Below are 72,089 nucleotides of genomic sequence, written 5' to 3'. Positions count from 1 at the left end.
CAACATTAACTGTATTCATGAGCGACAAATTTATTGCTTTATATTTTCTTAAGCTTAAGCTCTTTGACTTGGCATTTACTCGGAGAGGGTGGAGGATTTACTGTCGCAAAATGCAAACAGGGTATTTATGGGTCAAACACAGCCTAGCTGGCTTTATGGCAGATTATGCCCTTTTTTTTCCAGAGGAGAACACAAATTCAGTTTGATAGTGGATTGATAACATTTTAGAGCATTTAATTCTGATTCTTATTAGGTCATATAGTCATGCTACAGGATTGATGTAGGGAGCGAGCGAGGGAGGGGGGTAGGATGGGGTTGGCTGATCTTTCATGACAATTCTGACAATGTTGTAATTGTTTTTGTGCGGTTGTGTATCTGTGTTTGTTTTTTCTGTCTCGCTCTTTTTCTGGCCATTTTGTTTTTTTCCCTATCTTCACACCCCTCCCAGAGTCCATCTGGTACCTTTGCTCCCCCTCAGAACATGGGCCGGTGGAATTCCCTGGCCTAATTAATGAGCAGACACTCACAGACGGCCAAAGGCTCACATGTCTGTTTCTGTGCACCACGTTGCCTCAGGAGGCCCTTTATTGAAAAGGGAAATAAATTAGATCAACTGGACAGAATGTAGCAGCCAACAGTATGAGGTGTCACACACGCAGTTTTTGACCAATATGGGATTTTGAAAGATGCTTTTAGACTGACGGTCAATATTTGTGTTAACAATTTAAATTCAAAAGGTTTCTGTGTTTCCTGCAGAATTATTTTATAGTATTACATATTAATTAAAGTGCATATGAACAATGGCATCATGGTGGCACGGTGAAGCCTTGCCGCGTGGAGTTGCATGCACACATGTTTGCTTGGGTTCCCTCCAAGTTATCCGCTTTCCTTCAACATGTCAAAGACAAATCTACATTGCTGTAAGTTTGACTCTGCATGCATAGAGAGGCAGTCCTAAATAGAACAAGTGGTTATAAAACATGGATGGGTATCTAAAGAAATGCTAATTTATATTGTATGATTATAGCACTAAAGAGAAAGTGAAAGTGGCCGAAAGGCAGCATGAGGCTCCAGTAGCTGCCAGGCTGCCAGAGAGCCACTCCGGGATACACAAATCTGATCAATGATTTCATCTTTCTTCCCAAGTGCCAAACAAGTCCTGGAGAGCTCACAATACAAGAGTGGAAGAAGTTGCAATAGACAGCAAGACAGGAATAAAGCTCTCTTGCAGTCTGTTGTTGGCAGAGTGAAAACGAACAAGAAATGATGTGTTTGAAAGATATTTGCCTTTTTCTTGTCTCCTTTTGAGTTGTGACATTATTAGTCATGTGGGACATCAATCATGCAGTGAGTTAATGACACATCCAGCCCATGAATCTTTCAGCTCCTTTCCCCAACCTCAACAAGGCATGCTGGGGCTGTTCCTGCTCAGCAGCTGCTGGAGCAAGGCTGTGCCGGAGCCCGGGTGGATTTGCCAGCACCGGCGCTTTGATCTCAGCTTGTGGAACAGATAGCTGTGAGGCTGGGCCTGGATCTGGCTAAGTTAGAGTCTGGATACTGCACTGTATGAGACACACACACACACACACACACACACACACACACACACACACACACACACACACACACACACACACACACACACACACACACACACAGTAGCCCCATTACCACAGGCCTCTCCACTTCCTCACACCTTGGACTCCTGTTTATGACCAAAAGCTGACCAGAAACGTGTATATGGCAATATACAGTGTTTGCTCAGTGCTTCAATAATATTATCAATTTTCATATGTGTGCAGAACGCTTCCCTCGTGTTTTCACTTTTTATACTTCAAAATACTAAAATGTGGCGTTTGAAAAAAATAAAAGACATAACGCAACCTGATTATTGACATTCTATGTCACATACATACCAGCTAACATAATTAAAAGACAGCAGCAGTTAGTATTTCCATGTTTTTGCAATTAACCGTACAGCCCTACTTCCTATCTTTCGTTCCTGAGGAGCCAGAATTCGGGAACAGCCTGCTCTATTCACACTCCCTGAGCAGCTCCACTGACATACTTTCCCTGCTAATGGGGCCACCTGCAGGTCTGTGCAGGGCCCCGTCCGGACAGTGTCAGAGGGGAATGCAGACAGAGCAGGCGGTGACGTGGGCGGGTGGTGGTGCTGGGCATCTGTGACTGGCACCAGCATAAGAGCTCTTTCATTTCCCCCTGTTCTGCAGAGTGCCACGGGCACACATACAGAGCCGGGCACGGGTACAGGCCAGGGCACCGACACATGTCAGGAAATACTTTCTCTGTGATCTGAGCGAGCGGGGCCGAGTTAATGCTCCCCTGACATTTGGACTGCAATGTGAAAGCTGCAGAGAAAGCAAAAGAGAAAAGGATCATACAGAAATTCCAGTGAGAGGCGGAAACTCATTTTACTCCTAAACATTTTCAAACACCAAAGAACTGACATAAGATTCTGAGTGCTTGTTCAATGCAAGTGGCACATTTGAGCTTTGTCTACATTTCCTTGTGGTAACTCATGGTTGACGTTAAACGTTTTCATTGAGTCTAATTTGTAGCTGCATTAACACTAACTAACCCTAACCCTACTCACTGTGATGCACAGAATGTGATACAAGACAAAATGATACAACACAATATGTTACAATATAATACAAAATGATACAACACAATATGTTACAATATAATACAAAATGATACATAATGATACGTTTTGAAAATATATAATAGATAATATAACATTATACAAAATCGTTACAAATCACAGTTTGAAAAGTAAGTGAAAAAATAATCATTTTGGGGAACTTCGCCGTCATTCCTCTTGGGAGGATAGTCTTGATACAGTACGACTCAACGAGATATGACTCAATACAAGACTCAGTAGGCAATTTGTCCATTTTTATAAGAGGGGACGGACCCGCCTCATGAGCGACTCAAACATCATAGATCCGAGACGAAACTGACAGAAGGGCAGGACGGAGAGAAGAAGTTGCAATTACGATCGTTTACTTCTTCAGCACCACGGACAGCGCCATGAATGCATCAATACGCGGCACAGATAGGCTACTGATATTTATGATTCATGGTTGGGGCCATAGGTTCTAGCTTGTACAAAGCTCAGTGAGATAAAGGATCAATGAGTCAGCCAAACTAGACTAACACATTGAACTGGATCACCCCTCTGCCGCTGCACTCTCTCTGCCATGTGGGGATGGAGATCATTCTGCTGAAATTGAATGAAATTAAACAAGTCATTGACTAAATAATCACATTTAAGTCATGCATGTTCACTCATCTAAGCATTCCTATATAAATCACACATTAATGATAGATACTTAAACATCCACTATTTGTAAGAAGGACATATTGCACCACTTCTGGAGCTCTGAGTCATTTAACTGCCAAAGGTACGAACGAACGCGCCTAACAATTTAACTTACGCTGGAGAACGCTGCGTCCTCCTCCTGAGGGTAAAAGCTGTATTTCAAAGCAGAGGATAGGGCCGGACACTTCTTCACTTCTTTCAACCTTTCCGATTACAGACACCTCACGCAATAATTGTGTTTTAATTTGTGTATTCAAAGCCATAATTATGAATACAAAGCTCACAGTAGGAACGCGTTGGACAGTAGCGATGAAAAGGGCATTCAATTAGCAAAGCCTGGGAGTGCCTGCTACCTGGGCTGTAATTTCCTTAAACACCATCCTCAGCAGTTAAAGAGGTGTGTTAAAGAGAAAACACCATGCAGTCCTAGCACACTGGGCCCTGCCTTGGGGCAGCCGAGCAAATTTATGGGTGTGTTTCGCTCATTACACCAGAGAATAATAAGCCTTTTAAATCAAACCTATAATTTCCTGGGTCTCTGAAATCCACATGTCTATTCAAATCATTTAGCGGCTCACCCTACTGTAAATTTCACGCTAGAGTGGCTCTCTGTACGTGTTTGCCGTGAGCTGTTTCTTATTTATTGAACCTGCTTGTGTGTAGTACGTGTCAGTTATATGATGCTAATGATCAAACTGTTTTACTTTACTCTGATACAACTGATCACACTCTAACATGCACAAGTAATGCAGAGAATTGATTGACACCCTTCTTATACTTACAGGATTATTGTTGAATTTGAAAGATAATATATATATATATATATATATATATATATATATGTCTGTGTGGCATGCGCAACTGTACGCTAGCATATTGGCATTTCTATAGATTGCATTAGCTAAATAATGATGTATTTTCATGATAAAAAGCCAACAAAATGTTTACTTTATTCCCACTTCTCATGATGGTAATGTATGTTTCCCATCTATTCTTTCACCAGTTGTTCCACCTCTCTCATACAAACACACAGCCCTAACAAGGCACTCCTCAAATCACTAAGACAATGATTTGTGTGCTATTTTCACAGCAATAACTTGCTTTAAATTATCTCATCAATGAGCCATAATTCTTGTCGACAGGCTGCTAAACGCATACACACAAGCTATACACAGTTCGCCAAACACTCCATCACTGAGTGCGGAAACCCGAGCCTCCATTCAGAACAAAGTGGAAAAATGCAGGCCGAGTTAAGAGGGAATCAAAAGGAGAACGATTTAGAAATTCAAGGGGATCAAATGTTAGCTTTATTAGGAGCTGAAGCCACAGGGCTGGGTGGAATGAAAGCCCGGTCTGTGCGAGGCCTTACTGGCCAGGTCAGGCGAGACACCCAGTGAGAGAGAGCACTCAGGCCTGGAGGAGCCTTCACACTGTCAACCAAACCCTCAAGGGTCATCCCGCCCTTCTGCCTCAGCATACCGCTGCACAAATGTCTTTCTCAACAGGTACAGTGAGCAGGGGGGCAGCAGGTAACCCAACGCTGATGGGATCACTCAGCCTCTCTACAGGCAGGGCGGTCATTTTTTTGTGATCATCGTGTTAGCAGGGTCGCTTATGAGATGGCAAGCTTTTAAGTGAATGGGATAAACGAATGGGGAATGCATCGCTCCGAGCAGTGAATGCAGGTGACGACAATTCAGGTCAAAGATTATCTTGCGTCTTCCAGGGGTGTGTGGAACAAATCCAATCTTTGCAGCAGGGACAGAAAGTAAAGCAGGCCAAAGAGGATATCATTCATAATTACAAGGCTTAGCCAAAGCAAATGCTCCCCCACAGAGAGCTGCAACAATGGCCTTAATTACATTTTTCTTCCTCCAACCCCACCTCAAAGTGAAAACTCTGATGACAAATTTGGCATTGGGATTCCAGCTCATGGCTACTCTCTGTGCCAATTTCACTTATTTGCTTGTTGCCAAGACAAATCATATTAACATGTTACTAAAGAATACTAAAACCTTTTGGCTACATATCAGGCTACCGGTGCCAGTAAACTTCATTAAAGCGCAAAATGCTTTTAGGAAACCTTTTCTCAGTTGCAATTATGAATAAGTTCCTTCATGGAGCCCCCCGTCATGGGTGGGCTAGCAGCCCAGGGGCCACTGGCGTGCAGACAACTGATCACTAGCCTGAATGGAAAGCAACCCAGGGAGCCAGCTCAAGTAACTGCTTTGTTGCTGAATAAATGTCGCCAGCAACAAAGTTGACAAAGGATCATTTGACAACATGTTTGTGCAATAAAGGTCTATAACTATGGTGACGACAGCCAAAGAAAAAAAAGTGTCTGAGCCCTTCAGGGAGAGGAAAAATAACCTGTTCTGACATAACATGGAATAGCCTTGGTGGGGACTGGCTAATAGCGCTTGAATTGAAGAGCACAAAAGACTCAGTGGTTGATCCAGTGTGAACGTGTAAGGTGAGATGACTGGAGCTTCTGTGTACTACAATGCAGGAGACTCTTACATATTCCCGCCAAAGGCCTCTGTCTCTGCCTCCCGTCACTACTGATAAAAACAAAACTTCCCCTAATTAAATCTAACTGAAACACACTGAATATGTATTGTGTTTCTCAAATCTGGCAACGCTCACAGTTTTTCCTCCTCCTTATAGACCCCAGAGGTGTAAGCAGGCACATAATAACAGTATTAATTTAGTCTTAAATTGCATTATTTATTACTTCATTTATTTGCCTAAAAAGCACTCCCAAATCTAGGAACCCTGCATGTTCTACCTGCCTGCAAAAGAGCAATCCACTGAGACTGGCACAGAGGAAAACATGTTCCACGCTTGCAAACAAATACATAAAAAACATTATTAAAGTAAAGCAAAAACCTAGAGCACTCGAAAGTCAAACACAAAACAAAACAAATGGTGGCTGAACATTTTATGTTTCGACTGGAAGTTAATATCCTCTAATAGTCCAAGCTTCACAACAGTCTTCGGGGCCATGAACCTGCACAATACCTAGAAGAACACAGGCTTGATCTGCCCTGACATGGTAAGGTAGTTAAAAGACAAATTAGAGATAATTATTAGACGTATGAAATAAAGAATACAAGCCTGTTCTGAATGTCGTGAAGACACAAGTGCTGTCATGTCTTGTGTGTCAACATGCGGCAGAAGGAGAACTTTGATTCTTTTCAAACTGTTCTTTTCCTATCCTCATTAGATAAGGAGAGCTGCAGAGTGTTGAGATCCACTGACAACCTATTAGGACCTTTTCATCTGCAGCCTGCCCCCTGAGACGTGCTAGAGACGGGGCTATGAATGAGGGAGCTGTTCGAAGAGGCCAACTAAAGGCAGTGCGCTGTCTCCTCGCCACTCCATCACTCAGTGACCCCCTCCACAGGACACGCCAAACCAATCAGCAGAGAGGCCTTTACAAAATCACCCTACCTGTCCCAGGCGATTCCCGGTCAGTTGGTGGACCCCTCCCTTGATAGGCAGGGCTGGGGTAACTGGAGGACGGCCTTCACTTCAGAGAGGTCATTAATCTTTCTTCCCTTCTCTTTCTGACACTTGAACCGGACCCACCCAGCAGCCAGCCGCTTCGCAACAGCCTCCTCTCTGGATCTGATCAGAGCCACGCGGCAGGCCGCCCACAGAGAACCAGCGCCGCTATATTACCTCCAAACACATGTATGAACACGTGTGCATACCATGTCAAAAATACTATACTGACACACAAACATATACTTTTTCTCAGCTCACTAACAGGAAACCATCTGAGACTGACACTGACAGCAAGCCGATCCCTTCCCCTCATCTCTTCCACACACACACACACACACACACACACACACACACACACACACACACACACACACAAACTCATCTCTACCTGACAATTCCTCTCATTGTAGTCAGACACCAAACTGAAGGGAGTTGAGGGGCTTTAGAGATGACTCCTGACACTCACTGCAAACGAGGCGCCTTAAAGATGCTCTTGAGGATGGGGGGCGGGGGGGTTTGCCTAAATGCACATTTGCTTGAAAACATACACAGGTGCACTCACACCCAGATGTTATTCCTGTGTTACTGACACTAAAATGCTGTTTCTCCCTGAAACCCCTGATACTGGTGCTTCCTCCTGAACTGGGTGGATGATGCGTTGACAGTAAGTTCAGAGGATGCAGATGATACGCAGTGATACGACAGCTTACAGCTGTGATACCTGTTTAGACAAACCCTCTGACAACAACATGTGCCACTAAGCAAGGCTTTAGCACAGCCGATTCCCTCATAACAAGATACGGATTTGCTTGCCTTAGAAGTATGGAGACTGGTCTCGAAGCCTCTCTTATGACGGTTAGCGGTAAGCCACAATGTTTACACAGCCCCTCGGGGCTATTTCACTTTCCGTCACCAAAATAGCAGTCATCTCCCAAATCTTCTTGTGAGGAGAGAAAGTCTCATTGATGAGGATAAGAGGAGAAAGGGACAAGACAAGCTTGGGGATTAGAGGCCCTAAACTCCTGCACAGCACACTCCAACGTCTGGCAGTGTGCATTGAGCTGTCTTGACAGGAGGGGGCCGTATGGCATTTGAAGGGTTAGCTGAGGTCATGGAGCGTTGCTTAGCAGGGATTAGGAGGCGTGTGGCCCCCTTCGCTTTTAATCAAACCCCTCCAATCAGGTCAGATTACAATGGGATAAGCAGTTTCAGCACATTGTGCGGTTAATACTCCTCTCTTGACGAGTCTCCAAAGTCCTCTCTCTGCAACTAGAGGAGGGCTGCATCGTGTCAAGAACATGCAAATGATTTGTATTATTGCTTTTTATAAAGTAGGTTAGCCAAAAGTAAGGAAGCGAAATCTAGAAATATTGATATAGGGACTTTTTTTGTGCACACTCGTCTTTGCCTCAGAGAAGGTTTCTTCAGTCTCTTCACTCATTTGCTCTTTTTTCCACTAGCGAGCCTCAGGGCAAATGTCTTTTAATGCTGACCTCGTGCTGCTCATTTGATTACATTTGAAGAAACCTTATATCAGGCAGGTCAGTCAGAACTAATTCTTATTTGCTGTTCATAAACAACAAAGATCTGGCTGTCAGGATCAGTTAATGTCTGAAATGAGTGCAGCTGCTGATTTGATTCACAAGCACTTCTTTGGATCCACGTCAGGCAGATCACAGAGGGGTTTTGTCACAACTGACTGTTTGACTAGTTGTTTCAACTCTGCAGAGCTTTTCTCAAGAGTTAGGTAAACAGTGTTAACAAGGTAGAGGTTTTCATGGTCTGACTGAACAAAAGCCAGAGACGAGGCCCTTTGCCTGCGCTACCGTACGGCACGATCTCTATTCGTAATCTGGGAGTCAGACTGCATACCTTCTGATTTCTCTGTTAGAACATGGAGAAAAGAGCGGTCCGTGGAACTTCAAAGGGGCAGGGAGACGCACATGGCTGCTAATTTTTCAGACTGGGCATATGTGGCGGAGAGCTTGGATTTGAGGCTCTCCTCTCACTTCAAAGCCGGGCGCCTTAAAAGGTCTGGCTGTGTTTTGACGTGGATCTGCAGAGGTGAATGAGAATCAAGCACCCGCTGCAGACCCTTCAGAAGTCAGGCTCACTGTGTTTAACCCCCCCCTTCCCCTCCCCAACTCTCCCTCTGCACGTACTCTCTCCTCCCTGCCTTGACAAAGAGAAGAAGAAAAACAAGAAAATTCAATAATGCCTTTGAGAGGCAGGATTACCTGAGGAGACGCCTGCGCTGCTACGCCGCTAGTGAAATCTCATGTGCCCTCCTCTCCGTCTGCTCTCACCACATCCCTCCCCCTTTTCACTCCTCTCTCCTTCTACTCCCGAACTTGGCTAAAGACAGCCCTCAAAAAGCACATCAAAACTCTCCTTTGATGCCATGGCAGGCAATTAACCCCTCGAGTCCAAAATTACAGATTGCTGGGGATGTGACACATTTTGGATGGGTTGGGTGGCAAGTGTGCATGTGTCTGCTCGGAGAGGGGGGGAGGGGGGTTGTGGGATTGGGGTGGGTGGGTGTATTGTTTGTTTGTTTTAAAGCAGGCTACTTCTATAATGAAGTGATGCCGTGGCAGATTTGAGACAACCCATTTCTGTCAGTTTGAAAAGTAAAGTAGGGTAAACCTCTAGAGAAAGGGCTAGCTTCACCGGAGGAAGTGTTTGCACTCGATTATATGTACTCCTGCTCACTTCTGATGAACAATGCTACAATATAGAGGGAACAAAGGAGCCAGGCCCCTTGCAAATTTTAATTAAGTCGTGGGCGCAGCCAAACAATGATGAGGTCTATCCCAATTTCAACTTTGTTTTTGTGTCACTCGCTCCTCTTGTGTTGCTTTGCATAAAAACATAATTAGGCTGGGTGGGAGAAGCAGTGGTGGATGGAGATGGCAGATAAAGCCTGATGTTCCCTTGACTGACGTAGGTGATGAAGTTCGCTAGAAGTCACTGGGTATTAACACGGATTGAATGCCATGTGCCGCTTTGGCACCGCGAATGATTTACAAAATGACTCTATTTTGGAGACTCGTCTGTCCGTGCGTGACAAGCTTTGCCAAGTAATGCCATGACACTGTGGTGGAGGTGTGACGAGCGCTAACCGATGTGACAAGAATGGCTTAGTGTGAGCCCGGTCTTCCCGTGTGTGCCATGACTGCTGACCCCTGGCAACAAGGGGCTGTCTGTCTGATAAAGTGCTGTGGCTGTTGCTGTTCATGACGCTGACATTAAACACATCAAAACACCTGAGACCTTCAGCGCCAGGGATCCAGCCCCAGCTGTGTGTGCACGCCAGATAAAACACAGCACAGGCCAAATAACACTTTTAAAGCTGAAAAAAAATGACTGATGAAGATGTGTACACACACACTCACACACACAGACATACACACACCTTTGCTGTTTTCACTTCTACATTTTATTATTCATGCAAAGCAAGGACCTACCACAGCTTTCTGTCATGGTGAGTCTCGTTTGTGGCTCGCACCCATGGGTCTTTCACCTGCTAGCTTGAGAGTTAGTGCGGCTGTCAGTCATGGCGGTGGGCTTCCTCAACTCTGTTTCACATATGAGGCCTCGGAGTGTGTGTCTGTGCACTGCCAGGCAGTCACACACACACTTACCTGAGTTCAAGCAAACATGCAGCACTCTGATCTCGACAATTAGCACACATCACAGCGGTTGGGTACACAGCGTAAATCTGCAGTTTTTCTCTGCTGACGACCAATGAGCACTTTCCCCTCCCTCGCTGCAGACTCCCTGCCTTTTTATCCTGCCAGATACAGGCAAAGGCTTCTGATCTCCTGAAAACATTGTTTTACGGGGGGCTTTCGCGCCGCCCTCCCCTGGCAGACAGTGAGATTACACAGTGATTATAAGCAACTCAATATTGTATGACAGCCTCTTCCACGTGAGGGACTTACAATCATGTTTCATTAATTCAGCTTGAATGAAGCCCCATTTCAAGCATAGAGGAGCTTAAGATTTATGTGAAATTAATAACATAACAGATGTCTTCAGAATATTGTATCTCTTGTATAAATAAGGAAAACCTGATTTCTTTTCAAAAATGCATAAATAAATAAACTTTAAACCTGCATACAAGCAGAGTTACGGGGGAGGCACCTAAGAGTTCAAAAGCTCTTCACTTACATCATAAGGTACCAGAGGGGGTGTCAAGTGACAGATTTGTATCAAATGGCCTTATTTAACACTGCCTCTCGGCTTTAATACTGGCAAGCCATGGCAAGCACCGTGTAGGATATTTCAATAGGATGTAATCACCCGGGGAACTTGCTGAAACATGTAACGCATCAGAGCTTTGCTGTTTTTTAATTTTCATGAGTTGCCATTACCTCTCATCTATTCTTTTCGTCTGTAACAAAATGCATCTGTGTTTCGAAAATGTCTCACGCACTTTGTTCAAACTCAGAAAGCCCAACACAAGTTAGCCTCAGGCCAAAACCGCTGTACTCCCTTTCCCTTTTGTATGCACTGTCTCTCTGCATAGACTAAATATGGGGACAAGAGCTTCACAGCCTACTGTCTTGCATGGTGCTGCCCTCCCCAGGTACTCCACCAGCGCAGCTCAAACAGAGGCAGTGGGGAGACAGCATTTCTCTGCTTCAAAGAGGGGAAAAAGATAAATCATTCAGGTTGGGCTTTTGTTCCAATATGCCACGGAGCTGCGATCACAATCCCTTTTTCCACCCTCTTTGTTTTCAAACTGAAGCGTCTGGATGTGACAGTGAATGTGACTTAGTCTGCAGGTTGTTTATGCAGCTCAATCACTATAATTCTTCAAATTTGAAAGGACACCATCGACGTGCTAGCTTTTAGAAAAGTGAGATGTGAGATCATCTTGTGCAAAGGTTGGCCACACAAGTTTATAAACACACGCATATGCACTGAAATATATAGAAAGAAACTGTCGATGAACTATTTGATGTTTTAAAGCGTGCAATAAAGACGATCCAGCGACAGAACAATAAGTGCACGCTCTGAGAGGAAGATTGATAAGAATATGATTAGTAGAAGTTAAACTGACAAACTGACAAAGATCAATGTTATTTTGGAAGCTATTTGAGTTGAGACAGATATTGAATTACTCTGTAATTAATTTAATCACATTAATTCTGCTTCACTAAGTCAGTTGAAGCATGGATTCAACTTTTTGTCCTCCTCACTGAAGAGGGCCTGTATTTATTCATGCTCTCAGTCATTGATGTGAGCCCTGTGTACATCTTTGTCAGGCGGAGCTGCACAACTCCTGTCTTTGCCAGCCTGCCATCCCGCCTGGTTAAGTCGTTTAAAGGAATACAATGCAAACAGAAAAAACATTAGAGGAAAATCTGAGTTATTAAATTGGATATTGCGGTAATGTATAATCTAACTTCATCTCAATGGATCCGATGGAAATTCTTTGTTTAGCCAGAGAGAGCTGAGGCACTCTAATAATTGAAAAACCAATTCAAATTTATATGAGAGTCTATGCAAAAGTGGGCGGATGGAAGAATGAGGTGTAGGGGTGCATTAATCTTTATAACACTATTATTTTTTCTTCATTTCTAGAATAACAATTGTCTGCCGTATAATAGGATCAAAGTGAGTTTGCTAATAATGTCTGAAGAAGAAGAAGGGGCTTACAGTATGTCAGTCAAACACTTTCTAATGGTGTCTAATTCAGTCTGAACTCGGCAACCCTTTGCACCGCTCGCTTCGCTTTACACATCAATGGGCGCAGTGGCCCTCCAGCTCCTGTCGAGAACACAGCGGTGCAGAATAAAACACAGCATTGTGCTAAACTGTCTGTAATCTATTCACTGTTAGGGCTCGGCTAATGTTCAGTGTTTCTGTTTTATAATTACATCCAGACAACAACTAGTACAACTCTTAACATTCATCGAACACCCGCTCTACACCGCACCATCACACCCCACGGAAATATGTAAAGAGAAGTGTCTTAAAAGAAGCAAAGCCTTTCTGAATGCCCGCACAAATTACATTTTTTATTTGATTGACATCCACATACTTCAGGTCATGGAGGTGAGTTTGGGGATTTGGAGCAGGTGGTGGTGGTGGGGGTGGGGGGGCTGAATGTGTATCAGTGTGACATGTTGTTAATTTACTAATAAATAGGGAAGGGAAGGGTGACAGGGGGTCCAGAAGAGGGAATGTGCTCCTGCTTATGGCCCCTGGGGTGATGTGTGGGGAGACATGGAGCCCAGAAGCTCTGGCCACTTGCCAGCGCTAACTGTACTTCTCCCGCTCCTCCCTGCTGAGAGAACATCCATCTCCCTCCCCAGCCTGACACTCCGTTTATTCCCACATTCATTTGTCATGTCCCCAATCAGCTGGATGAATAGAAATGCTGTGACCATGATGAATGGTGATTCTAATTAAGACCCCCCTCCTTCCAAAAAAAAAAAGGAATCTCAACTTGAGATTCCTTTTTTCCTGTTTATCTAATAAGAGGGTACCCCCCCCCCCCCCCCTCCCCACACATCTTTGTTTCCTGCTGGTGGTGAGTGATGGCCTTTGCGGTCACTGTCAGTCAGCTGTAGGTCATCTAACAAGCAGAGCGAGAGAGACAGAGACAGGCTGGATGGGGGGTGGGGGGGGGGGGGGGTGGGGGGGGGCGGCTGAAGTAACTCTGGACCCAGGACGCTTTTGTTTGTTTGTTTGCTGTGTTTAAAACAAAGAGCGCATGGCATTGAGAATTCCATCTGAAGGAACTCCCCTCAGAGATTAGTTATTCAAAGGCATGCAAATGACATCGCCATGTGCTGGTTTACAAGGGGGTTGTGTTCATTTTGGATCTGCTTAATTGCTTCATTTCCAAAATAACTTCTCTGTTGTTTACCAGCACAATGCAGATAAAGGCTGTGTACAGCAGAGCTGGAGCACATTTCATGCATCCTTTTTGTTTGTTTTCTGCATTGTGTGTGCATTATTTCTCTGCTTGGTCTACAATGTGTTTATCAAAAATTCATAGGCTGCTTTTTAAAATACAGTGTGACGTGGATGAGATCTGGAAACACGTCAAAAGAAATGAGCAGAGGAACACTTCTTGAACTCATCCCGGCTTTATCTGTTCGTTGTATGCGTATTAAAGGCTGATTATTATACTTCCAAAAATCTTTGCAGCAGAAACTACATCAAAACAATTTAGTTTGTTAAAATAAATTCAGTAAGTAAATGTTGCTCTCTTGCTGCTAGTGCAGTTACGCCGATACTGCATTATGGCTTCGTGTTTGGTTAGTTTTGTTCACAGCAATGATACATTTGGCAAAACATTCTATTTTTTTTATAAAGTAAACATGTCTTATCTCAATTTTTACCAAATATTAAATTACTGCATTTTGCCTTTTTTACAGTTTAAAAAAAAAAGCAAAAAAAGCAATAAACCAATAACATTCACATTTTCAAATCCAAATCAGATAAAGAATGAGCGGATGTGAATGTGTGTCATTATGCATAAGATTACACGGAGAAGGTGACAGTCAATGGGCATAATCCTGGGGAGGAGGTCCAGCCGCAATTGTGTCCCGGGGAATTAATCACCTTGGTTAGGTGCAGAAAGGCCGAATTGAATTACAGGAAAGCATCATATCTGCGGAAGTAAGCCATGCGTGACTTGCCTGCTCTCCTTTTAAAACATGCAATGCCAGCAGGGGCCTCTGCATTTTAAAATCGTTGAAAAGAATCAATTACTGTAAATGCAACAGGGGCAGTCGAGCATGTAACACAGGACATATCTCCACATTGCAGTTTGGGTAGCCCGGAGCCACGTTTGGACTCTCTATTGGGAGATTCTGTAGGGTAGCCAACATTATTCTCAAATAATACCCATAATACACGGACACCGACATCCCCTCGACGACGCTGGATACATTTCTAATGCATCTTTTGTGAAAGACTAATATCAGCCGACAAAGAGTGCCAGATTTGTTATAGCAGATACAAAATAACATCACACGGTGATGTATTCAGCTGTAATTCAATCATAGCATTTCTCCAATTTAATGAGAAAAAATAGATAACGCGTGTGCAGTTTCTGAAAGCTTCATAAGGACATGCTTTACTTTGAAGGCAGTATTGTTTGTATACTAGTTGACGGCACAGTGTAGCATGTCCTCGAACCAAAGTCTCAAAAGTGAAACCTAGTGTGAAAGCTTTGGTTTTCGGATTTCTGTCCTCAACTAAGCCTTTCAAAATAACCCCAATATTGCCCAAATATTCTCATTATGTTCACGACATAACCTGCTTTACTTCCAATCAGCCCAGAAGCCTTACATCAGCTTTATATCAGCAGTAACACGCCTAATCCCATGTTAAACGGAATACCACATAATAAAAGGAAAAAAATAAACATCATCCACGCTCAAGGCCTAAATCTCTTTTCCGTGTCCGTCCTGAGTGGACAAGCAATGTTATTCATTGTGAAACAAGGCGGGGACAAGGATCAGAGCGCCGCTTTGGGCGCCATCTGAGGACGGAACCACTGTTTTCACATCATATCCCAGTGTAGACAAGCTGTAAACCTGCATTGGTATGCCTTGGCCCTTTGTTAACACTTGTATATTGGTCATCCTCTTGATCATACATACTCACAAATATTGATCGCTACACATTTTTGACATTGACCCCTTTTGCCAAAACAGCAACCTTGAAAAAAATAAGGGGCAAAGCAGAAGAGGATTGCCCGTCGACTGTCGCTCTGTCTGTGTTGTGGGATGGCACCCCGCCCTGCTCCTCTTCCTCAGTTGGTCTGTATGCTTGTGCTGGCTCTTCTTGTTTGAGGGGCATTGCTTGATCATTCATTATTAGCTCACATCTGTCAAACCAAACAATGAATAGACTGCTCAAAATTGATGACTATATAGAAGTGCATATGAGCAAAAAGGCTTTCATTTAGTGCCCTACTCTCCATGTAGGAGGTGACAGCCATGATGGATATGACACTATACACCAGATTTATCTTGGAAATGGAATAATTATGCACTTAATGCATGACTGGTGGTCTGCATTTATACTGATAGCTAACAGGGTAGGCCGCAGGATAAGCAGAGGGGGTTGGACAGTAGAATCCCTGAGGCTTTATAGCCTTGGGCCCCATTGGAAATCTTTAACTACTGGAAAACACATTTTCTTTGGTCAAGGTTAAGATACAAGTCTACATATGCCAAGTGACACTCTGACAGTGTCACCTCCACAGGGACGGTCGACTCATTGCAAGGTGACCTTAGAACAGCTAATGGTGACTAATACCCCTGTAGAGGGAAGCTAAGGGTCATAACACGCCACACCACTTACAGGAGAACGATACAGAGACACCGGCTAACACCGATCAATATGCTGCATTACAAATTCCTCCATCTTTCTTTGTTCCTCTCTACAAGATCAGACATGGAGACACATAATGTAGAAATAATGTAGATTTCCATCCAATGTCTTGTGAAGGCAGAACACAAACACCTGGCATGTAAATCACTGTTTCAAGAGAACGACTTTCCATTACAAGTTCTCAGTTTGGCTGTTGCTCAGGGAACTGAACAAACGGCTTTACATGCAGCGCTGCCTTTATAATTGAATGTGCATTTCCCAGACATCAAAATGATCTGAATGTTGCAGCGTAGGCCTCTCTCTTTATTTTACCTCAGCCTAACTTCAGACTGGGTTTCTTCGCATACCATCGGGGGAGGATGGAATCCCTCAGTAGTGTCGCTGAGTGTTTTGTGTAACACTAGACAAATAATCCTTCCTCCTCAGAGCCGTGAATGTATTTTACAGGTATCCGTCATCCAAGTGTCAATCTTGCCGGCAGATTTCACACGCCACTGGCACCACTGCACCTCTGCCTGCTCGCTTCCTGATTGCATAAATACTCCCAGTGACACAGTGGACTGCATCCAATTCCACACCCACTCAGACATCTCAGGCAAGTACATTCACAAGTCATGAGGAAGGGGGGAAAAAAACATTAACTAATAAATACAGAGCGCCAGTTAAGGACAGGGTGAGGCTTTTATCTGCAAGACTGCAACTCAACTCCTGAACTCGTGAGGTTCTTGTTCAAAGAAATACACTCAAGTGATGCACTACATCATCAGCATAAAAATGAGCAAAGCTGAGAAATTAGTCATTTGGGAAAAAGGTCATCAGAGTGCCTAATAGCTCATATTAGCTAAATGCTCTGTGTCTCCACACCTCAAACACAGCTACTCTATGATTAAAGTAATTGTGGTCATTAGCCTTGCATTTTTTTAAATAATAAATTCCCAGAGGCTTAGTATGATTACACTGTTGTGCTGAGGCCTTTTGATAAGCCACAAATCCACCCTGGCGCTAAGCTATGTACGACAAATGTTACAATGCCAAATTCCAGGTACAGGATGATGAACAGCGGCTGAATTGGAAAAAGGTTCCAATCCATCTGGCAGGCTCCTATTCATTGCTGTTCCTGTGGTTTTAGAAGTGTGCCTTTGATCAGCTGATGGAGACAATGCCGCTCTCCTCAGCCCTGTGGCACGGGGGTTTACCTGCTGCTAAGTCAGGTATCACAGCCAGGGACCGAGCACCTTAAAGAGGCTTTAACCCTCCTCTGGATCAGGCTGACATGATTCATGTGGGCTGGGTGTGGATTTGAGTCCCTGCTGTGGCACAGCGTCTTTCATGTCAGGCTGTTTATGAGAATATGGAGATGGGTTTTGCGTGCTCGCGGGTGTTCCTTAAAGCAGCGATACGACCTCAGGCTGGGCTTGATCCCTGACGAGTCAGAATCTACCTCTCGATGAATCTCTTGTAGCACACTTAATACCCATAAGAACATGGTGCACAAGGCCCCTCATCTTGGTAACAGAAAGGAATTTGAGAGGAGATTAATATTATGAACAGTAATATTCCCCCGGCGGCATCTGCATGCGCCAGGGATTACAGGGCTCTGGGGTGATTACCGGCAGGGGAAGAGGGGTTACAAGTCCAAAAAACTTTTCATCTTCACCCAGGGCACAAGAGCACACACATTGAAAGACATATAAACACATAATAACAAAGCATGTGTAAGTGTGTGCATTTCATCAATGCCTTTCTTTAGACAGGTATGTCATGATGCATGGATCACATTTGCTTATATATAAACTCACCTTTTGACCCTTATCTTTTTTTTTATCTCGTATGTAGCATTTCAAAGTGAAAGCCGAAATTCTGCATTCCTGCAAGGAGACATATCTATTAATAAACACATCAGATGGGTTGCATTACATTGAGCCGATGCTAAATTCCTTCAGCAGACCTGCAGAAAATGTTTTGCACATCATATGAATTACCCCACTACATCTAATTTTAACAGAAGCCGAAAATAATAATCTCCCTGATGTGTGAGAACACTATTAGTTTAGTGAATTAAGAAAGGAAGTATACAAGGTGAAGGGTAGCAAAGCTAATCTCCCTCAGGACGGCATCAGAGATCCCTCAGGGCTCCGTGTCCGGCACACAGTAGATATCAGTTTTCTGTGAGGCATGAGGACTTGGCAGGTTTAAGGCCCTGCTCATTCTAAGCCTCATTATTCCCCTCGCCACCGGGCTGACGCCAGGCCACGCGTGCAAAGCAAGCCGAGGAAATCGCCTTCAGGCCTCGTCTTATGACAGAAGACTCAGCAATTTCCTCAGCACCTTTTGCGTGAGGATAACACGCAGTCCACTTTGGCCATGTGCAACCAATAAGTCGGCCTAATGAAGGCCAGGCCGTGCGGGCAAAGGGGGGCTGGAGAGGGCTGAAACGGGCCTCTCATGTCTGAAATTATCCAGAGGAAAATGGTCTGACACGCTGTTCTGCTGCTAGGTGGTGGCGTGAAAGAAAAGAAACAACACTGTTTCCATTTAGAGTTAAGTCGGAATCACAGTGCGCCAAAGATTGCACACATTTGTGAGGGAAAAACAGCAGGATATTTCCCTTCTTTAGACTCTAATGTTGACTTTGTAGATTCCACAAGGTCTCAGGGATTGAGTAGAGGAAGGAAGGGAAGGGGCACTGCTGTACGCCGCCATGCAGCGTCTGAGTTTGTCAGCAGCTCATAAGCCTGAAGTTCAAAGAGCAATCTGAGAGATAAGCTGTCTTGGCAGTGGTTTCCTCCCGTGTGTTTGCCAGCAGACTGCTTCCGTCGGACAGCACCCAGTAGTCATCAATTAGAAAACTGAAGGGTGCCATCCACACACAAGCGCAGCCCCTATTTGGGTGTGAGTTGAGCAGACAGCATTGCTGAAAAGACCTGCAATCATACGGGACCAATAAACAGCAATGTTACATGATATGTGCAACATTCTTTGCTGCTTTTGATTGAACTGAGTGACTATGATCAATCTGCAGCGAACTAAATAAATGAAGCTTCCATAACATTTTTCAAGAGTGTTTTGCATTCTTCCCCCCCAAATGTATTAAGTTGCAGCACACAGCACATTTTAGTTCTGTTTTTCCCAAATGCTCTGTTGTAGAATCTGATATAAAGGAAGATCACGTGCATAAAGGGGATTATATTCCAGGCACACTGCATATAAAGACACGCAACGGGCTCCAACTAATGCGAAAGCTGCAAATTTAAGTCCTGTTTTTATTTGGAAGTAATGCATTATCTTAGTGATAACACCTGGAACAAGCTTCACAAATGTTTAAAGTGGATAACTCAAACCAAGTGTGATGAGAAGTGTTTGCTACACACCTTTACTTACATGCAGACTTTTCCAACTTAAAGAATTTAGGCTTTTCTAGCCATTGATTGGCTTCGTCAGAATGTGTTGAAGGCAGCTTTAAGACTAACACATAACACAATACTATTTTGTAAAAGTTGCAGAAGAAAACAGCTGAATACAATGGTTTTATGTTGTTAAAATAAGTTTTCATAGATTTACACGTAGCATATTGTATCGCTAATTAAAGCGGGTTCAATGAACCCTTTTGAATGTGTCTCTAAAAGTCTACTTTACAATTCTGTCTTGCACCAAACGGCAGACGGACACATTAGGGCAGATATTTCCTTCTGTAAAATAATCCTAGTGCTCGATGTGTAAATATGTATGTTGTTTTTAGCCAGTTTGCCAGATCAACTTAAACGGTGGTAATAATACTCCTGTGTTCACAGTTTGATTCTGCTGCCCCCAGGTGGCCATAAACATCAGTTATTGAAGGGTCAAGGAGTCCAACATATTTAAATTCCATTAGTGATATTCATACAAATTAAAGATTAAGAATGAAAACCAAAAAGTGTGAAAGAAAATAAATAGGATAAATGTTTAATTTGCGCATAATTTATGAGACAAAGGCCTGCCAAGACTTCAGTCCGTCTCTCTATGTCACAAATTGCTTTTGGAGATTAAACAGAATCTCAAGTCTGCAACAGCAGCATGTGAGGAATCCAACAAAAGGCTAATGATCCTTAGACCTTTTACCTAAATATCATTTAAAGTCTTGTGTGAGGAAACATCCCAATTCATAATGCTTGAAATGTATCATTATTGGGATAATGCGATGGATGAATTACTTTGCGAGCGCCAGACGCCTGGAGGGTGACCTGTGACAATTCCATACAACACCTCTTCAGCGCCGAGGGAATTCATTTTCATCTCCCACTGGCTGTCTTAATCACCATGTTTCATTGTGACAGAGAGTTCACTGTGGCTGCTCACATTTCAACAATGGGACTTGAAATGGATTCCACTGCTGTCCAGTCACATTCTTCATGAGTAGAAACAACGATTTTAACCAAATTGGGACAGACTTCTTGATCACAACAGCATCAATTACACTTCGCTCTCTATAATGTGCTGTGTTTTAGGGACAGCCCATCAGCTGTGAAGACAGGGTTTTTAGAGACAATCACACAGAATATAACTTTTACAATATGTTCTAATGTCACAGCTGGCAATGTGAAAAGCTGACAGGATTAGCATTTAGGACACATCATAGCAAACCCTCTAGTTCAGCTCTGGATCCTCTTTAATCCACTGATCTTCAATTGACATGTTTCATATCTGCAATGATATCTAAATACTTGATTTTGCACATACATTGCATACCATAAAGGACAGTACATACAGATTAACATCATGCAAAAACACATCTTTTAACTAAAACATGAGAAAGACCAGCTCTCTTGTTGCAGGTTGTTTAAGTGACAATAGCTCCTTGCAATAAAAGGAGTAATATAAGTGCAAGAGCGGGGATGCTGCAGAAATCAATACCTCATTGCATTTGCATTGCTTTGATCATGTACAGCAGGACCGGGAGATTAAGTAATACAGATTCTGCCTGACAGGCCGATCATTAACACTAGTTTGCAATCTGTCTGTGCATCCACTCGTCCTGTCTAACGCCTTGGGAAACACAAGTGTTCTACATAAGTGAATTTAGGAGGGCACATGTAAGACATTGGCTGTAACAGGCCGAACAGCGTGCTAGGTGAGTGTTGTCTCTGTAAATCATCGTCTGACTTCAGTCACACCTAACCCAGGGCCACTTAAGTAAAGAAAGAGGTGTAGGTGAGATCAAATGCTGCAATTTCCTGGAAAAATAATCATGGGATCTTTGTAGCTGAGGATAGATGGAATTTGGGTCAACAGTGACCATGTCGGAGGGCAACCTTTGCCCTTTGTCTCGACTGCGGGTTCACCCTCCTCCCTCTAATCCAGTCAAGGGTCATTCTGCTTAAATGATTTAGCACACTGATCCAAGGACGCAAAGTACTATTTCATATGTCAGTGATATTCACAATGCCCTACATATTACTTTTACATATCGCACACACACACACACACACACACACACACACACACACACACACACACACACACACACACACACACACACACACACACACACACACACACAGATATGAAATGATGATACAGAATAAATCAGGTCTCAATGGTGGAAATCACTGTCCCTGGTACATTACAAAAATCTCAAATCTAATGTGATGGATTATGCTTTGATGCCAGCTCTTACTTACTACTGAGTGTTAGGGAAAAACACCTGCCCTCTATCCCAATAGGATCAGCGGATTAATCTTGGTAAGACGTAACACACACAGATGGTCAGACAGGAAAAGAATTAGAAAAATATGCAATATGAATACATTTGTCTTGCATAATATCAAATATGATTCATCTATCACGGAGATAATGGCTTGATGCATTGGTGTACTTAGCAAAGAGACAAAGTTAATTTCTTTATAGGCCAAATATTCCTAGCAAGATCCCCGGTAATAAAAACGATTCTACGGGGAATATTATATAAATTAAATGTAAGCCATCTATCTGGTTTGCATAGTAATAGCATCAGCGCCTCCGTGTGCATTGATTCATTTCTAGTCACATTTCAATGCAACACAATGCACTCAGGAAGATATGTTACCGGCTGCCAAGTGTTAGGTATTATTTTACACAGCAATAAATACGCTCTGATGGAATTCTCTTCTCATGCTACTTCTGTTAAGGTATTGCAACGCAGAGGAGCCCGTTGCATGACATCTGACATCTGACTTTGTTGTGTGTTACGATGAATGGAGAAAGGTGATATGGTAATTTGGAGCAGCATGATCACTGCTCCCCAATGGCCAGAGGGCCTCAGCTTCCTGAAAAAGGTCTTTTTCAATATCCTGCAAACATGGATGGCGGCGACGTGCATGCTATCCGGTACTTAAAAACACAGGGGGGGGGGGGCCTATGGGCGGCAGACACGACCCGACAAGACTCAGATCACAGGTAGCGGCAATAGGAGGAGGCATGGCTTCCATGGCCAGAACACTGGGTCATACATCGGCACACCTCTGCGGCTAAATCACACACAACAAAGCTGTTTTCATGCAGCACAGTCCAGTTACTGGACTCATGGTTATATAAGCCATAATGCTAGGAGTGTGAACTCATACAAACCCCATATGTTGTTTTCTATGAGGAAGGGATCTGTATCGTCCCTTTATAAAAATGCACATGAAGCTAAAATGCATCTTCCCACAGTGGGAGAGCTACAAAGGTGGAGCTGTGTTATCAGAGCTTCATACACTATAGGCGGGTGTGTTTCTAGGAAGCCTGTAGGGCACTTGCTGGAGAAAAAACAAAAGTGTAATTCAACTCCGTCTTACTAACAAGGTGACTAGGGGTCAAAGAGAAAAAAGAGAGAAAACTTTATTGAATCATGCTCCCTCACCTTCTGAGGTGACATCGAGCTTGTTATTGACGAGGAAGAGGAAATTCACTTTTGTCTGGAATTTGTGTCGGTGGGCCCTAACCATAATAATGAATGGCCTATTGAGCTTTAATACTCTTGTCTTCCTGGAAGCAGGATCAGTCAGGTGACTGCGGGGATTTGTTTGAGATACTTCAAATGTGACTGATGTTTAAATTTAGGGACGGGGGGGAAGGGGAGCAAGAGAAAAGTAAATCATTCCAGTTATTGAAATGTGCTGTTTCACGTAATACAGGCAAAAAAGATACACATCAATTTAAATCCTGTTAGTCTGTTTGTGTGATCGAATCAGATTAAAGCTGCTCACCTGGATGTAGTACACGTCCCCTGAATGAAGACCCGGAGGTAGCTTAAGATCTCACCTGACTGACTCTGCAGCATCTTCTCAAAACTGATGTATTCGTTCAAATGAAATGATGACCTGGGTTTGAAACTGTTCTTTCCTGGCAAGTAAAGACATCGCATGGCAAAGAAATGATGTCAACAGAAGGCCAGGCAGTTTTAGAGCTGAAGGAGACGAGAAGGAGTTGCCAGGTCTGCTCGTCTGCTTTTCTTAATGAATGAAAGGAAATGATAGTGAATCTGATTTCCCGAAGGGTGTCTGTTGTTTTGGAAACACTATTCTCCTTCTGTTTTAATAGACGATTACTTATCTTCTGATTGTTTTTCACTCTTAATTACACTCCAAGGGAGAAAAATCACCATTAGCATAACAAGCTGGTGTTAATGTGTGAACTCTGTCTGAGGTGAAACGGTCAGATTAGAAACCAAACTCTGTTCACACAAAGTGTCCGAGTGAAGGAAGAACATTGGGGTGAAGTACGCCCGACAATTATTGTAAGGGTTTACTAATTTATATGTTAAAGCGACTGGTAGACAAGCAGAAGCTTCCGAGAGCAACATGTGCAAACGACATAATAGCTCGTCTGCGGCGCGGCTCTGTGAGCTGTCAAGAGATCCACACAGACGGCAGCATTTCAACACTTTCAATCACTTGCATCACACAGTGTTTCATTTTCATCCGACGATTCCGGAAACAATGTTCCTGACTTATCAAGGCTATCCATTTACTGTGATGACCAAATCAGATCACTGCTGAAAAATTCATCCCCAAGTGTCAAGCCCGCGCACAACAAGCCGGAGACACGGCACTCCAAAATTACCACCGTGAATATTTCAGAATTACTAAAAGCAATCCAAGGTAGACATTCATATTTCATCTGCATGTCCTCGTACCTCAAGATATATTCGAGAGTCTTTTGTTTTTGATGTGAGAATGGCATCAATATTTCAATTTCTTAAGAGTTCACACTAACTGGCCAATAATGTCTCCATCAGGAGACGGAGCTTTAACACATGAGCTGTTTGTTGTCCAGAGTAACTACAAGTCAAAGCTCACATCTTGAGTCCTGAGGGATATTTGGGAAAGGTGTGTTTAATGCAGAAGTCCTGCAGCTGCCACGTTAACATATCTCTGATAATGAGACCTCAAACTCTCTCAGATGCTCAAATATACTCAAAAACAGAATGAAACACGGCTTAAAGTGAAAACAGAGCTAGACTGTGAGAGGAAAAAGAAAGAGAACTATTCTGCTGAAAGAGAGTAGAAACTGTGAAGTGCTGTAGCGGGGTCAACCCTCCCCTCTCTTGCTTATTTCCATCTGCTGTTGCCAGCCTCTGCCACAGAGTGGTGCCGACACCGCTGTCTTGGAGTGAGGCAGGGCCAGCCCCGTGTCCTATAAACACACACAAATCATTTACATGCTGTACTCATCAAAGGCAACTCTTCCTCATCTCCGTCGAGATTTGCTGCTGATCTGAGCTTCCAATATTGCATCTCAGAGCGTTGCAGCTAACCTTTGCAACTGCCAAGAATGTGATTAATTTTTTAAATACAGCTGTTGACCTATTATTGAGATGGAGAGGAGCCACGAGAGACACTCATCTCGTCTCCTCTGTATAATGGAATGCATTATTGCATCAGTGTTTACAAGGCGTGCTAAAAGAGAAACAGAATGTGGGAGAAAGCATTAAATAAAGCAATTCGGCTAATGTCGCTTTGGGCCTTGTGCACACACAAAACGTCAATCAAAACGCGCAATTCTTTGATTCATTGCAGTTTGCTCTGGCTGTTGCATCTGAGAGTAGAGTGGTGACACAATGTGGAACAATAATTACCCTGCAGTGTTAAAGTCCTCCAGTGTCTTGGTGCATTCATAAATAAAATATGTTGAAGATAATGGATTTATGTTCAATAATTCATCATTAGAATGTTTCAAACCGAGTGATATAATATGTGTCACAGTATTCTGTAACACAGTGCTTAGCCAAATTAAGTTATCTTGAAACAGATTTATTGACAGGGCTGTTGCTGCATTCATTTACTCAGCAACCATTGCTTAATTACTCCTGCAAAGCACATAAAACAAACAATGCCAATAGACTGATTCTAAACCACTCAGTGTCAGTATTAACTACACACCCAGGCTAACTATGTATTCAAGCCCGGCCCAAACAGCACTGAACACTACACACTCTATCCTCTCAAGCACTCTGAGTAGGAGTGAGAGGAGAGTCGGGGATGGAGCAGCAGTGGGACTGTGATATTTGTCATTCATGACCTTGGTGCTCGCCAACCATACAGGCAGTTTGGTTTGATGACCCATCAGAGGATCTGTCTGGGTCCTTGCAGAAGCCAGTGGACCGGGGTGAGTGAAGAGGGTAACATCCAGGGCCGCGGTCTGTTCAGCTGGACCGGGGTCAATCAGTGGGCCTGAAGATGCAGAGCCAGCTGGAGAGCCATGATACGCCTGGCCTGCATGTCCAGAATGTCCCATTCCCAGTCGCAAGAGGAGGCCATGCTGGCATGCTGGAGGAAGCCACTCATCCTCATAATTAATGACATGAGTTTGTATGGTGTAGGACCAGAGCAAGAAAACGACAGCATTACATTAAGTTGTATTACATGTAAGAATCCCTGAAAGTAGTTCAAACTAAAAAGAAACAGTCCGTAATGAAGGGGACATGTGTTATTGTGTTGCGGTGTAAACGCTGAAGCACAAATCAGCTGTATTTGTGTAAAGCAGTGCATGCAACCATGATTGTGTTTAAATCAGCCTTCACAACAACAAACAACTACAAATGGAAGAGATGCACTTGCAATCAACAGCAACAAGATGCACATTAAAAAAAAAAAAACGAAAACACAACAACAACAACAGTATTTCATCAAAACACACACACACACACACACACACACACACACACACACACACACACACACACACACACACACACACACACACACATTGTGTGGCGCTTCAATCTAGATGGAGCTTACGAATTCAACGGAGGCAGAAAAAAGAAAACAATTTACATGCAAATCAAACCTTATCATCTAAATCTCTTTATGCCACTTTCTCCTGCAAAATTGCATTCATATGCACAAAGGCATTCAATTACTGTAGCTGGGGCTCAACTTTTCACATCTCAGCGTTTTCTATTTGGAGAGGCAGACCCATGTACATTTAATAGGTAGCCATCCTGTTCCCCGGCTCTGCCAGAGATCACTGTGAGTGTGTCAGTTAGAGGAGATGGCAGCATGTATCAGTGCATGAAATAAAGCTCCTACTCCAAAGTGACAGGCCCTGGATATTGTTGGAAAATGGATGTTAAATTCACTCTCCAACCACCAACAGCAGCCCTGGCTATGAAAAATTAACTGTACTCTGGCTAAAGGGACGGGAAATTGCTTTGCTAGATATACCACAAAATCCTGTTTGTGAGCTATCCATCTGTCAGATCTCTGTGCAAAAAAAAACAACTCCTTCAGCCTTCTCCATTAAAGAGTCTCCTCTCATATGCTGTACGGGGTAATCCAGTATGAGAGCGGAAACAAAGAGATGTCAAAGAAAGTTAGAGTAAATCCTAATCTGTACCGTAGACTACAAGTCAGTCAAGAAGACTGGCTCCAAGGGTCTCATGTCAGACAGAGATGCTAGGCGTGTGTCAGCCACCGGAGGGCAGTGATGATGATGCAACTACTTAAACAGTTTCTGTGTGGAGTTACTACATTGTGATCTGGATTTATGGAAACGATTAGGAACTTATTTCATATTCAGACTGTGATGAGTCAGTGATCTGCAACGTGGTTTGATCATGACCTCCCTGGAGTTAGGTAAGGTACAGTGGGAAAGCAATACAAATAGATAACAAATTAAAATGAACAAATACAAATAGTAGTTGTTATGGTGCTTGAATTTAGTTCTCGATATAGCATCGTGACACGTGTCACAGCATAGAAAACAGTAAAATACTACAGCTAATGAAATACATCGTTATAATGAGCATTCTGGACATGCTCCTTGAAGTCCAACTTCCAGTGCACTGGAATGATTTTAGTAAATATTGTATTTGCAGATATTCATGCCACAACATATCGTCTTCCTTTGTGGCCTTTTATTTTCCTATTTATATGCAGATATATACATTAGGTTGGAAATGACTTACACCTGCACCACTTTAGAGTATGGGAATACTTCATCATTACATCGATTTATTTCAAAATAAGATACATTATGATGCAACAACCAAAACAAGAGAAAATGATAAATGACAGTCGCAGTTTTGTGGTTGTATATGGTTCACTGGGGCCTTTTTCTCCTGAGGTGAGTTTTCACATCCCGCCACCAGATGTCAATATATCACTTCAAATAACGTTTGTCCTGTCTGTCTCTCTGCTTCTGTCTCTCTGCTTCTGTACTGACAAAGTAACTTAGCGATGTCTGACATACGTCAGGAAACAAAAGCATTGTGTCTGTTAAATTAAATGACTTCATTAGAATGACAGACTGATGAAAGAACAGAGATTACATTAACCCATTTATATGTGTAACCAGTGGATGGGCTGATTTAGGCTCAGCCTAAATCATTAATGCAGAATCACTTTGTAGGCTACTAACCTAACCAACTCAAATAATATCGCCTGAACCCAAATGCTAGTTCTACAAATGAATGTTGATAATGATGCATGAGAACTGATCAACATCCAGCATGATGCATTTTTACTGCTACATATTTCTCCCACTTTTAATCTACATTTGCAGCCCGTTATGTAAGAGGTCTAGTGTGGAAATAGGCCGTCCATCAGCAATCAGCGGTCATTTCTGGACAACAACTTTATAGCTTTGAAATCTGAGCTACTATCTTTGTCATGGTTTACAGAAAGCTGAGAGTCAAACATATGAGTAATTGTGAAATCATTCCTGTGTTTGGTTGTGGGCTCCCCCGCTCCTATTTCTCAACCTGGAGACTGCGCAGAAAGCTGTCGGGGGGGAAAAAGTGCCTGTGCAAGCAGAACTGAGAAAGTTCATAGAGCCGAGGTGCAGGATGTCCCGTTAAGGAGAAAAAAAAAATCCTGCAGAGGAGCAGAAGCAACACAAGCAGACGGGGAGAAAGCAGTGCAACCCGGACCGAACGGCATTCACCACACCTAAGATATAGTTAAACTGGGGAAAATGGGCTTTCCGATGATATTTAACTGTCGTCGGATTGTTCTCAAAGTGTTTTTGGTTCAGTTCATCGCCTTACAAGCAACATATGCTGCCCCTTCGCCTATTATCAGATTTCCTGGAGACGATACTACTCCCAAAACAGACAAAGAAGTTGCTCTGGTAAGTGTATTGGTTGTTTTTCCTAAAACTATGTCTAAGTGGGTCAGCTGTGAAGTAACAGAGTTTACTCCTGAAGTATAAGAACTGTTGGGGAATAGTTTGTACGTTGTTTATTTATTTATTGCAATCATTTCATGTACACATTTAGCCTAATCCAGCAGAGTTAAACCCTTTGTATGTCTATTTTTCTCCTTAAGCACTATCTGAATAAGTTCTATGGATGCCCACAAGACAGATGCAACCTCATGGTGCTCAAGGACACCCTGAAGAAAATGCAAAAGTTCTTCTCCCTGCAAGAAACTGGAGAGATTGATGCCAAAACTGTGGATATCATGAAAAAGCCCCGTTGCGGAGTCCCAGATGTGGCCAATTACAACTTCTTCCACAGGAAACCCCTGTGGCAGCAGAAAGACATCACTTACAGGTCAGGGAATTAACTTTACCTACACTTTTACTGAACAAGCATTGGATTATCCTGCACTTAAAGGGCTTAATTGTATCCTACAAAGCGTATTTTATAATGGGAGTTGGTCGCAATTAATGCTTACTGACCTGGTAATACTCAAGTAATGACAGCATGAAAGCTTTAAGCAGTGTGGCCTGTATGCAAGGTGATAACGTTACAACTGGGCCTAATGCTAAAGTTATGTTAGAAGCATTGCATGTATCACATCAGGACGTCATATATCATGATTGCCAATCACAGAAAGGTAAAATAACTTAACCCCGCCCAACTTCTGCCCAGAAGTCCAACTGTAAGTATCGAAAAAATACCTGGAATACGTCTGAGTCACTACAGTTTGAAAGTAACTCCCAAAGCACTGTTTCATGAGTGCACAAAAGTATAAATACAAAACCAGAGTCTGTTTACTTTGAGAGATGGACCACAGCTTGGCCCCGCCTGACCCCCCCGCCCCCTTCCAGTCCACCCCTCCCCTATCCACACAGTCATTGTGCCCTTGCATCTTGTGTCTCGCTTACAGCAGCATTCCTACACAGTATGTGTCAGGTCTTTTGTTTTTGTTCTGTTTGAGGTTTACAACAATGTGGAATCGGTTTATTTATATCAGCGGTTTCGTGTGCCCTGATCATTCCAGCCCATCTGCTTGTGTGTTTGTAAGGAAGGCTGGGAGCCAAAGACGACAGCAACTGAGAGATCTTAGACTGTTCTTAAGAAAGGACTGTGCAGACAGGCGTACAACAGGGATTGTTTCATGAACCATCTTCACTAGATGATTCGTAAACTCTCATTGGCACCGTTTAGCTTCTTTTCCACGACCTGAAGTGGAAACAAACATGACGCTTAAAAAGCCACCGCCACTATCCTGATTACACTCACTGTTTTACTTTTTCATGATATATTCTGTCTTAGTTTTACTGAATGAAACTGACTCTCACTTTCTGGACTCTGTAGAATCCTTGGATACAGTCCCGACCTGGATGAGGAAGTCATAAATGACGCTTTCTTCAGAGCCTTCAAAGTGTGGAGTGACGTGACCCCTCTCACATTCACTCGCTTAATGGACGGAGAGGCCGACATCATGATTAATTTTGGCCGCAATGGTACGTCCTTTATATAGACGATAGACAGAATATAGATTTAAAATACTGTATCTGTCGTGACGTTATCTGTATATTGTTGGGCAGTACAGTCAGTGTCTATGAGCAGGTACAACTGCTGACACCACTCGATTCGGATCATGTGTGTGCAACTCAAATTCCATTTCAAAATAGGTTTATTTTATTGTAAAATGTCCCCATGTGACCTAAAGAAACTGCAACCATCTTTCTAGCTTTCATCACTTGTTTTGGAATATGGGAAAAAAACGTAATAATTGCGTACGAACTAAGTTACGATTACGTGGAGTTTCCTTCCACGAGGGTAAATACAGCCAGTCATCAAAACCCAAGTTAGGAAACAGTTGAGCAGAAGTTCACTGCCTTGTTGACAGATGGTGAAGGAGCAATCACATGCATGTTATTACAGTGACTCCACACACCACCAACATATATTTTAGGAACACTTCTTCACACGGGGCATTCCAACTAAAACAACCATTTGATATTTACATACAGTGTCATGATGTCATTCTGTCTAGCCGTAGCTGATCCCGTCGACAAAGAATCCGATAATCATAGTGCAACACAAACAGAGACCAGCCACTCGAGGAGATGTGAAACAAAAATAATAAGGAATATTCCACTGGTTTAAAAACACACACACACACACACACACACACACACACACACACACACACACACACACACACACACACACACATACACACACACACACACACGTCACATCGTGTCAGAAATATTTTTTCCAAATGTTATTTCCTCTTCAAACCTATTTTTCTTGTCACTTATTGGCTAACTAATAACTGCAAAGCTGTTCCAGGTGTGCGTGTTTAAAAAGAGAAAAAAAACTAATATTTGTCTTGAAGTGTTAAAATGAAACGATGTAATCGACAGAGCACGGAGATGGTTACCCATTCGACGGCAAAGATGGCCTCCTGGCTCATGCCTTTGCTCCAGGGCCAGGCATCGGGGGAGACTCCCACTTTGATGATGATGAGCAGTGGACGCTGGGAGATGGCCAAGGTAAAACAATATTTACAAAAATACAAAACCTCCACTGCAATTGCTCGTGATTTGTGCAGTAATGATATATCATTTTAAATATCCATATCCCATCAAACATTGTAAGATTACCGGGCAGACCAACACAAAAGCACGACATTGATAATACATTTGACTTTCAGCTACTTTGTTTGGATTTTCTTAACTTTATCTGAACTTTCTGGCACTGGATATGACAAACCTCAGCCATCTGGAAGCTGAATAGAAAAGAAAATCTCAGTTGCAGGCATTTGTATTCGCACGCATTGACCCAGATAGTTTCATGTATTTCCCATTATTCAGAATCCTCTTGACTGAATTCACCATTTGTGCAGAAGTAATCTATAAACCTCTTTTCCCTGTCTCATGGCGCACAGGAGTCTCACAACACTTAGAAGCAACTGTTTTCTTATCATATCAGTGCTTTTGAAAGTTGTATCCAATCTACAACAATACATGGATTTCATAATGTTTATTTAAGACAGAAAAGTTAATGTTACAAGGTGGAAAAGTGTCATTTTGATCTGTTCAACAGTGGTGAAGGTGAAGTATGGCAATGCTGATGGGGAGTTCTGTAAATTCCCCTTCCTGTTCATGGGCACTGAGTACAACAGCTGCACACCTCAGGGCCGTGACGACGGCTTCCTGTGGTGCTCGACCACTTACAACTTCGAAGAAGACGGCAAATATGGCTTCTGCCCCCATGAATGTAAGTTATCTGTTTTAACGTCACAACGCGGCATTGGGGCGTCTTCCTACACAGTCTGCTGTAGCGTCTGGCCCCACTTGACCTCAGCGCCATCGGTGTCACGCTCTACTTGCATCTCAACTGAAATTGAAGCAGTGTCTTCTATACTGGAAAAGTAATATTTCATATTAGATTTTTTTGGAGAGAAAGAAAGTAGGTTGAACAGTATGCCAGGAAAAGTGTTGTTTTTCGTTTGGAGTGGATTATGGAATATTTCATTTCCAAGTCACTGCCCCACTTTAGAACAGTAGGCTTTGTCAAACATTTAGTTTATCTGTGTTGTATTGCTGTCCATGGTACTAACATGATCACATGCCCATTACAACCAAGTGCCAAAATACACATGTACTTGTTGTTTTATACGAGAACACGATCGAGGCCTGTTTGTACTGGAGCCGTCTGTTGTGTTTAGCTTCTGAATTGACGTTTAAAAAGTTCCAGGAACAATAAGAATTGGATCTTATTCTTCATTAGCAAAAAAAAAACAAACCGTGATGTTATTATTTTCTCTATAACAACTCTTTGTCTTTGTCGATATTTATTTTACAGTACTATTCACCATCGGTGGAAACGCAGAGGGCGCTGCATGTAAATTCCCCTTCACCTTTCAGGGAGAGAAGTATGACGCATGCACCACTCAGGGCAGGGATGATGGTTACCGCTGGTGTGCCACCACCGAGGACTACGACCAGGACACCACCTTCGGGTTCTGCCCTGAAACTGGTAGGTGGTGTCATCGACTGCCCGAACAGCTCATCACATGACACAATGCTGCGTAGCTCTTAAAGGAAAACTAATGGTCCCTATCTGTTGTGCAGACATCCTCAAATATGCACATGCTGGTGTGTACATTGTCTTCTGTTCAGCTCGGGAACTTTGCACAATTTCAATATTAAAATTGTATCTTTTAAAAGCAATTTTGTTTGGGGGGGAAATAGGCCTACACGTAAAAAAGCAATACAAGTTATTATGGCATGTATGACTTGTAATCATGCACTACATTCAACAGTGCCAGTACAATGACTGTACAACCCTCTGCATGCACAAACATTCTCCCATCAAATGTTCAAACCACAGTCTGAGCCAAAGCACTACTGTGCATGCTTTCATGTACGCTTCTTATATATTATATTACCGGAGTTATTATATTTTGTATTTGTGTTAACGGTTTATAACTTGTTAACACCTTCTCTCTGCTATCATGTGAGATGTAGCTTCATTCAGCTAATTGAAGAGTTTTAATCTATTTCCTTTTATTCTTCATTTAAAAATGTTTTTTTTTTATAAATTATTAATTTTTCACTTTAAATCATAACTTTGAACACAAACCACATTGTTAGCTGACATTTTTATATTACCTTACCCCAACGTGCTAGCTAACTGGCATGTATTTAACAAATTAATGGATTTATAAGGCACATTAATGCATTATGTCTGCGCATTATATGGTAAAAGGTTTGTTTTCTATATGCATATGACATTTTATTCCTGTTCATTCCTATGGGAAGTTTCCACCTTGAGTATTCCTGGAATCTTGCAACATTAGTCCAGTTTAAGCGATATGCGCTTGCTGCAAACAATGTGTTTTACTGGCTGCGTTTATTTTGATGTGCAGTGCATGGTGCCCTGCCATGTGTTGGTTTCCAGGAATGCTTCAGCTGGGTTTTTAGGTTCTTGCTTGTGGTCTGCTGAGTGGCTGTGAAAGTATTTTAATGTGCAGTGGCAGGGTTTATTTTCCATTCTGTCAGTGGGACTGGGTTTAGTTGTTGAGGTAGTGTAGTAGGACGGGAGGATAGACAGACGTATGAGCACTGGAGCTTTCATCTGGTACTAATTGGTTAGGAAAGTAGCTTTGTTGTAAAGCCCTGTTTGCTAGCTTGTGCTGAATAAGAAATTATTATGTTAAAAAAACTTTAAAAAACAGCAATAAACCAGTCCTGCCAGATTGAAAATGATTTCTCTTTGAAAGAAAATCAATTTGGGTGGGTGCGTTTTGGTTTTGTGCCCAGTGGATTAGTTATTGATGTCATGCGTGTTGTGCCAGTGCTTTCATGGTGCTGTCTTCAATACCATCTGCGCTCACTTCACAATACTACAATACAAAGTGTTCTGAGAAAACATTTTGGCATATAAAGGAACTAAGTTCACTTTTTACAGTCCACTTTTGTTTCTCCCCGTAGCCATGTCGACAGTGGGAGGAAACGCAGAGGGAAGCCCCTGTGTCTTCCCCTTCACCTTCTTAAGTGACACCTATGAGGCCTGTACCTCATCCGGACGCAGCGATGGCAAGATGTGGTGCGGTACCACCAAGAGCTATGATGATGACCGCAAATGGGGTTTCTGCCCTGACCAAGGTATGAAAAGTATTTGTGGACAGTTCTTGTGTAGCCATTTTGTTACTGGTACAAGGTCAAGGGTCAGGTTGTCTGAATTGTCCCGTAGTTTGTCGCTCCCAAGAAACATTATGTCGTATTCATATATTGGTAGACTGTTTTCATATTATCCAATTCACTATTTCTACTGTAGAGAATCAGTATTTTATGAACAGGTATTCACAGTTAAGTTTGGTTCTTTGTGCTTGTTCCCAGGCTACAGTTTGTTCCTGGTGGCTGCCCATGAGTTTGGTCATGCTCTTGGCTTGGAACACTCTCAGGACCCCGGAGCTTTGATGGCCCCCATTTACACTTTCACTAAAGACTTCAGACTTTCTAATGACGACATCACAGGCATCCAGGAGCTCTACGGTGAGATGAAACGTCATGTGTGGCTAGTTTCCTGGAAAGAGATCAAACCTAGTACCAGGACAAACTAAAAAGTGTATTTTCTTATTAGATGCCAGGAAAGATTAACGTACTGTGAGCGTGTAATCACTCCCTCAATGATAACATGTTCTGGTAAATCTCAGGTGGGTCGTCAGACAAGCCTTTGTCTCCAACCCAGGGTCCAGTCACTCCAATGGACATCTGTAAAGAGCCAGTTATCTTTGATGCTATAGCACAGATCAGAGGAGAGACCTTCTTCTTCAAGGACAGGTAATCTAATCTAAGTCCCAACTTTGTTTGACCTGAACTAGATTTCAGCAAGTGTACATATGCTACATCGACAACAAATGAGGTAAGAGCACTGACACTTTATCCACCCAAAATCTAATTTCCTGATCATGTTGTTTGAATATGCTAGCTGCATTGCTTTCATTAGCTCTCTGAGTCATACATGCAATATGAAGTCCATGTTTGACTCTCTTGAAGCTGCACTGCCAATGTCTGCTTAAATTTCCTGTCCTTGATCTACGGGAAGAACGACAAACAAAACCCAATAACCTACTTCTGACTTTATGACTTTTGCAAGTGAAATAAGGCAGCCAACACAAGTCACATTTCATAAGCATTTCCCTGCAAACAATGAGCAGTTTGACTTGAGGTTTCCTGTTATTTATTGTTCCTCTTATTGAAATCTTGTGCCACTTAAGGATTGGGGTTTGGATGCTTGTTTCATGATAATTAGCAAGAGGGGAAAAACAAACTATTCCTCTACTCATGCAGTGACAACTAAAATAGTCATCATTCATAAACAACCATTCTGACAACCAATAGCAGGGCGGGAAATGAATCACGTGATCATTTTAAGCACAGGAAGAACTTATTCAAAACGTTTTGCTGCCGACTGTTTTATATGTAATCTAGTAGATAGTAGTTCAACTTAAGATCATTAGTAGTTTAATTTAAGATCATTAGTAGTTCAAGTTAAGATCATTAGTAGTTCAAGTTAAGATCATTAGTAGTTCAAGTTAAGATCATTAGTAGTTCAAGTTAAGATCATTAGTAGTTCAAGTTGAGATCATTAGTAGTTCAAGTTAAGATCATTAGTAGTTTAAGTTAAGATCATCAGTAGTTTAAGTTAAGATCATTAGTAGTTCAAGTTAAGATCATTAGTAGTTCAAGTTAAGATCATCAGTAGTTTAAGTTAAGATCATCAGTAGTTTAAGTTAAGATCATTAGTAGTTCAAGTTAAGATCATTAGTAGTTCAAGTTAAGATCATTAGTAGTTCAAGTTGAGATCATTAGTAGTTCAAGTTAAGATCATTAGTAGTTTAAGTTAAGATCATCAGTAGTTTAAGTTAAGATCATTAGTAGTTCAAGTTAAGATCATTAGTAGTTCAAGTTAAGATCATCAGTAGTTTAAGTTAAGATCATCAGTAGTTTAAGTTAAGATCATTAGTAGTTCAAGTTAAGATCATCAGTAGTTCAAGTTAAGATCATCAGTAGTTCAAGTTAAGATCATTAGTAGTTCAAGTTAAGATCATCAGTAGTTCAAGTTAAGATCATTAGTAGTTCAAGTTAAGATCATCAGTAGTTTAAGTTAAGATCATCAGTAGTTCAAGTTAAGATCATCAGTAGTTTAAGTTAAGATCATCAGTAGTTCAAGTTAAGATCATAAGTAGTTCAAGTTAAGATCATCAGTAGTTCAAGTTAAGATCATTAGTAGTTCAAGTTAAGATCATCAGTAGTTTAAGTTAAGATCATCAGTAGTTCAAGTTAAGATCATCAGTAGTTTAAGTTAAGATCATCAGTAGTTCAAGTTAAGATCATTAGTAGTTTAAGTTAAGATCATCAGTAGTTTAAGTTAAGATCATTAGTAGCTCAAGTTAAGATCATCAGTAGTTTAAGTTAAGATCATCAGTAGTTCAAGTTAAGATCATCAGTAGTTCAAGTTAAGATCATTAGTAGTTCAAGTTAAGATCATTAGTAGTTTAAGTTAAGATCATTAGTAGTTCAACTTAAGACCATTAGTAGTTCAACTTAAGATCATTAGTAGTTTAAGTTAAGATCATTAGTAGTTTAAGTTAAGATCATTAGTAGTTCAACTTAAGATCATTAGTAGTTTAAGTTAAGATCATTAGTAGTTCAACTTAAGATCATCAGTAGTTCAAGTTAAGATCATCAGTAGTTCAACTTAAGATCATTAGTAGTTCAACTTAAGATCATTAGTAGTTTAAGTTAAGATCGTTAGTAGTTTAAGTTAAGATCATTAGTAGTTTAAGTTAAGATCATCAGTAGTTTAAGTTAAGATCATTACTAGTTTAAGTTAAGATCATTACTAGTTTAAGTTAAGATCATTAATAGTTCAAGTTAAGATCATTCGTAGTTCAATAAAAAGTCTTAAAAATTCAGATTTATTAGCAAATATAATTTTCACTCATAATGCACTGAATTGGCCCAAACAGTGTTAACTTCACTAGCTAGTGTGCAGCATGTGATGTATCAACATGGGTTGGAGTTGGTTTTATAGTGTCCACGTTATGAACTGTTGAATTTTCAAGTGCGTTTTTCTCAAAACTCGTCAAAGTGCAGATAGACCTGGTTCACCCTCAGTTGACGACTTGCTGACCCTGTGTGGAAGACGAGTTGTGCTGTGGTTTCGTCAACAGTCTTTGTGAGTCAGTGGATATTCCCGTAGGAAGGTGAACACTTTCATCTCAGCTGCTGAAGTGATAGAAAACACAAACAGCGTCTTTGTTAGTTAGAATGTGTTAATGCTTCTAGCTGTGCTATAACATCGACTCCTTGACATTTTAAGGTGTTAAGGTTAACAGAGCTGTATACCTGTCATGGCTATAAATGTGTCCAAAGCAAACAGGCCAGCATACCTCGGCACCAAAGAGTCTTTCAGTTAGCCGGGTTTTGAGAGAGAGAGAGAGAGTTAGAAACTGGGAGAAACAAGCCACAATCCTGCTCACAAATCCTGCTTTAATACAGAATGACTTTCACCTTGCTGTGGCTCTCTTTGCAGCGCTCGCCAGAGGATGCACAGAAAAACTTTGGCCTTGCAGTTTATGATGATTAATTGTAACATATGGTTGCCAAAATGCCATTTAGGTGCTTGTAGGGTATTGGAAGCTATGATCGTAATTATAGTCTTTATTTGAGTCAAGAGACTACACCACTCTTTGGGTATTTGCAGCTGAACCAATTTCAACAGATGTATAAACTATCATAATGCAGAGCAGGAAAGGCACATTAATCTGCCATGTACAGTAGCTGAAATATGTCAAGAATTGCAAAGTTGCATCCAGATATATGACATTTACTTACAATGTGTTGACTTAACACCTTCTTGACATTGAAATGCCATTTTACTTCATTGTTGGCTCTCTTGTTTAACCTTTGTGGGATATTTTAAAGCAATTCTTGATGAAAATATTCCCAAGCACCAAAAAGACGGAGAATTGATGTGAAGGGGAGAAATTGAGGACTGAGTTATTTCAAGGCAAGGAAGTGAACGTACAGTACAACACTGTATATCTCTCTGAACTTTGAGATTAGTAAAGTTTCAGTGAAGGGCCTGTTGTTCTGACCTTCACACAGACTTAATGGATTGCCTGAAGGCCATGTCAGGTTTGTAAGCTGCAGAGCTCTGGTACAAACCAAGTTTTATAGCTTAAGTAAAAAACACGTTGCCCTCTGGGCTCCAGGGCTAATGCTCACTTGACTCTCCCATTGTACAATTAGGACCCCCCCCCCCCTTTTTTTCTCTCCTGCATCAGCATATTTATGGTGTAGGACAAATCTTGACATGATGCAGTGAGTAATACATATAGCACTCCCTGAGCTCAGCATAAAACTGAGTCTGCCTGTCTGGAGGCTTAAAGAGAAGCCAATTATAAAGTCTCATAGAAACCGTTTGGCCAGCCTAATGACTGGGTCTGTTGCAAGTGAACGCTTGTCTGCTTGTAGCCTAGCCAACAGAAGCTGTTTGCAATGTACCTTAGGTTGAAAAATAATAGAAATACTGCAATATATGATTTCACATGTTGTTTTCCGCAGCGTGCACAGTACTGTAAAGTCGGTTAACTTGCTGAGGAGTTAGCAGTGTGCAGCCTTTGGCCTGCAGCTGTTCATTTCACTGTGGTTGCTTCTTCTTCTTGTTCCATTTCTCCCTTTCAAAAATACAAAATCATCCCCTGCAAAGACTGTGACTGTTGCATTTGTGATGAGCGATCTTGGTCGGTTCTAATTGTTGTGACAAACACGTTTCCTGTTGCTGCTTCACAATAAAAGACTCCCATGTTTCGCCAGTTGAACACTTTTAATGTGAAGCAGCTGTGCCGATGGAATTATTCTGTTTGCATGAGCAGGAACTTATTACAGCTCTGAGAGTGTAAACAAAGTGAACATTGAGTTATCAATGAGAGAGAATTGCACTGCAGTACACACATGACTTGTAAATCCCTTGTGCTGGTTGGCAATATGAATCCAGTGCAGGAATACAAATAAAACTACCATATATTACTGAATGTACACACATTGAATTGTAGAAGAAAGGCTAAATCATAAATAGTATCACAAATGAGGTTTAATTTCATGAAAGTCTTAAGAATTGTAACTTTACAGCAGACTAGTTCATAAAGTATTGCACAACCCCATTAAACTTTCCATGAACATCATGGCTGCTGATATTTCTGTCAGCGTTACATTATAGTTGCATCGTAATGCAGATGATCAGTGCAGTGCTTCGCTAACAACAAATGCTGTTGGATGGTTTGGAAAGATTCATGCAGATATATATGCTGTACTTCAAATTCATCTTGGCTACATCCTGTAAGTCTGTCCTCTTAACCAGCCATCAGGCAGATTGTTTACGTAGTTTTAAGTATTTAATGAAATAAAGACAGGAAGAAAAGACAGAAAAGCCCTCTGGATATTGTTTGTACACCGCATGAACTTGACAAATCGACCCACAAGAACACTGCTAATATAATGCAATTTACAGATGGTTAGTTCAGATTGAAATACGTCTCCTCTTTCCTCCTGACAAATGTATAACAAAAAAAAAACTTTAGATATGTGTCTGTATGTTCATTTCTTTCTCATCTCCATTTTATTATTATTGCAACACATATTTGCAATTGGCGGATCATTTTCTTTAAAAAATAGGTCAGTGGAAAAGAGTTTGGAAAGCTGCCGTTGTTGTGCAGCTGTGTATTGGAAATCCGGGCAAGATAGGTCTTGTTCCGCTGGCGTCTGCAGCCTTAGTCCTAACGAGAACCAGATGCTCATGAATCAGGCCATTGTGACTGGCCAGTGAAGCACTTGCACTAAGACCTCCTCACACACACACACACACACACACACGCACGCACGCACACACACACACTCCCCCCACCTCCTCGTCATCCCCCTCTGCCCTTCTTTCACTCTCACACTCATTTCATCTTCAGCTCATCTACGTTACGACCGCTCACCCACTCTTTCTCTTTCTGCCAGGTTCCTGTTCAGGTCAGTCAACTTCAGAAGCAAGCCCACTGGCCCCATGCTGGTGGGCACCTACTGGCCAGACCTGCCTTCCAAAATAGACGCTGCCTATGAAAACCCAGTGGAGGAAAAAACAGTGTTCTTCTCAGGTACGACAGACAAAACAAGAAGCTGTGGAGAAACAGATGTGACATCATATGAACTGTTCATATCCTCCCTGTACCTTTATGGTGATCAGAGAAACAGACAGTTCCACTTCTCTGAGTAATGAAGAGCTTTCTTCACTCTTTTACTCTTTGGATTCCCTTAACGGTGGCGCTTCTAAAAACTGAAACATTAGGAGAAGCAGGAATGTTGGCTGAGTACTCTCGTGTGCGGTGTGCACTCTTGAGACAGTTCAGATACTCCACCATAGTTATTAGTGGTTTATGATGCATTCTTTGCATTTTACTAATATGACAACCTTCCTGAATACTGATGAGCGCTAAAAAATATATAGTACATCAGCTTTGAAGACATTAACAGCAGGAGAGACTTACTGCCCTGAATAGTTAACTGATGATCTCATACTGAGTTATAATAGATTTCAGTTGATAGATTTTTAGGAATATGGGATAATACCTTGATCACACAGTGCTGTGTCAAAAGAATGACTTTGCATTAATAAAACATATGTCTTCTGTGTTATTTTATCCTTGGTTCCCTCACAGGCAATGAGCTGTGGGTCTACAAAGCAGATGCGCTGCAGTCAGGCTACCCCAAGAAGCTCTCCAGCCTTGAACTCCCCACAGACCTGCAGCATATCGACGCTGCCTTCAACTTTAGGAAGAACAGGAAGACTTACCTGTTTGCTGGGGACAAATTCTGGAGGTGAGAGGAGGAGCAAAGCCTATGCAACCCTTGTCTGACGCACCCTAGCTTGTGCTGTTGTCTTCATCACCTCTGGCTGCAAAACTGGGTTACGTCTGGATCTACTTAGTGTTTGGTGTGACCTAAGCTGCACTGTAAACCACAACAGCTCTGTTAGCCCTTGCACAACATGGGAATTCATAGTGTTGACGACTAACTGTTTTATGGCAAAGTATAAGTAGTGTGTGTGTGTGTGTGTGTGTGTGTGTGTGTGTGTGTGTGTGTGTGTGTGTGTGTGTGTGTGTGTGTGTGTGTGTGTGTGTGTGAACTTATGAAGCACTCATTAAAGGATTGTACTGTGTAAATGCACTTTTATTATGTGTACAGATACAATGAAGAAACGAAGAGAATGGACCCCGGCTTCCCAAAACTTATTGCTGATTCCTGGAATGGCCTCCCAGATGGCATTGACTCATCATTCAGCCTTAATGGCATTGGTAAAGAAAATACTATTTATTTTCCTATGATTTGTGAATTTAGAGGCTCTGTATGATTTGAAGAAGGGACATTTGACATGCTAGCAGCACGAGTTATGAATGCATCAGCGTTATTAAAGGACCATAATGAAGGTAGAAAGTATACCATACGTGTCAATAAGATTTCCAACTGCATCTTATAAGCAGCACTGGTTTTGAAGATAAGTCTTAATCGTAGAACCAGACCAGAGTCTACAGCCATCTCTGCGGTGCTTTCAGCTACATGCTAACATGCTCACAATGCAATGCTAACATGCTGATAAATAGCAGGTATAATGTTAGCCATTGTCACCATTTTAGTTTAGCATGTTATCATTTGCTAATAAGAACTAAACAAAAAATACAGCTGAAGATGAAGGGAATTATTTTTTTGCAAACTAAAGTATAGGACACATTAAACATTTTGACCTAATTAAGGATGAATGTTTGTTCCAGATTTCAAGGCAATCCATCCATTAGCGGCTAACACATTTAATTTAAAACCATACATTTAAATCTTGTGGTGGCACTTGATGAAAAGCAGATGATAATTAAAGTCATTAGGATTCATCCTCTGGGCACCAAGAACATCTGTGTGAAATTTCAAGGCAACCCATCCAACAGTTTGTAGTCATTTCTGATAGAACATCCCGAGACCCATGTCGCTAGCATGGCTACAAGTAAACCATATCATGTTGTGACATTTACAAATCTAAATGTTTCTTTTACTACATGAAACAAGTTCTACACTAACAATCACTGTCAGCAGATCTATAGAAAAGTGGGAAGTGATAAACCAACATGGTCACTTTATTAGTTGTAAATCAAAGAAGAGAGACAAAATAGCAAATGGCATCCTCAGCCAACAACTGAGTTTGAGTCTTCAGGAAGACCTAAGTGGGGGGGAAACATGATTTAGTGGTGCTTTGTGGTGCTTTGATTCGAAGTGGATTAGAAGTGGTGCTCTGTGTGTAGTTTACAGTGTTCAGGCTGGCCTTCCTTCTGGTTAGATTGCAGGCAAATCCAGTCAGCTCTATCAGTGAGTCTGGCATTGTGTCTCTGTCAACAAACCCCCCTCATATAACACAACCGAGCAAGCAGTGACTCCTTTATACCAGAAATGAACAGTTTCAAGGAACTGACTGAAAATGAGGAAGTCAAACGGGCCAGAGGGAGTAGTTCTGAAATGAGGGAGTCATCCGTGGCCTGATGTTGACAGAAGACAGTCAGCGCTTTATGTCTCTCATGCATTAATGTGGTCTATGCTTTAGGTGCATTGCAACTAAGAGTTCAAGAAATATCATCGTGACACCGCTGGTAAACTTCCTCTAAGACCGAGGCAGCCATGTTTCCTTGAGGTTAGAGGTGGTGTGCAGATTTTAGCCTAAGGCAAGCAACCAGGGATTTTTCCATTACTGCTCTCCTAACATACACACATTACTGTAAGCATCACATAGCCCTTTACCCACACAGTGCACAAACATATTTATACAAAGCAAGTCTGTGCCCCTCTACAGAGGTGCCTCTGTATGTCTCCCAATTAGCAGGATTCAGAGTGAGAGGCTTAACATTGGCTTCAGCAGAGCCTGGTTTGATGTTTTAATCCGTGTCACTTTGATTGAAACTGATTATACGATTAGTCAATATGCTTTTATTAAAGCTCGATTATGTTACTGCTATTACACAGTTGGCCCTTGCTTTACACAAGCAATTTAAAATGGATATTATACCTTCTTATGTTAAACAAAGTGTGCATTGTGCTTGTCTTTAACAGATTACAGCTACTTCTTCAAAGGAAACCACTATTTCAAACTGGAAGACAGCAGCTTGAAGATTGTCAAGTTGGGTGAAATTACAAAGGACTGGCTTGGTTGTTGAGCATTTCCAAAACATCTCACAACTGGCTAAATCCTGTAACGACATCCGGCCTCATGAGGACATTGCCTTAGTATCGCACAAAACTTGAGGTCGCCGCAGTGCACACTGTTGTAGGTTTTTATTCTGGCAACTCTGCACGCTTCTGTGGGAGACGTGTCCCTTCCAGACTGTATAACCAGCCTCCGGCTTTGTAGACGGGCACCTCTGGATCCTCTACACAGGCTGAACATAGGCAACTGGATATATTACTGTGTGATGTTGACATTTTATTTGTTATGCTGATGCAGATTTATTTCAATATGTACCCCCCCAGTTTTATTGTTTTATAGTTTTTTTAATTAGTTTTTTAAAAACTCAGACATCAGGTATGTCAACACTGCATGAGACGCAGTGCTACACTGTGCTGTGAGATATTGCCGTTTTATGCAAATTTAATTCTGTTTTACACCTTATGAGGAATCCATGTTGGCTTGGAGTTACTTCTATGTCCAGTGTACTAAGTGCAGTTTTATAAATGTATCACTTTTAATTAATTTTCTCATTGTTGTTTAATACATTTGACAAAATGAATTGTTTGACCGAAAATGGTGCTTTAGAGATTGCTTTTTGCCTATAGTCCTACATATATATATACATTTTATATTCTGTGTAACTATGTCTGAATACTTTGCATTCTCTGGATGTTAGAAAGTGGTATTCAAAGGCACACATTATTCTTCATTTGGTTAGCACTTTGTAGAGGACTATATAAGGGAACTGCTCAATATGGAGACCTCCATGTTGCGTTTCTCTTCACTAACGGTACAGGGAGATTAAAGGCACAGGTTGCCACTAGAAGCTGTATTGGTTTGCTGCATGATGGAGTCATGACGAGTACCGCAGTAGTATTGTATAATAATCTCTTTTTTTATATTCTCTTTTTGTCTCTTGGGTTTTAACAACACAGTTGTGTTTTGTGTTGTTCTAATGCTTGTGCACTTTGTTACTGTCATCAATAAAGATGGTCAATATAATGTGGATGGGTGATAAATAGAGGAACAACTGCATATACCTGCACAAACAATGCAAGTGTGTTAAAGTTAATGCAATTATGAGGTTTTTAGATCATTTACTGAAGTAGCAATATCACAATGTAAACATACTTTTACAACTTAAGGTCCTGCATTTAAAACATTAGTATAAAATATGCACACACATACACACTCACACACACACACATCATCCCGACCTTTCACCCACCTTCTCTAAATATTTATAGGCCCCCGCAGTTTCAGTCTCAGTGGTGGAAACGACTGTAACTCTATATATACTGTATATATATATATATATATATATATATATATATATATATGTACGTATATGTGTGTGTATTTACCTATACTATACCTAACTATATATTGCCAGAAACAATTCAATGTTTATGCACATTTCAATATAAAGTACAAATACTAGTACAAAATAATAGTACACAGAAGTGGAGTAAAAAGTAGAATATTCTCTAGTAAAATGTAGTGAAGTAGAAGTATGCAGTAGCACACAATAAGTAAAGTAAGCTCCCCTTGAGTAAATACTTTCCACCACTGTTAAATATATCTCTTTTGAGAGAAGACTTTCATTATAGGGCAGCAGCAAAACACAATTGTTTATAAAACTGCGCCATCTTGTGGATATTTATTACAGCTTGTAAACAAATATATGAGTACGTCACATTTTCCCCTTGAAATCGGTGCTCATTCTCTACTTGTGCAATGCTCCTGCATACTTATAAGATCACTGTACATGGTATGCACACATTGATAACATTATAACATCAGCGTTTGCACAAAGCACATGCATGGTCTCTGACAGCACCATTTTGGCTTCTTCTGCTTGCATCGGAATTGTAATACCTATTAGAAATACGTCGAATGCAATAACAGCATCCTGAAAAAAAACCCTCACAATGAGCTTTCACATATTCTATAAATGGATGCAGATCCGCTTGCATGGTTTAAAAAACAAAACCAAAAACAAAAACAACCCTTGCTCGGGACTCGAACCTCGCTGCGGCCGCGTCGGAGGTGGAGCTTGAAATCTCCTGTTAGGTTCCGCTCTTGCTGGTCTGTGGTTGCGTTCGCCGGTAGCATCGTATGATATGGTCGATAAATCAGAGAGCACGGTGCCCGATGAGGAAGTGTAATGATCATATAACGTTGCCTCGACTGAAACATTCGCCTGGTTCTTCCTTCACCGGACTGCAATGCCGCCGCAGCGAGTATTCGCCCTGCCGCGGCAACAATCTCTGCTGCTGCCTGCGGTCATCAACCCGTTTATCCAAGACACCAAACTAACCAAAGCTGCTATAATCAAAGTAAGTATGGCGTTTCACCTCAGTGCTAAATGTAAAGGCAAGTGTATCATCATTTTGTAGAATATAGTCATCGCTATTGGCATTATGGCACATAGATGTGTGAGATTACACACTCACATACACACTCACACACACACACACAGGCTGCTGTGCAACCAGGGCCTATAATCTTCTCCAACGAGGTTTTGACAATCGGCTTGTAAAGCACAAACAATGAGAGCCGTTGTGTGCTTTCTAGAAAGCCGTCCAATGATGTGGATTGCCAGACTCGTACATATGTCTGCTCTGAAACATGTAAACAGTCATATGCTCGTTAAACCTGCCAGCAGTCTTCCCTGTATATGGTATAGGCTTGTAATTCATGGTGTGTGTGTGTGTGTGTGTGTCCCTCTCCGTGCAGTGTGTCCTCCTGGGAATCTTCCTGGTCCCGATCCGGGCCGTCCTTGTGTCCCTGGTTCTCATGGTGACATGGCCAGTGGCTGTCATAATAACCTTCAACCATCCTCTGAAAGGAGCCGTGGAACCAATGACAGGATGGAGACGGTAACTACGATACAAATAGCATCCCACAGAGCTGCCCACCCCTCACAGGCACCTTGAGACTCATCACTTAATCACTTATTAAACTTAAATCACTTTAAAACGTAATAGTTGCTTACTACAGTGATCAGTTTGTTTACATGTACGTATGATTTAGAAAAACATTCTTTCACTTGGTTGCTGAAAGTAAAGCGGCCTAATGCATGTACAGTTACCCGTGCTATGGTGTGACCTCCTTCTCCCTGTGCAGTATCATGCAAACATTTCGTGTTTGCAAAGCAAATGCATAACCAAACATTGCGGCCGTGATTCTATCACCGTTTCTTGCAGGAGAGCCAACACATTCAGTGCATGTCACTCTGCAGCACTGTGTTTTGCTGGGTTCATGCAGTGGACAGGAAAACACAGCGACCGGGAACATATTCTCTAAATAAGAGTTGCTAACGTGACTTGAAGAATGTGCAGCAGCTTGCATAACCGCCAAATCATTTTTCTCCAGATCGTATCTGCACCTCAAGTTCCCCCCCGTCCTCAGAAAGTAAACAGTTCTTGTCAGGACTTAATAAAAGGAACTGAAAGAGTTGCTTTGAAGAATGGTTTATTCTGTAAATTAAATAAAGTGCTCGTACAATTGGCTAATTTATGTACACACTGTGTTGAGACAGCAAGTGAGTATGTTTTACGGTACTTAGCATGTCATAATTCATATATTGACATATTAAATGTGAATTATCTAGTCGTTTGCATTGTAGTGTTTTACCTCCGCGTACCAAACAGGGTGCGGCATGTGAAGCTGTGCAGACATGAGCTGCTGTACACACAGTGGGCAGTTCTACAGGGAAATTCTTGTGGCCTTACACCACAGCTTTTTATATGATTATGACCAAACATGGTGCTGGTGGCGGAAACAGGGGAGAAGCTTATCTTGCTCATCTACTTATTGCCTTGCTGTTAACATATTCCTCCGGAGGGGGGGGTTAGGTATGTAATCATTAAAACTGACGACTTAAAGCTCAAATGAACGGCGTCTGTGATGTTGCCGTTGGATGAAATGGAAGCCTGCGTCACTCTTTGTTGCTCTGAGCCTTCTGCATATTTAATGTGGACAATATCTTTGTACATCAAGGTGTCGTTGATGCTCCGTGTTTGTGTGGGGGAGCTTTCTCACGTTGCATTAGGTTTCATCCACAGTATACTGTAAAAGTTTTAAAAGTTTCACATCACCTTTCATTGTTTTGTCTTATTGTCTCAATCTATGCTATGACATCATCCCCTTTCTCGAGGTTATGAGGAAGTAACTGGCAGAAGCTAAAGTTCTTAGTAAAAGAAGAACACAATGGTGCAACTCTTCCTGTTACTAAAACACTTTTTGCTCAGTCCATTTGTTAACAAAGTGACATTTTTCCCCCTGGAGGTGATAATGATGAACCTTGTAACACAGGCAGAGTGTGAAACAAAGTAGTGCCTTTGTAATCTAAACCCGTGTGGTCATCTCCAGGATCATGTGTCGGAGAGTGATGGCTGCCTTGGGGAGGACTTACTACTTCTGCATGGGCTTCAGGGTGGTGGTCAAGGGCAAGCAGGTCGACAGCAGCGAGGCCCCCATCCTGGCCGTGGCCCCCCACTCCACCTTTTTTGATGGGATTGTGTGCATTGTTGCAGGCCTGCCCTCCACCGTCTCCCGTGTCGAGAACCTGGCTACACCCATCTTTGGCAGTGAGATGCTTATCATTTGCTTTGCTGTGTCTCTACAGGAAATACAGTGTGTGTGTGTGTGTGTGTGTGTGTGTGTGTGTGTGTGTGTGTGTGTGTGTGTGTGTGTGTGTGCGTGAGCTTGTATGTGTGAAAATACACAAGTGTGAAACGTGTCCTGTCTTACTGCTCACTTTCACACCTTCTATGCACATTGCTTAATGACGGGTGTTGTAACATATTGACACATACCCTTCAGATCAGATATCATAACTAACATTTACAAATGTTCTTTGTGAACTGAGAATGTGCTGCAGACTTTATGAATATGACTTATTCCGTCCATGTGTTTGACAGTAATGACACGTCGGAGTTTGTTTCATTTAATTAACTGTCACACAATAGTGGTCACATCAGTGAGATACTATTTAGTTGCCCTCGTTAATGCTAATAAAGCCATTCAATCAGTATTCTCCTCTTCTGGATGTGTTGATGTGTGTGTGTGTGTGTGTGTGTGTGTGTGTGTGTGTGTGTGTGTGTGTGTGTGTTTCTCTGCAGGGTTTGTGCGCTGTCTTCAGCCGGTGCTGGTGTCCAGAAAGGACCCAGACTCCAGGAAGAACACAATCCAGGAGATTGAGAGCAGAGCCAAGTCATTAGGCCACTGGCCACAGGTCTGTCCCAACACAGAAGCCCCCTAATATCAACCTGCTATTAGCAGATTATAGCTGCAGAGAAGACTTCTTAGAAAGCACACGAGCTGTTGCTTTGGTTTCACAGTTTCCTTGGTCAGTGTCAGAGGACCACAGTGTACAATTATGTTCATACAATAATCAAATGCATGTACTATTATTTCAAACGTGTACGTTGCCTGCTGAACGTGGCAGTAGCTTTACATTGCATACTTGATAAACACCTTTACTGATGATTCTTTGTTCCTCAGGTTCTGATATTTCCAGAGGGAACATGTACAAACCGCTCCTGTCTCATCACTTTCAAACAAGGTAAGGGTTAGGGTTAATGTGATGTAATGTGCAGTACATCTTGACTTTGTGTTTGTGCATTGACTTGCTGTCAGCTGACACCCACAGCATTGTGTTTGAGACATTATGATAAGTCTTCATGATGTAATTCACACTGTGTGTTCCCCACCTTTTAGGTGCCTTTATCCCAGGGGTCCCTGTGCAGCCGGTGATTATGAGATATCCCAACAAACTGGTGAGAACTGTGACACAGCATTAATATTTGTAGTGTTTGGAAACATCGAGATATTTCTGTATTGAATCTCAAAAACTCGATTTATTTAATGTACAGTTTACGTGCAAAGATTCACTAAGTAAACACTTTGTTTTCTTTGCCCCCCCTCAGAGTAGTGATCAGATTGTATGCATGATGGAGGTGTATTCTTTATTCTATGACAGTTTTAGATTTAGATTTGCAATATGCCGCCTTGATTACAGTATTGCAATATATCTCTAAACTAAACGTAACCCCTGTATCATGATACGTATCAAACAGCCACATTATTACCAAGACTCAGCCCTAGTAAATACATAGGACACACACTTACAGTATTAATAATCAGTGTATTTCCATCCAAGCTAAAGTACAAGGATTATTTAGTCAGCTGAATCTGCACATATTCAGTCGTTGCCATCCTCTCATGTTGTTTGCCGCTGAGCTGTCAGACTTGAATGCAGTGAGAGAGCGAGAGCCGTGTCACCATCCCAATGTTACTGAAGCATCATGCACCCCCCCCCCCCCCTCTGTGTTTCCCTCCAGGATACAGTGTCTTGGACTTGGCAGGGTTTCAGCTCGTAAGTGAGCGTTCTTCAGTTTCTCATGTTTCACCTATAGTGCGCATGTTTGCTGAAGGGGGTGTCTTGGACAATAAGCACAACACAGTATTATCAGCAGTATTGCAACAACTCTAACCAACTGTCCTGCTTTTGTATTACGCAGGAGGACGCTGCTGCTTCTCACTCTGAGCCAGCTGTACACCACAGTAGAGATAGAGGTGAAAGCCACTCCCTGAATACGCATTATAATATGTTACTATCAGTTACTATGTTGCATTGCACTACGCAGCATTATTATCTTAGATTTTATTCATAGTATTCGTGATGTTTGCAGCTTTACTTTAGTGTTACTGGTAGTGGTCATTAACTAATTAAGATAAAAGTGTAACTTTAATTTACTTAAACAGGTTTATAGTCGTTGGATTTTCATGCTGTACTCAAAGAAAGTGCATGAAACTAGGCACGATATGTGTTTTCAGTAAAGGAATTTGGTTTCCTTGCAAAGCTTTAAGAGTTTATTTTCTGCTCGACCTTCTTTGTGACCTTTTTCATCTGTTTCCTCTCTGTTTCAGTTCCTGCCGACACATATCCCCACAGAGGAGGAGAAGAAAAGCCCTCCTCTGTTTGCTAGCAGAGTGCGAGAAACTATGGCCCAGTGAGTGCTAATTGGTCTTAAATGCACATTCCACTGTGTATTGCTCAAGCACTCAGTATAACAAGTGCAATAGAAAAGCCAACATGTATCTGCTTGTACAAGTAATGCATGCAATGTTAAACACATATGGAGCACATGTACTTTGATTTATTTAATGAAAGTATTTAGAGTTCAACCATTAATTCTGCATTCATACAGCGTACGATGAGTTATTGCATTGCTCTTATTTGTATAACCTTTGCATATCTCCCTGGCCTGCAGCATCTAGCTCTTCACAGTGCGTTTAAGCTGACCGCTGGATATGCAAACTATCTGCTTTTCAGGGCTTTGGGAGTTCCAGTGACAGACCACACGTATGAAGACTGCCGCCTGATGATCTCAGCTGGTGAGCTAACGCTGCCCATGGAGGCCGGCCTGGTTGAGTTCACCAAAATTAGCCGTAAACTCAAGTAAGAACATTTTGCTTAAGTAAACTGTAGGCATTGCCAGACAGGGGCTTTAACAATGAGAGGAGAAAAAAAAAAAGGATCTGCGTGTGTGCGTCCAGAGCAATTATGTAAAATGCAAAATATGACCTACATAACAACCTCCTCCTTGTGCCCCGCTCCCTCAGTCTGAAGTGGGACCATGTGAAGAAAGAGCTGGACGGCTTCGCGGCCATGGCCAGCTCTTGTAAAGGAGGACGTATCACCATCGAGGAGTTTGCCTCATTCCTGCAGCTGCCCATCAACCCAGCCCTGCAGGAGCTGTTTGCACTGTTTGACAGGGTGAGACACGTCTCAAACGTTCAGTTATTATTTCACCAGAGAAACTTGAATAGCACCGTTATGTCGGACACTTAAATACTGACTTTCCTTTTGTTGCCTCACAGCCAGGATGTTGGAACAAGTCTCGGTACAGTCACATTGGTCCTGACAACACCCTGCACGAAACACACCATAAATATAAAGGGTGACAATATAATGTGCAACAATCTTAGTTTGACATACTTATTACATCACTGCATATCATGTGGCTTCAGGATTTATGCAGCCTGGTAGAGGAAACTATGATGGAAGTAGTGTGGCTTCACTGCAGAGGTTTGAGTGAGAAGCGTAGACCCAGACTCTGACATGCAGTTTAATGAGTGTCCGTCTCCCTCAGACAGTCTATGCCAATTTATAGAAATCACTTGTGCTATTATATATTAACCTTTCAATTCCCAATGCTCCCTTTAACATTCAAAACTGTTGATGCTTGACAAACGTCTACATGTCGAGAGCATATAGGGTAAAGTGCCATCCGTCATTGCAATCACCGCCTCACGTATTTTTACTGCTGTCTCTTTGCCCCTGTCTAGAACGGAGACGGCACCATAGACTTCAGAGAGTACGTTATCGGCGTGACCATATTGTGTCGACCAGCTAACACAGAAGATGTGCTTCGCATGGCTTTCAAGGTACGACGTGATATTGTGTCCACTTCATACTCCATGAGACTTTTGTTTGTGACTGAATCCTTCAGAGCGTGTCATGTACCAGGACGTTTCCACATTGATCAGGCTGATTGGATATTGCATCATACATTTCCTGCTGATGTTTCTTTGACTGAATATTATGATTCTGTCCGTAGTAGTTATAGTGCCATGTAGAGCAGACATTTCTGAGACGCTGCAACTAGAATATGTGACAATACAAGTCTGCAAATCTAAATAACGCAGCCTGAAGCTTTACATCAGAGCTCTGCAGTCAGACACAACTGTGGGAGGAACAGACGCAGCACTCAGAGAGGCTTTGATAATGTCAAGTTAACAATGTGTGTCTGTTGTGGAGCGCGTGGAGTCCTTTCGCTGGCCATGAGGTCAACAACAGCTGTTCATGTCCCTAACGTTTCGTTTCACACCTTCCTGAACATGCAAAGATTTGAAAGTTGAATCCATGTTTCTCTGTGTCCGTCCTCTCTCATTGCAGCTGTTCGATACAGACGAGGATGAGAAAATCACCCGAGAAGAGTTCACTGCTCTTCTGCGCTCGGCTCTGGGCGTGTCCAATCTAAACATGGCCAAACTCTTCAAGGAGATCGACGCCGACGGCTCTGGTGTCATCACCTTCAGTGAGTAGACACTGCCGTAAGACGAAGGTCTAACGCCAAGAGACATTACGGTCTTTGAAAGCTCCAATGGGAATATGTGCAGGAAGTGAATCATTAGTTGTACTTCCCTTATATTTACTTGTATTATGAGCTACACTGTATCGTAATGCTTTTTCTCTGTGCTTGTCATTCTTCAGATGAATTTGAAAGCTTCGCCACGACCCACCCAGAGTACGCCAAGCTCTTCACCACCTACCTGGAGCTTCAGAGATACCAAGCAATCCAGGAGGCAAATCCAGGTGATCTGGAGCTGTCCGGTCAGATCAGCTCAAGGGGAAATCAGGAAGACAGCATCTCTGACAAAAAAGACGACTGAGGCCGAGGAGGAACGTGAAATCTGCTCGACTGAACTGAAAGACAGAACGCTGTATCCACTGCACTGAGACAGAACAAGCAAAAGTGTCATCTGCCCTTTGACTTTTAGCACATTCATGTCATTTGCCTCAGCGGAGCCATATCATAGGTCATGTGCTTGCCTTTTTATAGATGGTTTTTAGAGTGCTTCTATTTTCAATTTTAGTGCCTTATAGAGATTTCAAAGAACCACTTCCCCAAGTCACTGCACAAGACATGTTGTATTGCAGAGCTTTTCATCCTTAAAGTTGTATCAGTGTGTGTGTGTGTGTATTTTGGTTATGTGTTTATCAGGAAATAATCGAATGAAAAGATAGTTATAGGATGAAAATACATGTCAGAAAACCCATGTGGGCACTAATCAGTGTTTTAACTTTTTAAACCCTGAAATCTTCAGAGTTCTAATGTTAGTGACGGTTTTTTATGATGTACGTTAACCGCCTCACCATGTTTTTGACTTGGAAACACCATTCTTTGTAGCCTGAGCTTACCCTAGATGATCATAGCGTTGTGTACCTTCTCCTTTGTCTTTGTGGTCCTCTGTAAATGAGTAAAAAAATATTGCCAAACCAACACCTTTTTAAATATAAGCAAAGAGTCCTCGTTCTTCTGTGTTGTTGTATAATTAGTGTACTTTATTAAGATCTTTCCAATCTGGCAACCCACAGATGTTCTGTATTAAAACTATGTCTGCGATGAGCACACATGCTGCGCATTACACTTTTTTCCAGTGCTCAGGGACACAGACCTTGTAAGACGGCTGTATAATTAGCCGGAGGTTTGCTTTGCATGTGTATCTATTTGCATTTCTACTGAAGATGGTTGTTGCTGAGACAGCAGCACGTCTACACAGCTTTGAGTGTGCTAAAACAAATCAACCACTGAAAATAGGGCAATTTGTGAGCAAAAAGGCAACAGTGCTTCTTCACAACAGCAGATCCCAGCGGGGTCTGCTTTCAGATTAACTAGCGGCAGTGTTATTTATTTAGCAAGGTGCGTTGCAATTATGTGATTTTTTTTGTTAACACTGCAAAGTTTGCTTTTTAAAATAAAACAAGAAAGCAATTTTAATCTTGTCTGTTTTTATTTTCACCACTGAGGGAACTTGTAATAACTTCCGTAGACTTTGTTTATAATGAGGCGGCTCCGGATGAACTGCTGTTCTGCAAACCCCCAGCAGGTGGCAGTAGTGACCTTCCACACTGACTGTGTTGTTCTGCTCCTGAGAACAGCTTTGAGTTTTAACCCTTTTGTTATGTTGGCCTGAACTAGACCACACTGAGGTGTAAGTTAGAATAATATTTATGGTGCGCTATGTATTGGTAAGAGTTATAGTGTGTGTGTGTGTGTGTGTGTGTGTGTGTGGGTGTGCAAATGTTACATTTAATCTGAAAAAGAAGATATGGCATGATAGGAATTCCCTCTGGTTTCACCTTTATACCTTCAGCAACCAAAATAAAAGTAAATCTTTCATCTTAAACATGTGTTTTTAATGTTCAATGCACATGAAACCTCAGAAATATCTTAAAGAAAACAATTACTCGCACTTATGTGCTATCATTTCTTCATTTGGCCGGTGTGGGACCCGACGTGTTTTCATTGTGGGGTGGGTAGAAGAGTATTTGAGCGCTAATTAAACATGTTATCATTAAAGAAACACCGTATGGACATACTGTATGAGACTTCCGAAATCAATGTGATGTGTGATTGTTATCATAAGTGCTTGTCTATTCTGTAAAAATTCCATGATGTTAATACATACCTAATATACCATAACCTGTGCTCACACACACACACACACACACACACACACACACACACACACACACACACACACACACAAGCAATGCACAGTCCTGCTCCATATGCGCACATGAGGCTGAAATGAATGATGGAGACCAGGTTGCTTCATTAAAAGCCCGCTGTTTGACAAACTGTGATTACCAGCTGTGATTTCCATCTTCAATTTGTTTTAACCTTTTCAAACGTACAGAGGCTCATTTCATTTTAATCAAAATTGATGAGATGGCATGGAATAAATTAATTGACATTGTTGCCGCGCTTGCAACACTGTGACTCCATCCCTACCCGCAGCAGCTCCCGCTCTTCCCGCACCCCTCCATCCTCCCTCCTCTCCTCTGCATGGCTGTTGTATATTGCTGTATCCATTTCAGCCCTGCTTGGGGGGTAATCCTGTCGCAGTAGATTGTGAGAGATATGTGTTGGTAATGCAATTTGGTCTCCTCGGGACCTGAGTGAGTGAGCAGCCTCTGTATATGGACACAAGCTGGACACAGGCCTCATAAGGATGGGGGACTCACTGTGCCAGGCTGGAATGAAAGGTCAGAACCGACAGGCCTCGATATTTAATAGATGTGACATTACTGTGTTCCTCAATTGAGGCAGGTAGCCCAGCTTTCTCAAGCCCAATGAGTCCAGTCTACTCCACAAGTTCAGAACCAGTCAGACACTTATTCCTTTACACTTTGAGGGTAAATGAAGTATGTATTATTAAAGTAATGCTCCTATCCACTGTTTTTACATCTCTATGAATACAGAATATGCAGACTTCACCCAAATGCAAGTTTAAGCTGCATGCCTGCAACACAACAGACTGGTTCTCCTCCTCATTCAAGACATTTTAGGATTGTTATATAAGAGGAAGACATTATTTTTGGCTTTATGTTTCTATGGAACGGACCTTCCTGCCTAAAACAACAGGATACCTGTTTTTGTGTATACATTCCTCTGTCCCGCATGACGAACATGGATGCATGGCTTCAAACATTCAGCACAGTGTACATTAAAATGGCACCGCAGGTCAGAGGTTAGTTTCTGGCTCCAATCACCGAGTGAGCGAACAAACTGTAAACGCTGGATAGGGCGAGGAAATGTCAAGTATAGTTAAAGGTGTTCTCTCCTAATCCTCACACACCACTGAAACAACCTTTGATGGATAATGAACAAGAGTTATTCAAACCCAAGATGCCTTGTTCTTCATGAGTGTATTATGAGTGGACATATTATAGACGTCTTGTACAAATGTGTCTTTATTTTAGTAGCTTTTCTTTATTCAGTCCACTCAGTGCAACAAGTTTGTTGTACGCTGAAGGCTGCTAGCTTAGAGAAGCTGGCATGGTGTGCAGAGCAACACTTTTGTGACGTAAGTCTTGTACTTACAAACACACATATCGTGCAGAACCACTGACTCCTGCAGCGGTCCTGAACCTGGCAAGCTGTCTCCTTCAGTCCTTCAGGGAGTTCCTACAAACCTCATTGTTACGTTTCCTTATCACACCAGATGACACCTTGTTGACTTATTCACTCCTATTATTCTCTCAGGAAAGTGATTGTTCATCATTTCCTGTGTGATGCTTTATAGGAACAGTGGAGGTCCCGGTGAGGGCAAGGTTTGAGGAGTCGTATGTAACGCCAGTATCTGCAGCCCAAGTCTGTTTTGTTTCACATCTCTGCGTTAGATTCTTTTCCAGATGTCTTTTTTGGGCGACAGGCAACAACTTTTCCTGTGTAATAGTCGAGGATGGGTCATCGTAAGGTTGTGGAATAGACACGCCAACTGTGGTGGGGAAGTGTTTATCTGTCTCCAAACAAACTCAAACCCATATGTGAGAAGAGGAACAAACAAGTTCAATCACTGCTACCAATGTTTCTCTTTTTATTTCTGGGAGCCAAGTGACAGAAAGTATGACGTGACTCCGTGCAACAACATGTCTTATGCAACAATTACATAAGAGAACGTTAGAAATGTCAGTATGGAAATAAAAATAAATATTTCTTATGGGAAATGTGAGTTTAGTCGGAATCTTACTGTAAGACTTGTGAACACAGCTAATCCTCCTGCTGTCATTTCTCCCTTTTAGTGCCTCCTAATTACTGCCCACTGCTTAACCTCCACTTGTGTGTGCCCCATATTGTGTTTGTGGAGATTGAAGGGGTGTGACCGACTGAAAGATAAAACTCTTTGATATAAAGATGAAGGAGACCGCCAAAGAAACGGATTATTATTTTAAGCATTTTGAAGACAATGGCACCACATTCTTACTGATTTTTTTTTTTTTTTTTGCAGAAGCACAAGACGAGATGCTGCTAGTGAACTGGCGTTACCGGCCTGCACCTTTTGTTGGTAAAGTTATAACACGTTTCCCAGATGTGCTGTGTGCTGCTGAGAGATGTTGCCCTCTGTGACTGGACATCTGACTCACATTGCTTTCTTCTCACTGAGTGTATACAGCATGTAGGGAATACGACTTAACATTGCTGAGGTGCTTAAATCTTTGCAGATACTTGTAAAGCTCAGAGAGAGAGAGAGGCTTACTGACACTCCTCCTTTTGTGAGGCCTGGGAAATTTTAAAGCAGAGTTTTAATGGGGTGCAGAAGAAACGTCCACTCAATGCTATTACCATGACCTGATTACCTTGTGGTAATAACCTGGTACTTTAAGTTTATATATAACGGCATCTGTTTCCAAATAAACTGCTCAAACAAAGACGCTGATAACAAACTTTACGTGAGTTGATTTTCATATGAACAAGAAGCTCAATCTACTGCAGGGGTGTCAAACTCATGTTAGTTCAGGGGCCACATGCAGCACAATCTGATCTCAAGTGGGCCGGAGCAGTAACATCACAGCATGATAACATATAAATAACCACAACTACACATGTTCCCTTCGTTTTAGTGCAAGAAAGTACATTCTGAAAATGTTCAAATGTTATCTTTTACTAAACATTATCAACAACCTGAAATTTCTTAAGAAAAAAAGTTGCAATTTTAACAATATTATCAGTTTATCATTTACACATGTGTGTTACAACTTACTGATCACAGTGTATCTACAAAGGCACAACACATGTAGTCACAGGTATCTAGAACAGTATTTTACTTTATGATCAAAACAACTCATTTTTACACTTTGCAAAGTCATCCTGCCGGCAGGATCGGACCCTCTGGCGGGCCACATGTTTGACACCCCTGATCTACTGGTTCTTATATCGCTAACAACATGGCTAACAGCCTGGCTAACAGTTACTGTCCAAAGCGTAAAACAACCGGCATCAGAACAACCGGCCTTTTTCAGACATTTTAACTTGGCACAGGAGAAAAAGCTCAAAGGCTCCGTTTTGGTCAAGAGTCTCAGTCAAAGTGACAGAGAGCAAGCATGCACGATACCAGCAAACTGAAATCAAAGCAGCTGAATGAAATCATTGTATTGTTTACTGTGGCATGTCAAAATGTCTTCTGTGTAAAAAGTCTGATCTGGAAAGTCTCAGTTAAGTTGTTTAACTGATCTAATAAATAGTCTAAGTCATTCTCATGTGTACTATGGAGTTAAGGCACATTGTATGATGTAGGGCAGACAGAGTTACAGTCGTTTGCACCACTGAGACTGAAACTGCGGGGGCCTATAAATATTTAGAGAAGGTGGGTGAAAGGTCGGGATGATGTGTGTGTGTGTGTGTGTGTGTGTGTGTGTGTGTGTGTGTGTGTGTGTGTGGGTGGGTAAGGTTTACTAGGTACTGTAAAGAAGTATCAGTGCATGCATGCACCAGTAAGCGCAGAGGCAAACGGACAAAAAGGAACAACAGGGATCTTTGCTGTGACCCTCACCAAATGAGCAGGTTAAATCCTGAGGGTCATGCTGTGACTGCTGAGAGGCTGCGTCTTGTTTCATTAGCTTCTCATCCTCAGGTCAACATGGGAGAGCCCAGACCTTAAGAGAGAGGAGAGAGGTCTCAACAATTGTGTGTGCATGGAATCCAGGATGATCGAGGTAACAGGTGAAGGATGATATCATGTTGCCTTTAGCAGTGCTGTAAAACTGCTTCAGTTCTTATTAGTTATCTATTCTCAGCGTGCACCTGCTTTACATCTGTACGTCCGAGGGACAGTTTCCATCAAACATTCATTGTGCCTTCACTATTTGAAGAAACCCAGTTGTTGAATGTACAACATGTTGAGAAATACACTCACCTCCAAACACTATCATGATGCTAACACAACACATTTGGTCATTCTTGACTAGAGATACCTGGCAATACAAAACAAAGTGCAAAAGAATAGAACTAATTGAGGAGAGAACAACAGTAATAACACATTATCCGTCCTTGTTACCTGGTCCTTTGCTTTACCATCATTGGAGTTATTCAATCTTCACAAACAAAACGCCCAAAACCAGCCCTATTAGGGTTTTATAAAACAAGCACTGGAGAGCAAAGAGGACATTCATTGACTCTAATGGGATGAACTGATCAACCATATCTAATAAAAATCATTGCCCCTGGCTAAAGCTGCTGTAGAATTGAATTACACATGGAACACAATGCTTTCATGGCTTCTTAGAAAACCGTAATTCAATCTGTTTAGTACAGAGAAGAAACAGATAAAGTCCAAATTAAAACATTTAAAAAGTTTTGTTGGACGTGAAATTCAAGCACTAATATGAAGCTGAAGGTAAAATGTTAAATCCAAGTGCCAATCTGCCAATCTGTCTTTTTATTCTGCTCTCCACATGGAGAACTCTGCGCACGCGCCGATACGTTATAAAGTTTACGTCAAGATTTCCTAAACAGCATATTTGATTAATAAATGGTCATATCATGTTCCACTGGACGTAGATTAAAATGTAAAACCACTTTCATCCCCACTGATTGTTGCCATGACTTGTCTGAAGTAGATGCGCAAGTTTAGGATAACTTGAGATCAGATACATACAAAAAAGAGATCCTCCCAAGTGCACATCAAACTGGAGAGAAAGTGTTCAATTATAAAATATCACGTGTCAGAGAGAGAGAGAGAAAGAGAGAGAGAGAGAGAGGAAACCGATTTAAAAGCTCGCATTTGATGTCGTCCCTGCTGGAGTAGGCGAGTCTTATAGTTCCTTCAGAATGGGCAGTCTTCCCTCAGATGCATCTGGACAACAGCAGCATCGGGTCATGGAGAAGTGTCCCTAGATGTACCAAGTCCGGAGGACAGCCTTTCAGCTGCAGGCCTTTAAAATGCTTGAGCCACGGTGACATATTTATATAACGATTTATCTTTCTCAATATCCTTATGAGGGATGTTTTAGTTGATTGTTTGATTGACTGTTTAGAGAGCAACACGCTTAGCGCGCGGTGCCATGGAGAGGAATTCGCCTTTCACCTGCTATTACTTGGCATCTGACTACAGACACATTTTCTTATGTTAATGCTGTATTTGTATATGGAGCACACAGATATTAGGTCTAATTGCTAAATGAGAAATCATTTCATCTAACCCCTGGCAGTCCTAACCTGTATTTCTCGCTTTACTTAAACTTTACGCACAAACACCAAACCTCTCTAAACTCTCTGTTTCTCTTCCCTCCTCTCCAGCTCATGTATGCGGAGGCATTAGTTGAAGTCTGGGTGGCGAACTCTCGCTTATCCGGTTTGTCCAAGAGGGATTTCCGACCTTAAACGCACCGACTCAGAACCCGCAGGGGGCCGTGAGAGCGCCGGGCCATCGTGGGCTTCGTAGGCAGCAGAGAAAATGAATATCCAGGTTCTGCCAGAACACAAGCTCTCGTCGGTGGCCCCGCTGAAACAGTGCAATGTGGAGAAAAAAGAGGTAGAACTGATTCTGGTGAAGGAACAGAATGGCGTCCAGTACACCAGTTCCTCCATCATCCCCACACCGGGCCACCTCGTAGGTCCTCCAGGATGCACCGACGAAGAGCGAGAAACTTGGGGAAAGAAAATAGACTTTCTCCTGTCGGTTATTGGCTTCGCGGTGGACCTGGCCAATGTTTGGAGATTTCCTTACTTGTGCTACAAGAATGGAGGAGGTGAGTAAACTGTGTATTTCTGATCGTGTAGGCAGCGCGTGCACAGATGCTTAAACATTTAGAAGAAGTCACGAAACTTATGATGGCGCGCCGCCAGGTTCATGTTCCAAGTCCTTGTAATTACATAAGGAAGACAAATGCGTGACTGGGGCGGGCAGGTACACAGCAAGTTATAATCCCCCGCAGTACAATAATAGTAGTTTGTCTTCATTGATGTTCTGTATCAGGTGACAAAGCGTCTCTATTTCTTTACTTTGAAATCTGAAAAAAATGCAAATGTGTTTAATCACTTTTTAATGAACTTCTTAATTGTCCCAAGTGCATTTACTGTAGATTACATGAGGAAATACTTCATTTCATCAAGGCATGCACAAAGAAACTGACTGACTGTTCCTGAGAGACTGTTTTTATCTTTTTATTACAGCTGTGAATATACAAATATCCAATACACATAAATAATGTAGTTTACAAATGTAAGTGTTAATAACGGGATGCAAATGGAGTAAAAAAACGAATAGCGTGTGGAGTTAAATCACTAACAACAAGTTGTTTTAAAACAGTTTTTTACAAGTGTTTCTGTTTCATAATGTCATAATAAACTAAACTAACTACATCGTTATTTAAAAGGGATCGGCTCCAGCCCTCCGTCGACCTGTAAAGGATACGCAGTTAAACCTATTGATGGATTTTATAGTTGCTTTAATTGCTTTCACTTCTTTAAGTCCATTAATAGTTCATGAGAAAGTGTTTTGGATTACACAATGAAGAAAATGTCCCCTTTCATAAAGACATGTGCACGTGTCAAGTAGGGCTGGGTGGCCAACATCTTCTCTCACGATATAAGTAATAAGTCATTTAATAAATATGAAATAACCACAAGGTATATACAATACACTTATTATATCGTAATATCACCGAGCCTCAGCTCTTCTTGTAAATGATGTGAATATCTACTTCATCCAGTTTAAGATATACTGTAAGGTTTATTTCCCCCGGGAAATTCAAAACCAAGCGTCCGAGTGTCGCCGACTTTAACTGTTTTCCAAACATTTGGTCACTGAAGCTGCGCTAAAGAGTACAGCACAGTGTGTGTGTCAACAAAGGGTTGTTTCCAACACAGTGTTGTGTGACTCTCACCTCTCATCAAAAGAGTGCTCACTAGAACGTGTGCTCCGTCCTCTGCTTACCCGTGTCTCCATTCATGTGGCGGAAATCAACATGTTTTGCTCAGTGCCCCAAAGGGTCAGCTCCACCACTGGCCTGTCAATCATAATGGCCCTCAGCGCAATGTATTCATTACTCTAGATAATGTGTCAATTGTGATGGACGATGTCAAGAACAATTCAATTATGGGAGGTCATTTCCTTGCTGGTGGATGTGCTACTGAGGCGCAGCATGTGAGCCTTCCTGTTTGCATGTAACGGTTGTTTTTTCCAACAATGTCAAGACCCGGAACCACCACTTGTTCTGCTATTCGTTCTTTTTGTATTCTGTTCCGATATACTACTTATTTCAACATTGAACACCTTTCCTACAACATCGTTGGACTCTAAGGAAAATGTACAAGTCACGCTAACAGGGAATAAAATATACATACAAATGCAAAGCGAGACATGTAACTATTTTTTTTCCCAGGTGCCTTTTTGATCCCGTACGTCCTTTTCTTGGTCATCGCTGGGATGCCATTGTTCTACATGGAACTTGCCTTGGGCCAGTACAACAGGGAAGGGGCAGCTACAGTTTGGAAAATTTGCCCTATCTTTAAAGGTGAGCTTTAACACACACACACACACACACACACACACACACACACACACACACACACACACACACACACACACACACACACACACACACACACGTGAACCTGCATGTCTGTTTCCTTCAGCCTTTCTCTAACCTCTTAAACTGCGCTGCGTACAGCTCAGTGCTGCCCTTTCATTTCATCTCTTTGTTCTTGTCCTTTAACCCTCATTGGTTAAAGGACAAGTCACTTGTAACTAATCTCTCTGTAACTTCCCCTCTTTCTCTTTTTCACCTCTCTGTATTTTTTGATCTCTCTCCGCTTGTACTTCCAACCTTCTTAAATGTCAATTTCAAATGAGTAAAGCAAAAGCAAACCTTAGGAGATCCAAGAACATGCATCAGCCTGACTTCCACTTACATTGTGATGTTTTACACAACAGATTATTCGTTGAAGCAGCATTTTGTTATGCACTTTTATGCAACACTGTCAGATAAGTACCTCAGTGTGCACTTTTGGATCAGCAGCACCGGTCACTGCTTTCGTTGGCTTCAGCACCGAGTGGGGTTTGTTTGTTTTCCTGCTGAGATAGAGTAGATGAATGGATTGATGGCCGCTCTGTTTTCACGTGAGGATATCACATTCCAGTGGAGACAAAACAACTCCTCCCAGAATTGACTAAGTGCAAAATGATGGAAAGTAAAGATCCCAGTGAATATGTGTGAATATTAAAGTTTGAAAGCTGACAATGTGAATGAACCCTTCACTGCACTGCTGAGGGAAAGACATGTGCACCTACCTCACAGTGATGATATGATGGTGAAGGACACTGAGAATAAGTTGCAAGGCTTCAGATATAAATCAACAAAACTTCACTAAAGGAAACTTTTAATCTACAGCTGATTCTATTTGAGTTCTGAGTTTAAAATCACAATTCTGACTTTAAAGACAGAACTCAAATATGAAAAATAAATTCAGACTTTATTCTCAGAATACATGTTTACATAGAGCATTAAGTGGATTTGCACTGCGCTGCAACTGCTCTGAGCACAGTGTGAGTGTAAACCATCCCTTTGTTCCTCCTCACTAACAACTCTGTGTTCCTCAGGTGTGGGCTACACTGTGATCATCATAGCTCTGTACGTTGGCTTCTACTACAATGTCATCATTGCCTGGTCCCTCTTCTACCTGTTCAACTCCATGACCAGGGATCTGCCATGGCTCCAATGTGGCAACATTTGGAACAGTGAGAACTGCACTGACCCCAAAATCTTTAACGGATCCAGCCTTGGTAATGGAACGGCTTACGCAAAGTACAAGATGACCCCGGCTGCCGAGTACTACGAGTGAGTGACTTCTGAAATTCATTTATGTGTAGGACTGATTTACATTTTATGCAACTTCGAACAGGAACATAATATCCTGTACATCACACCTATTAACACCCAATTAAATGATATTCTAAAGCACGTTATGCCAAAACAATAGCAACGAAACACATCAGATCAAGAACCCCTCTCTCACACATGCTGTGTACATTCCCCTCATGCAACTCTCTCTGGAAAAGCTGTATAGCTGAATGTATTCATTCATTTCATTTAAAAATGAAAAAGTCGAGCTGTTTGGTTAATATAGACGTTGATATATTATTAATTATTTAGTTCAGGATTGCAAAGTCTGCATAAATGCAGTCACTGTCCTTAAAAGGAATGTTTTGTTAGGGATGTTTTACTTTTTCATTCAGACACTTATATCTGATACACTTTTGCTGAGCGAGTACATTGAATACAATCCACCCAACAACAAGCAGCATCATGTGGAATCTCATGACATGTCCATGAAACAAGTGCACCAGTATCCACACAAAGAGGGCGACCCGTCACTGAAACACGAGTAGAGGATGCCATAATTAACCAGCCATAAATGTTTGCACTGTAAATGTGTTTATATAAAATGCGCTCTTTGAAGTGGATGAAAAAAACTCCCATCTGTTTATACTTCAAAGACATTTATTCCCCAGATTCTGTGAAGATTGAATGTGCAGCCCAGAGGAAGTCTGTGTAGTGACTTGGACAGTACGAGAGACACATGCTAAGCGTGACGCACAGAATACACTGAGCGTGTATTCCCTGCAAATAATTGAGGTTGAGAAAGTTGTACTGCCATTTGGCTGCTACCGTCTGGTTCAGTGTTGTTGTTTGAGTCTGTATCCCTGGATATATTTTAAACTTCTAGGAGCCCTCAATCTTGATTTGTTTTGGAAGAAGTAAACACTTTTACTTAACATGAAGAGTGTCAGCATTCGTGTGAAAGCTCAAGCCTTGTGAATTACTACAGACTTTACAAGAAAGTGATTCAATATATCTCAAATAGTGCAGACGATACGGTATGTTCCAGCTGGACGGTTTCACCTAACTCATAGGAAGAGCAGTACATCTGCAAAGACAGACTGACAACAATAAGGCACTTCAAGACACACTGTATCTTGCATGGGGTTAGGCTCTGTAGGGGACAATAAATCCAAGCTAGGTTTGAGCACAGAAGCAATGCCAAGACACAGCATGATAGAGTAAGGCCAACTGAGTCAACAGTCTCTTCGCTAACCTCCTAAACTCTTCTTCATCCTCTTGAGCCGGCTGTCGTCAGCTATCATGAGCGTCTTTTGCAGAACAATTGAAAAGAAAAACAATAAATGGAACATTTTTTCAGACTTAGTTTACACCCGAGCTGGTGTGGAGTTATATTGTATTACTATTAAGCTCACATTTTAGCAGATTGATTGCCTATGATTTACAATACAGTAGGTTATTCATGGTCACACACAATACTGTGTGTGTTCATCAAAACCATAATAACGTAAGAATGTAAGAATGTATCGTCACCGTGTCACCAAACCCTAAAATCACGGGCACCCACTAAGTATTTAAAAAGAGGCTATTTCATCAGCAACTATCCCATCAGGAACAACTAACGAACTAACCCCCTAAAAAGTTCAAGTTTGCACCATGCTGCTATATGTAGCACTGAAGAGGAAATACAGTCGGAATCATTTGTAGCTGAGAAGAACAGATGGTGTGACCTCATGTGACAGGTCTTGTTTGGAAGATGTGGAGTGGAAGGAGCTATGCAAAGACAGACAAAAACATGGCTTCTGCCAAAGAAAACTGACCTGGAAACAAGAGTTCTGGGCATTTCTCTGCGATTCATTTGAGAATTTGTGAAGTCTCAAGAGATCAAAGAAATGTAATCCCCAAATCACAAAATCACGTCTGTGAACTGTACAGATGCACATATGATGCTGTCCTTCAAAGGCATGAAGCAGTTGGGATGGGCTCTGACAGTTCTTAAGCTTCATTAGAAGTGTTAACCGGATAGTCAAACAGCTTTTCAAACCTTTCCGGCAAGGTATGGTTTCAATCCCACCCCTTTACCGAATCTGACATCCACTGGAAGAAGCAAATCTGCCAGGAGAGAACTTCTATTTCAGGCCTCTTGTATCATTCTTTACAAAACTATTTATGCCCCTTGTGACTGAAATCTTCTAGGAGAGACTGAGAGAGTGTGTGCTGTTATTCCTATTCAAACCATGATCACGTCATGTCTCTATCTTCAAATGTGGCCGCTCACAACAGCTATACACTTTTTCCTTTGTACAAAGTAGTTACCAGCCGCAACAGCAATGCTGTTATTTCTTTCACCTTGTGTGTGTGTGTGTTTCATCATGTCAACATGTGGTCCTGGTGACACCTGCTGTAGCGGGAACTACCACAGACGTGGTTTTAAATACTTTGCCAGGTGTTATGTCTGTCTGTCCGTAGACAAATTTGATCCCTGTGATAGCATCAAATCCGTGCAGGATGCAGTCACGTAACGTTACAGGTGTTTTGGTTGAGATCAAAGTGAAGGCAGCGTTCAAAGATGGTTATGGTCTGAGCAAGGGCGCCGGAAGTAGGGGGGGTAGGAAATGGAGAATGGGCCATTTGTCCCCTCACTATATGTTTGACTTGCCATCATGGCTGGTGGGATCCCATCGCAAGATGTTCTCTAGTTCTTTTTTGAAAACAATCTGGCCCCTAAGGTCGGTTACAAAAATCTAAATTGAGGTTGCTAAGTCTCAATTCCATATGATATATTAACTGGGCTTTAAGTATGCATTGGATACACAAGTGGACACGCATCATCATATTTAATCTGCTTGAGTTTGGTGTTCATCGATGCATTTTCCCACAATGCAACATAAAGTATCACAGCTTTGCACAAACAATGCTGTGTGTGTCTCTCTGCTGGCTGGTGTAATCAGTCAAGTTGACAAAAAAACATTTTAAAATGACGATAACACCATGTGATTTCATTGGCACGCGCCCATTTCTTTTCTCTTCGGATGTAGCCTGAGGCAACCACATCTGATTTCATGTCAAGGATAACTAGACTTGATAAATAGCCCTCATTCAAATAAGAAGATCTAATTACATAGACACTTGAAAAAGCATCACATGCAATTAGAATATTTGTTTGAATAATTACATTTAAAATAACAAGTATAGAACATTTGTACTTAATTAAATAAATCAGGTTGAAATTGGATAGAACCCGTCAGCTGTGTTTTGATCCTCCGGTCTGTCGTCCTTCTTATTTATGTATTTTTTTAAGCCCTATTTCTCTTTCTGTAACCAACATTAAAACCAGGCTGTATGCCAGCCTGAAGTACACAGAGACCAACATTGAGTGTTCACTGAGTGACGATAAGAGTAAATGTGTTTAGAGTAACTGGGCCAAAGGGACCTGGATTGATGTTACAGTGAGCATTTACTGGCAGTGCACTATCAATGCTATCATATGTACAAGGAGGCCTTGAGGCTTTACAACACAACACCAACACGAGGCCTCCAGGTCGGAGTAATGACTGTACATTTCTCTCTCCAAATAAACCGAACGCTACTATCTGCGTCCCCAAAGACCGTATAGCTTTGGGTTTATCATCAGCCTAAGATAAGTAAATGCTTCAGAGGAGTTTCACAGATCCTTTGGTCCCTTGAGAACAAACTTCAGTTTGCGTGTTCCTGAGGTCTTGTCTCGCGCTGTTGTGTAAGCAACCAACGTATCAGTTAAAAATCCCCCAACCCACAACATCACATGCCAACTTAATTGAATCCCTCTTGAGCAATGTTTTAGGACAAATGTGATTGGAACAAAGGTGCTTTCACATTTTTCATGGTAGGATACTGATAACCAAATAAAATACAATTTATTCTTAGCTTTGAGGGACACTGTAAACTGTGGCTTCCTGCAGCTCGATGTTCCTGTCCTCTGTCAGAAGGTCCCTGCCCCACAGACAGTCTGAGATCACCACTGCTCTGTGTTGTTGGTTTCTTGATTGCTCATAATGAGTCTTCATCTGGATGGACATTTCTGTCTGCTGAGGCCTTGTGAATACAGTGTTTTACATTTACATTGTTAAAGACAGACTTACACAATATCTGTGAACAGTAATTCCAAAAACAAAGATTTTAAATTGCTAATTTGAAATGGAATCCAGAAGCTACTGACCACAACAATATGGTCCCAAAGCTGACAGTCTCACTGTGACTGCAAGACTGCTTGAAGTAGTTTATACGCCATGTTATGCCCACTCCACTGAGCAGACACTAAAAGAATGAGCTTGCAGCTGGAATCAATATTTCGATAAGAATGGAAGTGACACCGTTTTTCTGCTTTTGTTTCATTATGGCACAATAACACATTTAAATCTTGATCTGACAGTAAGTGTTTAGCTTGAGGAGAATGGCTGATAATAGCCAAACAATACCAGAGCCTTCAAAAGCATTTAGTGTGCAGTTCAGAGACAGTTAAAGAGAAACATGGTTTATTCACCAGCTGCGTGATCCAATTACACTAAGCTTTCACCAAGATGGATACTCTTACTTTAGGTATAAGATATATTTAATCTACATTAGTGTTGAGAATTAATTGAATTAATTTGTTGTAAGTCATTTCAGTGAATACGATGGCCAGTGGTGAACTGCAGGTTGAAGGTGGAGTGATGTAATGCGTGTCCTAAGTGAGCCCCTGTCCCATACTTCACCTCCCATCTACACCTCAGACACCTCCAGTGTGGGCTGTTCTGTTTAGACTTCCCCAGCTGCTACAGAGTCTGGGTGGGCCCGTTGGACAAAAAAACTCTCTGACTATTAGATGTAGCCAATAAAAATATCACATCATACACCAGCGAAGCGGGACTGTGACGTGCCCCGATGCAAAACATCTTCCCTGCCGAGAGCAGCACGGAGAAGCCCACCGCCCATTCCATAAATAGTGACCAGCCTTTGCGCCGCACAACAATAGGCACAGAACCAAATTGATCAATGTTATGATATAATATGGTAAGACTGCAAACCTCCTGATCTCTCATACTACCACACTTCCAAAATAGTTTTTACACTAAACAGTAAAAACTGTTTACCCAACCCTAACCCTAAACCTAACCCTAACCCTTACCCTAACGAGATACAAAGCGACCCTAACCCTACTGGGACAACAGTGTGAGAGATTAAGCACCTGATCACACAATCGCTTGCATTTATATAATCATAAATCCTCATCACTGGCTCGGTGGTCAAACATATTCTTCCTGAAGATAGGCTGTGTATTGGCCAACAAGAAACCATTGTATCGCATATAAACCCCGAGAACAGTCATTTACAATATCCTTCAAATCTAAATTCTGTTGCTTCCTTCCTTCTCTTATCTATTGAGTCTTATTGAGACTCAATAGACTCTTTCTTGTCCCTCGCTGCTTCTTAAATAGGACTTTATAGATTTTAGTTTGGAGAATGAGCGCTCTGCAGTAGCAATCTCGACAGGTGTGGTGAGATATAATAGCATTTCAGTGCAAACCTCACTGAATGTGGCTGTTATTGAGCTGTAGTCCTAAAGAAGCATCTTGGCCAGATCCTGTTCACACACATGCATTTAAACAGGCTCTGAAGGTGAGGAGTTGGCCAATGAAGCTCCTCGTGTAAATCCCTGCCATAGTAGTACATAGTAGTACACAGTAGTACATCATCCTGAGGGCTGTTCAGTGAGCTAATATGGTCGGCCTGAAACAGTTTGTGGGTTTCTCGCATAGAGGAAAAGCATTGAATACATTAATCCTGAAATGACATCACTGAGCCTGTCATCCTCACGAAGATCATTGAAATGGTGTTTGACTCTACTTTTGCACATTTCTATAAACTCGCTCTGCGCTCAGCTACAGTCAATAGAGTGGCGCTATTGTCCTGATTCATATTGTCTGGGTATAGGAATTGTTTTGCAGGAGATTGACTGATTGTTTAATTCTTCATCTTTTGCCTGCAGCAACTTTGAGACTGCATTGACGTTTTCCAGTACTTTTGTTTGGAGAACCACTAAATAAACAAAGCAGAATTTTTCCATCTGCTTTTTCAGGGTTGTAGCTTCATCCTGTGCGACTCTCTTTTCACTGATGAGGGCTATTTTGGTGACACAACACTATCTACGGGCAATAAGGACATTATAATGCAAGGACCACCTGGTGAGGCAAAGACGTTTCAGGGTAACATTACAATGCTCTGATAGTTGTAAAGCAATAACACCGGAAAGCACTATCTGTAGTATCTATAAACATTGTTTTATAATGAGCCTCGACAGTATCATAACATTGGCGCATTTCTGCTATATTAACTTTATGTTCAGTTATTCAGCGTCAAGTTCAGGTTGTGTGCAGAACAGTGTAAATATTTGGTAAGCGTGTCTATTTTCATGATCCTGGCCTGCACACCTGATTAGACTCCACTCATGTCAGCTGCATCATTGTTCCCCTGCCCCCCGACAAATCTATTACTCTTCACACTGTTTGTTTCACACACTCAAAGGCTGATGTGTCCACTGTTTCCTCAAAACCCACACCAATAATTGGCCTTACATCTCCATTCCATTTCTCCTTCACTGATCAAATATGATGCATGCTCCTTTATGAATCTTAGTTTGTGCATGTGAGTCATTCCTCTCTGACTGATGTTGTCTTTGACCCATGTGTCACTGTAACAAGGGGCATAGCATAGTCTGTGCGCCCCTGCCAGTGTCTGGCAGTTGTACCAGATGCACCGTCGATACTTACGCCATTGACACCAAACTATAGACCGATGACATCACATTATATGGAAATGTGAATGGAAATGCGTGGCTGTCAGGGTTCAATATTTGTGCTTATCGTATTGCTTTGCACACCATTTTTGTTATCTATTAATAATACAAAGCAATTATTTATATCTGTGTGTGTGTGTGTGTGTGTGTGTGTGTGTGTGTGTGTGTGTGTGTGTGTGTGTGTGTGTGTGTTACTGCAGACGGGGTGTGCTGCATCTCCATGAGAGTAGAGGTATCCAGGACCTGGGCCTGCCTCGCTGGGAGCTGACCTTGTGTCTGGTGGTGGTGGTCTTCATCCTCTATTTCAGCCTGTGGAAAGGTGTCAAGTCCTCAGGGAAGGTACGGGCCTCCATTGCTTTATACATTTCTACTTATTTGTATTAAATTTGACAAATAATTTCATGCCAACGATAATATATACATATGCAAGAATGTGTAGCTGTGGGTGTGCAGCTCAGTCTAAACTGTTGGTACTGGGTCAAAAAAGTACTGGAGTACTATTCTCCCATTCACATTCAATGCTATTTAATATACTGCATTTCCTTGCATCAATGCTACAAAGTGCAGCAAACACTATATTGCTATATATCACAGTGTTTCATCTCTCATACCCACTACATACAGTATTGTACTATGTATCGTATGTAAAGCATTTTACTATGCTATGTTAGTGTAGCTAGTTCTGTGTCCGTTTATTGAAAAGTGGACTATGATGTATTTCCCCCCCCTCTTATCTGTTTCCGTATGTATTCAGGTGGTGTACATCACAGCTACCATGCCCTACATTGTCCTTTTTGTATTGCTGATCCGAGGCATAACTCTACCGGGGTCCATGGATGGCATCAGGGCCTACCTCCACATCGACTTCAAGCGGCTCAACAATCTAGAGGTTAGAGACGGTGCTTGGTCGTCACAACACGTCCATGTTTGTCGGAGTTTCCAGATTCACCAGCTGAGCCGATGTGTCCGTTTTGTGTTATTTGTTGGCCTCTGGTTTTATATTAACCCGCGGGACTTTTAGATCATTCCATTTATGATAGAATCTAGGAATAACACTTACATCAGAGTCTATGTGGAGTTAGAGAGCCTGTATTCCTTTTTTACTGGCATGTATTGTTGGGCGTATCTCAAACTCTGAGGGTTAAAGGCCAGATAGACTCCCATACTGAACGTATATACAGTACAT

General features: G+C 41.9%; 3 protein-coding genes across 3 annotated transcripts in view; all 3 read left to right on the top strand.

Moving 5' to 3' along the window:
- The first annotated feature begins 28,463 nt into the window (after positions 1–28,463).
- On the top strand, positions 28,464–44,666 carry mmp2 (matrix metallopeptidase 2). The gene is made up of 13 exons (XM_029462560.1): positions 28,464–28,789; positions 28,987–29,213; positions 30,204–30,352; positions 31,265–31,393; positions 31,947–32,120; positions 32,709–32,882; positions 34,340–34,513; positions 34,748–34,903; positions 35,065–35,191; positions 40,424–40,560; positions 41,122–41,281; positions 41,648–41,757; positions 43,550–44,666. Exons 1-13 carry the CDS (start codon positions 28,634–28,636, stop codon positions 43,651–43,653), a joined length of 1,977 nt encoding a protein of 658 aa, XP_029318420.1. The 5' UTR covers positions 28,464–28,633; the 3' UTR covers positions 43,654–44,666.
- Positions 44,667–45,717: 1,051 nt separating this feature from the next.
- lpcat2 (lysophosphatidylcholine acyltransferase 2) lies at positions 45,718–54,241 on the top strand. The gene is made up of 14 exons (XM_029456375.1): positions 45,718–46,003; positions 46,404–46,546; positions 48,042–48,259; positions 48,794–48,906; positions 49,176–49,236; positions 49,392–49,450; positions 50,015–50,049; positions 50,195–50,249; positions 50,604–50,686; positions 51,010–51,135; positions 51,300–51,453; positions 52,026–52,124; positions 52,636–52,777; positions 52,954–54,241. The coding sequence occupies exons 1-14, from the start codon at positions 45,893–45,895 to the stop codon at positions 53,130–53,132; spliced, it is 1,578 nt and encodes a 525-aa protein (XP_029312235.1). The 5' UTR covers positions 45,718–45,892; the 3' UTR covers positions 53,133–54,241.
- Positions 54,242–60,058: 5,817 nt separating this feature from the next.
- Positions 60,059–72,089, top strand: part of slc6a2 (solute carrier family 6 member 2) — a 22,423-nt gene continuing 10,392 nt past the window's right edge. The window contains exons 1-6 of the mRNA XM_029456364.1: positions 60,059–60,201; positions 60,545–60,996; positions 62,632–62,763; positions 63,849–64,086; positions 71,104–71,242; positions 71,658–71,792. Of these exons, the coding sequence (XP_029312224.1) occupies positions 60,702–60,996; positions 62,632–62,763; positions 63,849–64,086; positions 71,104–71,242; positions 71,658–71,792 (939 nt within the window). The 5' untranslated portion in view covers positions 60,059–60,201; positions 60,545–60,701. The remainder of the gene's footprint in view (positions 60,202–60,544; positions 60,997–62,631; positions 62,764–63,848; positions 64,087–71,103; positions 71,243–71,657; positions 71,793–72,089) is intronic.

The sequence above is a fragment of the Cottoperca gobio genome, chromosome 3, assembly GCF_900634415.1.
Source record: "Cottoperca gobio chromosome 3, fCotGob3.1, whole genome shotgun sequence".
NCBI lineage: Eukaryota > Metazoa > Chordata > Actinopteri > Perciformes > Bovichtidae > Cottoperca > Cottoperca gobio.
This window is presented reverse-complemented; position numbering and strand designations above follow the sequence as displayed.

Bases quoted from the DNA above. Each gene is read 5' to 3' on its own strand.
- lpcat2 (XM_029456375.1), top strand. From the start codon at position 45,893: ATGCCGCCGCAGCGAGTATTCGCCCTGCCGCGGCAACAATCTCTGCTG. The intron at 50,050-50,194 runs GTAAGTGAGCGT...TGTATTACGCAG, and splicing joins ACTTGGCAGGGTTTCAGCTC to GAGGACGCTGCTGCTTCTCA. The intron at 52,778-52,953 runs GTGAGTAGACAC...GTCATTCTTCAG, and splicing joins CTCTGGTGTCATCACCTTCA to ATGAATTTGAAAGCTTCGCC.
- mmp2 (XM_029462560.1), top strand. From the start codon at position 28,634: ATGGGCTTTCCGATGATATTTAACTGTCGTCGGATTGTTCTCAAAGTG. The intron at 32,883-34,339 runs GTAGGTGGTGTC...TTCTCCCCGTAG, and splicing joins CGGGTTCTGCCCTGAAACTG to CCATGTCGACAGTGGGAGGA. The intron at 34,904-35,064 runs GTGAGATGAAAC...GGTAAATCTCAG, and splicing joins AGGCATCCAGGAGCTCTACG to GTGGGTCGTCAGACAAGCCT.